The sequence below is a fragment of the Bubalus bubalis genome, chromosome 14 (assembly GCF_019923935.1).
Source record: "Bubalus bubalis isolate 160015118507 breed Murrah chromosome 14, NDDB_SH_1, whole genome shotgun sequence".
Lineage (NCBI taxonomy): Eukaryota > Metazoa > Chordata > Mammalia > Artiodactyla > Bovidae > Bubalus > Bubalus bubalis.
Genome location: NC_059170.1, coordinates 54,149,147 through 54,206,458, shown reverse-complemented (window position 1 = coordinate 54,206,458; position 57,312 = coordinate 54,149,147). Strand labels below are relative to the sequence as shown.

Below are 57,312 nucleotides of genomic sequence, written 5' to 3'. Positions count from 1 at the left end.
CTACTCTCTAGTTGTGGTGCATGGGCTTTTCATTGTGGTGGTTTCTCTTGTTGTGGAGCACAGACTCTAGCGTGTGCAGGCTTCAGCACTTGGGGCATACAGGCTTAGCTGCTCTGTGGCATGTGGGATCTTCCAGGACCAGAGACTGAACCCATGTGCCCTGTATTGGTAGGCAGACTCTCAACCACTGGACCACCAGGGAAGACCTATTAAGTAAAAGTAAACACTCCTCCTGCCTATAACTGATCACAAGATGTGCCAAGTCAAAAATAAGATGATATCAGAAAGAAGAATAGGTTTTATTTGTTTCTATTAGAAACAGCTGATGGAATTTAGCCTCATTTTACTGAAGGTCTATAGCCCTCAGTAAGAGCCTTCAATCATAAAAACTAAAAATATGCATCCAACCTCTGATTGCCAATTTTTCTTGGTAGGCAAAGCTGTCTCTTCTGGCATTTTATGTCTTTTCTTAAGGAGTCAGTGAAATCCTAATGAATCAAGCAGGTGGTGTTTTTGAGAATTTGTGATTTCTCCAGGCCATTCTTACTAAGAAAACAGCCTGAGTGACTAAGTGATTCCTTGCCTCTGGGAACTTTCTTCCTCTAGTTAAACAGGTCTTTCAGTTCCTCCAGCTTCCGTGCACTGCACTATAAGAAGTCAGCACACTGAGAGATCAGCCTGGTCTCCGGGGAACACTCCTGAGGCTCACAGCTGAGTGATCCAGGGCCTTGACATGATTCAAGGAGCTTCTAGGAAGTAAAAGGATAAAGTCCACTTGTGGGGTGGTAATTATTCTTCCTTTCTTTTCTGAATATTTGCAGCTTGCAGAGTTGGAAGTTTGGTATTTTATTTTATTTTTTATTTGCTTATCTTTGGTTGTGCTGGTCTTCACTGCTGTGTGTGTGATTTTTTTAGTTGCAGCGAATGGGGGCTACGCTTTATTGTGGTGCATGGGCTTCGTGCTGCAGTGGCTTCTCTTGTTGGAGAGCACAGGATCTAGGCACACAGGCTCAGTAGTTGTGGGGCATGGGCTTAGATGCTCCATGGCAGATAGAATCTTCCCAGACCAGGGGTTGAACCCATGTCCCCCGCATTGGCAGTGGTTTCTTATCCACTGAGCCAGCAGGGAAGTCCCAGAAGTTTGGTATTAGCAGTAAAGTTTTTCTAAGACTTCCTAATTCTTCCTTAAGTTTTAAAACTTTATAAATAGCTAGAAAATGAAGACACCAATATTTTAAAAGCAAACCTCCCCTCAGACTCCAATTTTCTTGTAAGTATTGAGTGTTCTTGGCTTGATTTGGCTGCAGGGTGTTTACTAGCTAGAGTTTTAGAAATGTTGCATCTTTGTCTTTCTCTGTATTAGCCGGGGGTTCAGCTAATGGAAGCACTTACTGATGATTGAATGTGAGCTGAGGCAGGTGACTCCAACATTACATCTGTCATGTTGCTTTTAACCCATTTCTTCTCTTTTTTTAAATAGGGCTTGGAATAATCAATACAATCAACAGATTTTAAAGTGTACTCAAGGCTGGTCAGAGGTTTTATATCCTAAGAGGTACTGAATTTGGCACTGGCCAGAAAGTTCCCGAGAGCAGCAGTTTTGCACCATTTCTTCAAAAAATGGAGAGGAGAGACAAAGCTGAGACCATCAGGTATGTCACTGTGTGCAGTCTGGGTCTTTCCAACCCCAGGTGCTCTAATACTCTGCCTCTGGAAGTTGCTCTTTTACATGGAAAGGGGCTTCTCAGAGAAACCTCATTTGATGGCCATTGTCCCTGCTGCTGCTAAGTCACTTCAGTCGTGTCCGACTTTGTGTGACCCCATAGACAGCAGCCCACCAGGCTCCGCCATCCCTGGGATTCTCCAGGCAAGAACACTGGAGCGGGTTGCCATTTCCTTCTCCAATGCATGAAAATGAAAAGTGAAAGTGAAGTCGCTCAGTCGTGTCCGACCCTCAGCGACCCCATGGACTGCAGCCTACCAGGCTCCTCCATCCATGGGATTTTCCTGGCAGGAGTACTGGAGTGGGGTGCCATTGATTGTCCCTAGTGCAAGGCATTTGTGTTTTTGCCGCACCATGTGGCATGTGGGATTCTAGTTTCCCCATTAGGGACTGAACCCATGTACCCTGCATTGGAAGTGCAGAGTCTTAACCACTGGACTGCTAGGGAAGTCCTGTAAGGTATTGTAAATGGCACCAACTACTCTCTATGTAAAATGGTACTGACTTGGTGGTGAGCTTAATGTGAAATTGTAAATCCATGACTTGGCCAAAAATGTGAAAGCAGGATTCCATTTACACCCATAAGTAGAGTAGAGGTCTGTGTCCCTGGCTCTCTCATCTGAAGCCTCCCAGGTATGCTATCCACTTCCTGCCACTTATGGGTCCACCTGTTTGTTGATGTTGAGAAAACAAGAAAAGGGATAAAGTGGGGAAGTAGCTCTTAGGATGAACAGGACTTGTGTTCTAATTCCTGACTTGTCACTGGCCAGGTGACCCTGGGCAAGTAACCTAATGTCTCTTGGCCTCAGTTTCTCCAACTGTCAACCCAGAATTAATAGAAAACATTCATTTTTGTTTTGTGGGTTCCTAAAACCATGCTAAGTATTTTTGAGACATTTAATCAAAATGTAAGGAAGATGCTATGATTGTCCTTATTTTACAGATGAGGACATTGAGACTTTCAGTCACTCAGGTCATTTTCCTAATGTCATATCAATGGACTTGAATTCAGATCTCTTTGTTTCCACAGGATCTTGAAAGTTAAAGTCACTCAGTCGTGTCTGACTCTTTGTGACCCCATGGACTATACAGTCCATGGAATTCTCTAGGCCAGAATACTGGAGTGGATAGCCTTTCCCATCTCTAAGGGGTCTTCGCAACCCAGAGATCGAACCCAGGTCTCTCACATTGTGGGAGGATTCTTTACCAGCTGAGCCACAAGGGAAGCCCAAGAATATTGGAGTGAGTAGCCTATCCCTTCTCCAGTAGATCTTCCCCACACAGGAATCAAACCTGGGTCTCCTGCATTGCATGCAGATTCTTCACCAGCTGAGCTATCAGGCTGCTGATAGTGGGTTAAATGATCACTCTAATCCCTCTCAACTCTAAAGTCTTAGAATTTTATGATTTAACCAAAACCAAAAATGAAGAAAGGGGAAGATAAAGAGAAGGCAAGTGCAGGTAGAAGGCTTCCACCCAGAGGACTGACTCAGAAAGGTTAGCTTTTCTTGGTCTTCGTCTGTTTTTCTCAGGAGACGCAGGAGATTGGATGGATGCAGAGGACAGGCAAGAGCCCAAGAATGAGAACATTCTGCTAACTGTCCAGGCTTCACAGCAATGAGCACTACCCTATCAGGCTCTACCTTCTTGAGAGATCCTGGCCGTGGGTTTGCTGTGGAGGACAGGCACCCCATCAATGTGGGTTCTGAGGACCCACTGTGACACTGGCCTGGCTCTAAATAAGTGAAGGGCAGCTCCTACCCCCACTCCCAAGGCAAAGAAAGATGGTTTTATCTTGAAGCAAATAATCAAACGGTTTCGCTGGTGGCTCAGTGGTAAAGAATCTGACTGCTAACACAGGAGACACAGGTTTGATCCCTGGGTGGGGAAGATCTCCAGGAGAAGGAAATGGTAACCCAGTATTGTTGCCTGAGAAATCCCATGGACAGAGGAGCCTGGAGGGCTATAGTCCATGGGATTCCAGAGTTGGAAATGACTTAGCAACTAAAAAAAACAGCAATGATCAAAGTGTCTACACCTAATTTTGTGTTTATGGCTTTGTATTGTTTTCCTTATAGAACTCCCCTACTTCTGTTGATTACATAGTCTTCAGGTATGGCAAGGCTAGTCTTATTCTGACATTTTTGTTCATGAGAATGAAAGTCATTGAAATAGACTGAAGTAGGGCTCCTTGGCTTTAAAAAATATGGATCTGTTCTAAAGTAATGTTGAATTCAAGTCATTTTACTAGACTCTTCAATAGCTTCCAGAAATAAGGTTCAGAAAACTCACCCATTAGCTATGCAGTTTTTACCAAACTGTGGAAGGCACTATGGAAGGCTTTTGTATTCCTTTAAAAAATGACTCTAGCGTTTTTCCAGTAAATGGTTGATACCTATGAAGCTCTTATTTAGGGCTGATCCCGGGTCAGTGAGTTTGTTGATAATAAGTTTAGTTAGAAGGAATGTAGCCTCAAGTACATAATGTCCCTTTTCAAAAGAAAACATTAAAATTACCCCTTTTGGGGGACTTCCCTGACCATCCAGTAGTTAAGACTTTGCCTTCCAGTACAGAGGGTGTGGGCCTGATCCCTGGTCGGGGCGCTAAGACCCCACATGCCCCATGGCCGCCAAAACACCAAAACATAAAAAACATACTGTAACAAGCTCAATCAAGACTTTAAAAATGGCTCACATTAAAAAATCTTTTTTAAAAAATTGCCCTTTTGTTTTTTCTCTTTAAATTGGCAATTATTAACATAAATGCTCTGATACAAGCCAAGGAGTTTTTCTCCAAAAGTTATTCTTCCCCCCAAGAAAGGTTTTAACTTATGCTTAAGTTTGTGTAAAGTTTCTCATAATTAGTAGTGTTCTATTATATTATCATGAAAACCAAAATCCTCTTTAAAGAACACATGTAAACCAGACAAAATCTCAATCACTGTTAGTTTTGGATGCTTGTAGAGATCAACTGGGGGTGTGTCCCTGGTAGTTCCACTGGTAAAGAATCCGCCAGCAATGCAGGAGACCCTGGTTCAATTCCTGGGTTGGGAAGATCCCCTGGAGGAGGGATAGGCTACCCACTCCAGTATTCTTGGGCTTCTCTGGTGGCTCAGATGGTAAAGAATCCACCAGCAATGCAGGAGACCTGGGTTCAATCCCTGGGTTGGGAAGATCCCCTGGAGGAGGGCATGGTAACCCACTCCAGTATTCTTGCCTGGAAAATCCCCACGGACAGAGGGGCTTGGAGGGTTACAGTCCATGGGGTCACAAAGAGTTGGACACGACTGAGTGACTAAGCACAGCACAGCACAGAGATCAACTGACTAAATGGGAACCTAAAAAAGAGAGAGGCAAGACAGATTTAATCACGATAGTAGGGTTGATTTGAAGAAGGCAATGGCGCCCCACTCCAGTACTCTTGCCTGGAAAATCCCATGGATGGAGGAGCCCGGTAGGCTGCAGTCCATGGGGTCACTAAGAGTCGGACACGACTGAGCGACTTCACTTTCACTTTTCTCTTTTCATGCACTGGAGAAGGAAATGGCAACCCACTCCAGTATTCTTGCCTAGAGAATCCCAGGGATGGGGGAGCCTGGTGGGCTGCCGTCTATGGGGTCACACAGAGTCGGACACGACTGAAGCAACTTAGCATAGCATAGCATAGCATAGGGTTGATTATCTCACATTTGGCGTGACTATATAACTTTTTAAATAATTTAATGATAAATTTGAAAACTTTACAGGAAGTGTTTAAATTATGGATGATGCAAATGTATATATATTGAATGTTTATGTTGAATATATATATTGAATTTTTAAAAAAGCAATTATCTGGAATACTAGGTGAAAGGATGCTTGGACATTGCAGTAAAATTTCCAATGATTATATGCAGATGCAAAAAGGTGTCTTTAATTAACACTCAGAAGGGAGTGAAAATTACGTGCTCTAGAAAACTTACAGATGACCTGAAATCATGAAGACATTGAGATAAAACTGTGTAGATACAACTCTTCCCTGAATTGGGAAAAAGGTGATTTCTAAATTAGCATGTCTATCCCTTTTAAATGTGCATATGAAATGTATTTCTGAAATAGTACATATAGATACTTGACTATTTCACTTACATCTATCAAAGTTTATGTACACTAACTGTTAGAAATGAATCCACGAAAAATTTTTTTGGCCGTTCTTGTTGGAAAAAAAAAAAGGCAATCCCTTTACATATGAATACAGTCTCCTTATAATGAATAAAAATTTCTGTTAAAACACACCTAATTCAGTTAGGACAGGTGAACTGACTTTACAGCATGTTAAATATTTGAATTTTTTCCCTAGGAATGAAAAAGTTGTGAACTGCTTATACCAGAATCGTAATGCACTTTTTAGGCTGGTTTGCTTCCCTTGGGGAGGAGGTGGCTCCACTTACTTTGCCAAATGGGGCCAAGATTTTCACAATTCCATGGAAGGTATGTAAGCTTTCATCAGTAAGTGATTTGCAAGGTCAGATAACATGCACATACAAACGATACAGATTTCCTTACTGGGGGATAGTTAATATTAATCGACACTCAAGATTGTTCAATAATGTGATTTTTCTATTTCCAGAGCAAGAAATTCTGTTATCTTCTGTTACTGAATTAAACATGTTATACCGTTTGTTAAGGCCAATAGGTCACTGAGATTCTGTTCAGACTCTGTTCAACTTTTTTATGCCCCTTGTCTGTCTATTACCCTGTCTGTCTTAGGAATTTTCTTTCTTTCTTTTTTTTATTGTTGTTGTTGTTTAGTCTCTAAGTCATGTCTGACTCTTTTGTGATTCCATGGACTGCAGCCCATCAGCCTCTGTCCATGGGATTTCCCAGGCAAGAACACTGGAGTAGATTGCTATTTCCTTCTCCAAAAGATCTTCCTGACTCAGAGATCAAACCCGTGTCTCATGCATTGGCAAGTGGATTCTTTACCACTGAGCCACCTGGAAAGCCCCTGTCCTAGGCACTTTCTTATTGGTCGACTGTGAACTTGAATTTTTTTTTCACAGCAGCATGAAAGTGAATTAAACACCACTCTTAAGTCATTTTCTGATTATATTTTCTTATTCCCTGACATGGGTAACTTAAGATAAGTCAAAAGCCTTGAGGGACAAAACACTGTACCTCTTACCTCTCTGAAACTGTAAGTCGCTCAGTTGTGTCCAGCTCTTTGGGACCCCCATGGACTGTATAGTCTGCCAGGCTCCTCTGTTTATGGGATTCTTTAGGCAAGAATACTGGAGTGGGTTGCCATTTCCTTCTCCAGGGGATCTTCCCCATCCAGGGATTGGATCCAGATCTCCTACCTTGCAGGTAGATTGTTTGTAGTCTGACCCACCATGGAAGTCCCTTATATCTGAGGTCATGGCATCTAATTCTTGGCTGACATTGCAGCACTGTTTTCTAACTTTTGGCTCAGCTGGTAAAGAATCCGCTTGCAATGCAGGAGACCTGGGTTCAACCCCTGTGTTGGGAAGATCCCCTGGAGAAGGGAAAGGCTACCCACTCCAGTATTCTGGCCTGGAGAATTCCATGGATCATATAGTCCATGGGACTGCAAAGAGTCAGACACGACTGAGCGACTTGCACTTTTCCAACTTTCCCTCTCTAGCCCTGTGGGAATACATACAGTGCTGCTGACTTCTTGGCCTATTAAAAGTAAAGCAACTATATTCCAACAGAAATTTAAAAAGAAAAAGTAGGCCTCCACCTGCAGTCTAGAACTTGCAACCTGTACCAGGTAATTGACACATCTCTACAACAGGAAAAAGGCTGGAGAAATCGCACTTCACTTCTCCAGAGTTTTCCTCTCTTCAGGGAGGTCCAGGTTGCCCCAGCAGTTCAATGATGCCTTCAGACAGGTACTGTGTGTGTGTGTTATTCAGCTTCCCTACCTGTTCAATGAGAGGATTTTTCTGCTGTAATGCATTAAAAAAATATTTTTTATTGGATTATAGTTGATTTACAATGCTGTGTTAGTTTCAGATGTGCAGCAAAGGGACTCAGTTATACCTATATTCACTCTTTTATTTTTTTTTCTTTTTTTATAGACTCTTTTCCCATATAGGCTATTACAGAGTATTGAGTAGAGGTCCCTGTGCTATATCGGATCAGATCAGTTACTCAGTCATGTTCGACTCTTTGCGACCCCATGAATCGCAGCACGCCAGGCCTCCCTATCTATCACCAACTCCTGGAGTTCACTCAGACTCACGTCCATCGAGTCAGTGATGCCATCGAGCCATCTCATCCTCTGTCGTCCCCTTCTCCTCCTGCCCCCAATCCCTCCCAGCATCAGAGTCTTTTCCAATGAGTCAACTCTTTGCATGAGGTGGCCAAAGTACTGGAGTTTCAGCTTTAGCATCATTCCTTCCAAAGAACACCCAGGGCTGATCTCCTTTAGAATGGACTGGTTGGATCTCCTTGCAGTCCAAGGGACTCTCAAGAGTCTTCTCCAACACCACAGTTCAAAAGCATCAAGTCTTCGGCGCTCAGCTTTCTTCACAGTCCAACTCTCACATCCATACATGACCACAGGAAAAACCATAGCCTTGACTAGACGAACCTTTGTTGGCAAAGTAATGTCTCTGCTTTTGAATATGCTATCTAGGTTGGTCATAACTTTCCTTCCAAGGAGTAAGCGTCTTTTAATTTCATGGCTGCAGTCACCATCTGCAGTGATTCTGGAGCCCCGAAAAATAAAGTCTGACACTGTTTCCACTGTTTCCCCATCTATTTCCCATGAAGTGATGGGGCCAGATGCCATGATCTTCGTTTTCTGAATGTTGAGCTTTAAGCCAACTTTTTCACTCTCTTCTTTCACTTTCATCAAGAGGCTTTTTAGTTCCTCTTCACTTTCTGCCATAAGGGTGGTGTCATCTGCATATCTGAGGTTATTGACATTTCTCCCGGCAATCTTGATTCCAGCTTGTGTTTCTTCCAGTCCAGCGTTTCTCATGATATACTCTGCATAGAAGTTAAATAAACAGGGTGACAATATACAGCCTTGATGAACTCCTTTTCCTATTTGGAACCAGTCTGTTGTTCCATGTCCAGTTCTAACTGTTGCTTCCTGACCTGCATACAAATTTCTCAAGAAGCAGATCAGGTGGTCTGGTATTCCCATCTCTTTCAGAATTTTCCACAGTTTATTGTGATCCACACAGTCAAAGGCTTTGGCATAGTCAAGAAAGCAGAAATAGATGTTTTTCTGGAACTCTCTTGCTTTTTTCATGATCCAGCGGATGTTGGCAATTTGATCTCTGGTTCCTGTGCCTTTTCTAAAACCAGCTTAAACATCAGGAAGTTTACGGTTCACATATTGCTGAAGCCTGGCTTGGAGAATTTTGAGCATTACTTTACTAGCATGTGAGATGAGTGCAATTGTGCGGTAGTTTGAGCATTCTTTGGCATTGCCTTTCTTTGGGATTGAAATGAAAACTGACCTTTTCCAGTCCTGTGGCCACTGCTGAGTTTTCCAGATTTGCTGGCATATTGAGTGCAGCACTTTCACAGCATCATCTTTCGGGATTTGGAATAGCTCAACTGGAATTCCATCACCTCCGCTAGCTTTGTTCGTAGTGATGCTTTCTAAGGCCCACTTGACTTCACATTCCAGGATGTCTGGCTCTAGATGAGTGATCACACCATCGTGATTATCTGGGTCGTGAAGATCTTTTTTGAACAGTTCTTCTGTGTATTCTTGCCACCTCTTCTTAATATCTTCTGCTTCTGTTAGGTCCATACCATTTCTGTCCTTTATCGAGCCCATCTTTGCATGAAATGTTCCCTTGGTATCTCTAATTTTCTTGAAGAGATCTCTAGTCTTTCCCATTCTGTTGTTTTCCTCTATTTCTTTGCATTGATCGTTGAAGAAGGCTTTGTTATCTCTTCTTGCTATTCTTTGGAACTCTAAATTCAGATGTTCATATCTTTCCTTTTCTCCTTTGCTTTTCACTTCTCTTCTTTTCACAGCTATTTGTAAAGCCTCCCCAGACAGCCATTTTGCTTTTTTGCATTTCTTTTCTATGGGAATGGTCTTGATCCCTGTCTCCTGTACAATGGCACGAACCTCATTCCATAGTTCATCAGGCACTCTATCTATCAGATCTAGGCCCTTAAATCTATTTCTCCCTTCCACTGTATAATCATAAGGGATTTGATTTAGGTCATACCTGAATGGTCTAGTGGTTTTCCCTACTTTCTTCAATTTAAGTCTGAATTTGGCAATAAGGAGTCCATGGTCTGAGCCACAGTCAGCTCCTGGTCTTGTTTTTGCTGACTGTATAGAGCTTCTCCATCTTTGGCTGCAAAGAATATAATCAATCTGATTTCGGTGTTTACCATCTGGTGATGTCCATGTATAGAGTCTTCTCTTGTGTTGTTGGAAGAGGGTGTTTGTTATGACCAGTGCATTTTCATGGCAAAACTCTATCAGTCTTTGCCCTGCTTCATTCCATATTCCAAGGCCACATTTGCCTATTACTCCAGGTGTTTCTTGACTTCCTACTTTTGCATTCCAGTCCTCTATAATGAAAAGGACATCTTTTTTGGGTGTTAGTTCTAAAAGGTCTTGTAGGTCTTCATAGAACCGTTCCACTTCAGCTTCTTCAGCATTACTGGTTGGGGCATAGACTTGGATTACTGTGATATTGAATGGTTTGCCTTGGAAACAAACAGAGATCATTCTGTCCTTTTTGAGATGGCATCCAAGTACTGCATTTCGGACTCTTTTGTTGACTATGATGGCCACTCCATTTCTTCTGAGGGATTCCTGCCCGCAGTAGTAGATATAATGGTCATCTGAGTTAAATTCATCCATTCCAGTCCATTTTAGTTCGCTGATTCCTAGAATGTCGACATTCACTCTTGCCATCTCTTGTTTGACCACTTCCAATTTGCCTTGATTCATGGACCTGACATTCCAGGTTCCTATGCAATATTGCTCTTTACAGCATCGGACCTTGCTTCTATCACCAGTCACAGCCACAGCTGGGTATTGTTTTTATTTGGCTCCATCCCTTCATTCTTTCTGGAGTTATTTCTCCACTGATCTCCAGTAGCATACTGGGCACCTACTGACCTGGGGAGTTCATCTTTCAGTATCCTATCATTTTGCCTTTTCATACTGTTCATGGGGTTCTCAAGGCCAGAATACTGAAGTGGTTTGCCATTCCCTTCTCCAGTGGACCACATTCTGTCAATAGCGTAATCTAACAAACCATCAGGTATCAATTACTACTGCCTTTTCAATACTACTATTTTGAAATATTTGCTTCACTTTTTATTTTTACTTTTGATTAAGATCTCTATTAATCTTCTTAAAATACAACTATTTTTTAAAATGGCCTTAGATTTATGGAAACATTGCAAAGTTGTTCTCAACTATCCTTCATCCAGTTTCCTCAATTATCTTCGACACACAGTTTCATGTCATTATATTTCAGGGACATTTACATGGATTATAATTTCAAATATTAGTTCTTTACCAGTCTTTTAGTTTGTTTACCTTTCTTGAGAGTTGCCATTTATTCCTGTGTTGGAACACTCTCTGCCTTTTATGATTATCACCTTCTTTGGGGATCTTTTCCTTCTTTCTTTGTTTTCTTATTCCCAGCTCTTTTATTCCTGTCCTCCATATCCATTTAAATACACTGCATCTGTTACCTCGCAGACAACATTCAGTCATTTTAAAAATAATTTTTGTCCCTTTAATCAATTTCTTTCCAGTATTCTGTCAGCCCTTTATGCAACTGTCTGACTATTTCTGTTCAGGATTTTCAATTTCTGAGTTAGAGTGTTTTTTCATATCTGCAATTTCTCATTTGAATTTATATTACAGTTTTGTATGGTTTGCTTTGCTTTGTGAGCTTTTAAAAAAGCATGTTCAATCATTAGCTGAAAAAGTTTGACTCTTACTTTCTTTGTTTTGTGTGTTACCCTTACTTCTACTCATGATGAAGTATGTTGCATTTTCCTGACCCACAAAAACAGGTCATTCTGGGACTTTGAGATGTTTTGAGGAATAAACTCAAGTTCTAAAACAGTGGGACTCATATGCTACATTTTTGCAAGGAGGGGATGAGGAAGGAAATGAACTTACATTTACATATGCATAAAATACCTTTCAAGGCTTCTGTTAATAACTGATACATTTGATTGCCCCTAGCTGGTTAACTAGGTGGCAAGGAAGGAATGATGCTGAAGCTGAAACTCCAGTACTTTGGCCACCTCATGCAAAGAGTTGACTCATTGGAAAAGACTCTGATGCTGGGAGGGATTGGGGGCAGGAGGAGAAGGGGACGACAGAGGATGAGATGGCTCAATGGCATCACTGACTCGATGGACGTGAGTCTGAGTGAACTCCGGGAGTTGGTGATGGACAGGGAGGCCTGGCGTGCTGCGATTCATGGGGTCGCAAAGAGTCGGACACGACTGAGCGACTGATCTGATCTGATCTGAAGAGCAAGATTTGGAGAGATTCTTGCATTGCAAGCATTTTTGTACCTCTTGAATATTGAACCATGTATGAATTTAAACTGCCCTGGAAATTTAAAAAAAAATTCTGTATGAAAAAACAAACAACCACCCAGGTCATTCAGCAGGGAGTAGCCCAAGGCAATTAGTTGCTTACTCTGTTTATTAGTTCAAGGGTGTCCTCTTCTGTCACTATAAGTGAAGTGCAGTTTATAAATAAATGACACTGTAGAGTTGGGGGGGTTCATTCTTCTGATTCTCTGATGCTACCTGGCATCTGTAGGGCTCTTATCTTCAGCCACTTCCTTATTTATTTTCGCCATCAGGCCTCCAAGGGATGTCCCTCCCTTTCCAATGTGCTTTTCTCAGCCACTACAACTCTGCTCCCTCATGCTTTCCAAGCCCCTTTCTCTCCATTTCCAGGTACCAACGCTCTGCCATGGAGGTCTCCCCAAAACCCATGCACTGGAAGAAGAGAGCCCTGTTACTAATATATAAATATATTTTACAAATTATTGAAGGTCATTTCATATGAGGTTTTCAACCAACAGTTGACAGTTTAAGATAGATATTTCACATATTTTTCTGACTTTATAGAAATGTAACATACTGTAAATGTTCCTCTGAAGCTTGCTTTTTTCTCCTCTGTTTTTTTGAGATTCATCCCTTGGATATGTGACTCTCTACTTCACTGACTTTTAACTAGTATATATTATTCCACTGTGTGACTACGTGTCTAGTCTTCTCTTTATAGGTGTTAAGGTCTTTTTCTGCATGTATAATAACTTTTGTGAGCAGTCTCATATACAGTTGACCTTTAAACAGTGCAGGAGTTAGGGATGTTGAACTTCTGCACAGTTGAAAATCCATGTATAACGAGTAGTTGGCCCTCTGTTTTCAGGGTTCAGCATCTGTGGAATCAACCAGCTGCATTTCTTGTGGTACTGTAGTACTTACTATTGAAAAAAGTCTGCATATAAATGGACTCTCCCGGTTCAAACTCTTGTAGTTCAAGGGGCAACTGTATGTGTTCATGCATGCATGGGTAAAAGTCTATACTTAAAGGTAGAATTTCTGGGTATTGAAATAGGAATGTCTCTACTTCAAACTGTCCTCCAAAAGAACTGCAAAGATTTATACTGCCAAAGCAGCACATGAAAATTCGTATCCCTTTATATCCTTGACGACACTGTTACTGCCAAGGCTTTTAATTTTTTTGCCAATCTGTTCATGAAATTATTCTGATTTTGTTCTAATATTTCCAGTGTTATTGAGATGTAAATGACTGGATAAGCTTGGGGCTTCCTAGGTGGTGCAGTGGTAAAGAATCCATCTGCTAAGGCAGGAAACGCAAGAGACACAGGTTCAATCCCTGGATCGGGAAGATCCCTTGGAGGAGGAAATGGCAACTCGCTCCAATACTCTTGCCTAAAAAATTCCATGGATAGTGGAGCCTGGTGGGCTACAGTCCATGGGGTTGCAAAGAGTCATACGTGACTGAGTGACTGAGCGCACGCACACACACACATGCACGCACATGGTGAATAAATTTAAGCTGAACCACATAACTTGACATATATATATTGTGAAATGATCAACATGTAAGTTTAGTTAACATCTATCCTCTCAAATAGTTTCAGCTATCCTTCCTGTGATAATTTTTTGATCTATTCTCTTAGCAATTTTCAAATATGCAAAATAATACTGTTAACTATAGTCACCATGTTGTACATTATATCCCTAGAATGTATTCATAGTAATCAAAATAGTATTCTATTGGCATAAAAACAGACACCCAGGCGAATGCAATAGAATCGAAAGTCCCAAGATAACCTCCCAAATACACAGTCAACAAACATTTGACGAGAGTGATATGAAAGTCTCTCAGTTCTGTTGGATGTTTTGCAACCCCATGGACTATACAGTCCATGGAATTCTCCTGGCCAGAATACTGGAGTGGGCTGCCATGCCCTCCTCCAGGGGATCTTCTCAGTGCAGGGATCGAACCAGGTCTCCTGCATTGCAGGTGGATTCTTTACCAGCTGAGCCACCAGGGAAGCCCACAGAAAAGACAGTCTCTTCAATAAATGGTGCAGGGAAAGCTGGATATTCACAGAAGAATGAAACTAGAGCACTCTCACCACTCACTCAAAAAATTAACTCCAGAAGAATTAAAGACTCAAACATAAGACCTGAAATCATAAAACTCCTAGAAGGAAAGAAAGAAAAAGCTCCTTGACATTAATCTTGGTTACGATTTTTCAGAGATGACACCTACAGCCCAAACACAAAAGTAAGATAAATAAATAAGATAACTCCAAACCAAAAAGCTTCTGCACCACAAAAGAATCAGCAAAATGAAAAAGCAACCTACCAAATGGGAGAAACTATTTGCAAATAAAACCTCTAAGAAGGAGTTAATAGCTAAAACATATAAGGAACTCATACAACTCAATACCAAAAAAACAATGATTTTAAAACTGAATAAACAGAGGAACTGAATAGATATTTTCTGAAAGACAACTTACAAATAGCCAACTGGTGCACGAAAGGATGCTCAACATCACTCATCATCAGGGAAATGCAAATCAAAACCACAAGGTATCACCTCACACCTGTTAAAATGATGGTTCCCAAAATGACAAAAGATAACAAGTGTTGATGAGGACGTGGGGAAAAGGGAGCCCTTGTGCACTGTTGGTAGGAATATGAATTAGTCAAGTTACTCTGGCAAACAATATGCAAGTTCCTCAAAAAATTAAAAATAGAACTACCACTGCTGCTGCTAAGTCGCTTCAGTCGTGTCTGACTCTGTGTGACCCATAGACGGCAGCCCACCAGGCTCCCCTGTCCCTGGGATTCTCCAGGCAAGAACACTGGAGTGGGTTGCCATTTCCTTCTCCAATGCAGGAAAGTGAAAAGTGAAAGTGAAGTCGCTCAGTCGTGTCCGGCTCTTAGCGACCCCATGAGCTACAGCCTACCAGGCTCCTCTGTCCATGGGATTTTCCAGGCAAGAGTACTGGAGTGGGGTGCCATTGCCTTCTCCAAGAACGACCACATGATCCAGCAATTCCACTTCTGGGTATATATCTAAAGAAACAAAACTGGTTATCTCAAAGAGATAGCTACACGTCCCACGTTCATTAGAGCATTACTTACAATAGCCAAGACATGGAAGCAACCTAAGTGTCCATTGATGGATGAATGATATAGAAAATGTGATATCTAGATAGACAGATAATGAAATAATAGTTAATACTGAGCCGAAAAAAAGGAAATCCTGCCATTTGCAACATCATGGATGGATCTTAAGGGCATTAGACTAAGTGAAATAAGTCAGACAGAGAAAGACAAATACTTTATGGTATCACTTATATGTGGAATTTAAAAGAACAAATTCAGAGAACAGAAGTCATTGGAGGAAATGGGTGAAGGTGGTCAAAAGGTACAACTTCCAATTACAAGATAAATTACTCTTATTTTAAACGGAGCAATCCTTGTTATAGGTGAGACTGGGCATTTTTCATATATGCATATATTGTTGCTGCTCAGTGGCTCAGTTGCATCTGACTCCTTGCGACCCCATGGGCTGATGCAGCATGCAACACTTCCCTGTCCTTCCCAATCTCCTGGAGTTTGCTCAAATTCATATTTCTATGTATGCTTCCTTTCCTGTGAGTTTCTCATCAGATTCTTATGCTTACTTTCCCATTTGATTCTCTTCTTTTTATTGATGTATAGAAATTCTTTACATACTTATGACCCTAATTTTTTAGGTATTGCAGGTTAAAATGTCTTTCCCAGTCGATGCCACCTCTTTCTTTACATGTTGTCTTTTGATTCGTGGAAGTCTTAAATTTTAATATAGTCAAGTTTATCTCCCTTAAAGTTTGCACTTCTTACAGCTTACTTTAAAAAGTATATCCTGTCAGTCACAAAGCTATTTGCCAATATTTTATTCTATCAGTTTTAAAGTATTTTGTCATATTCAGGCTAGAATTGACTTTTCCATATCGTGTAAGAGCTAGGTATTTATTGATTTCACATGAATAATCAGCTGACTTGGTTATTCAGAGACCTACACTTTCCTTCCCACTGATTTTAAATGGCAACACAGTTATAAAGTGAGTTCCCACATGTATGTCATCTATCTCTAAGCTCTCTATTCTGTGCCATTGGTCTATTTGCCTTTCTCATAAATTTAAGGCACTTCAATGCCTTGTCCTTCTCAGCCACCCTTGAAACTTGGTGTCTTATATTCCTGATACAAGCCACGACAGTGTGATCACTCACCTAGAGTCCTGGACATCTTGGAGTGCAAGGTCAAGTGGGCCTTAGGAAGCATCACTACGAACAAAGCTAGCGTAGGTGCTGCAATTCCTACTGAGCTATTTCAAATCCTAAAAGATGATGATGTTAAAGTGCTGCACTCAGTATGCCAGCAAATTTGGAAAACTCAGTAGTGGCTTCATGACTGGAAAAGATCAGTTTTCATTCCAATCCCAAAGAAAGGGAATGCCAAAGAATGTTCAAACTATGCACAATTGCACTCATCACACGCTAGCAAAGTAGTGGTCGAAATTCTCCAAACTAGGCTTCAACAGCACATGAACCAAGAACTTCCATATGTTCAAGCTGGATTTAGAAAAGTCAGAGACCAAATTACCAACATCTGTTGGATCAAAGAAAAAGCAAGAGAATTCCAGAAAAACATCTACTTCTGTTTCATTGACTACACTAAAGCCTTTGACTATGTGGATCACAAAAAACTGTGGAAAACTCTTAAAGACATGGGAATACCAGGCCACCTTACCTGCCTCCTGAAAAACCTGTATGCAGGTCAAGACGCAACAGTTAGAACCAGACATGGAAAAATGGACTGGTTCCAAATTGGGAAAGGAGTACATCAAGGCTGTATATTGGCACCCTGCTTATTTAACTTATATGCGGAGTACATCATGTGAAATGCTGGGCTGGATGAAGCACAATCTGAAATCAAGATTGCTGGGAGAAATATCAGTAACCTCAGATATACAGATGACACCACGGTTATGGCAGAAAGTGAAGAGGAACCTCATCAAGAAGCTCTTGATGGAAGTGAAAGAGGAGAGTGAAAGAGCTGGCTTAAAACTCAACATTCAAAAAACAAACATCATAGCATCCAGTCCCATCACTTCATGGCAAATAGATGGGAAAACAATGGAAACAGTGACAGACTGTATTTTCCTAGGCTCCAAAATCACTGCAGATGGTGACTGCAGCCATGAAATTAAAAGATGCTTGCTTCTTGGAAGAAAAACTATGACCAACCTAGACAGCATGTTAAAAAGCAGAGACATTACTTTGCTGACAAAGGTCAGTCTCTTCAAAACTATGGTTTTTCCAGTAGTCATGTATGGATGTGAGAGTTGGACCATAAAGAAAGCTGAGTGCTGAAGAATTGATGCTTTTGAACTGTGGTGTTGGAGAAGACTCTTGAGAGTCCCTTGTTCTGCAAGGAGATCCAACCAGTCAATCTTAAAGGAAATCAGTCCTGAATATTCATTGGAAGGACTGATGCTGAAGCTGAAACTCCAATACTTTGGCCACCTCATGCAAAGAACTGATTCATTGGAAAAGACCCTGATGCTGGGAAAGATTGAAGGCAGGAGGAGAAGGTGATGACAGAGGATGAGATGGTTGGATGGCATCACTGACTCGATGGACATGAGTTTGAACAACCTCCAGGAGGTGGTGAAGGACAGGGCAGCCTGGTGTGTAGCAGTCAATAGGGTTGCAAAGAGTCAGGCACAACTAAGTGACTGAAAACAAGAAGCCATAGACAGTCATTCTGTTAGCATAAGCTCATGACTGGAATTTTTAATTCCCTCTTATTTTTTTTTCTCTTCGTTATACCATTTACCTTATTGTGAGCCAAACTCTGCACACATGTGATTCATCCGGTGTTTCTAAATGTTTTTTAAAAATTCTAAATGTTGGTGAGTATTTTTCATATATGTAGTCTGCTGTAGCTTGTGTTCATTTAATCAGCAAATTCTAAAATTTTTCTCTCCTTACATTTGACTACTATTATTCACATCTTTGAAACTCTTCCCATCATATTAACATAAGCCCTTTCACAGTATCACAGCAACCCTCCCACCATCTGCACACATTAACCATCTTCCTTTACTTCCAGTGCATGCCATACGGCTTGCTGGGAGAGAAAGTCGGCTTGAAGAACCTTTTGCAAGTGACATGCATCAGATAGTTGATGAAATTGCCTGTGCCCTGCTGCCGATCATCCAGGATGAAAATTTTGCATTTTTTGGCCACAGGTATTTAACCTCTGTTTTTAATTTTTTTTATTGTTGTTGTTTTTAAACCTCTGTTTTGAAAAACATTTGGGGGACTTTTTCCCACCACAGATCCATGGTTAATGTTATCCTCTGTGTCTTATGGGATGTGTGCCTTTGTTTTAGTTTGGTTTTGACGTTTCATCACTGCTTGAAAGAATGATTGATTCAGTATGGTTAGAGCTCTTCTCAAATGAGACAGTCAGACTGAAAGAAGTCCTAGCAGGGACCGAAAAGATGGAAAGCCCTAGTGCTGAAGTGAACGAAACTTCTCCTTCAGGAGTGTGTAAATCCTAGGCTTCTTTCGGTATCTTCTCTTTTGAAAATAGCCCCAGTATTGGGTAACTCTGACCAGCCAAGGCTCTTACAAGTGGCCAGTCTGTACAATCATCCTACTTTTTTTCCCTTTTAGGCAGAAAGCATTAAGATTTGTAAAATCAAGACTCTAGCAGCAACGTATATCCCATTTATTTTTTAAATTAAAAAGGATATAAATAGTATGTATTTCCTAAGCTAAACTGTAGAATTTTAAGGTTAAGTCATAAATATCAGAGTTCTGTCTGCCTCTTACTCAGTTCGACCTTCGGCAGCTTCCTTGGGTTTCTGAATTAAGTTTCTTCCTCTGTGAAGCCGGAATGATAATGGCTCCATTTCTGAGGATTAAATGAATAATAACCATAAATTACTTGGCATTATGGTAAGGACTCAGTACATTTTGGCTCCTGTATTATATATATTTACAGATATGATTGAGCAAAAAAAAAAAAAGAAAAATCAAAGTATCCATTATCCTAGATAATCCTTCAGAATTTTGATGTGACTCCATAGTATTTTTGATGTTGGGATCCTATTTTATATTTCTTCCTAATTTCACCCCCCCCCCCACTTAAGCTATTGCTATGGAGATCTGTAATCACTGCAAGATGACTTTGTCAATTCCTTTTAAGAGAATAATTATTTCTATCTTTTTTTCTGTTATAAAAGCACTTTGATGACATTTTGGTAGAAAATTTAGTATACATTTCTTATAAATTTCTTAAGGACCACATGTCCAGAATTTAGGTTAATGATATACACATTGATAGAGCACTTGATAGAAATTTCCAAATCACCTTCAGTTTACACTCCAGCAGCAATGACCATGGAACTGAGTTTCCTTTGTTCATTGCCTGAAGATATTTGCAAAAAATGCTCTTGATCAATACTGTCTACAAAATATAACTATGTAATGTCTACAGCAGTTCACAAACTTTTTATTCCTGGCATTGCTTTAATACTGGGTTGACCAAAAGGTTTGTTCGGGTGTTTCTGTAACATGGTATGGAAAAACCCGAACAAATCTTTTGGCCAATCCAATACTTCTAGAAGCATTGAGGGGATCAAAGAGATTTTATGTGTGGTTTATCTATCAATATTTACCATATTAGAAAATAAAACTATGAAACTTTCAAGATACTTAACGTTAATAATCCCCTTATATGCTTATATAAAGAATACATATTTTATGCAAGACTATATTCTCCCAAAAAAGCACTGTGGGAAGAGTGGCACTATTTTACACTTTGGCACACATTTAATGTCTGGCTTATTAGAAGGCAGCTAAGATTCTCTCTTTTGCATTCCAACTGTGCTGATAACCCATGACACACGTGGTGTATGGAAAACTCAACTATGCTCTCATAAAAAAAAAAAAAGAGAGAGAGAGAGAGTTTAAGAGGGAAACAACATTGTAGCAATATTCTAAAAATGGCTTTAACCTCACAGACTACCTGAAAAGGTGACAGGAACTCCTGGAAGTGCCCAGACTATACCTTGAAAACTGCTGATAAATATTAAATATATAGTGACATCTATCTTTCAGGGAGGAAAGGAAATTTAAATTAATTTCAAGACATGGTGGAAATCAGTACTCAATCTTAGTTTGAATTATCTAGGATGTCTTGAAACACTGCGGATGTGGCTGCAAATCATTGAAAAGCTGCTGCTGCTGCTGCTAAGTCGATTCAGTCATGTCCGACTCTGTGCGACCGCGTAGACGGCAGCCCACCAGGCTCCCCCTACCATTTACAAATAAGTTAGCTATTATTCAACTAATATAAGCTCTCCTTTGGTCTGTTTCTTGATCATTGCTATGTTTATGATGCTTGTTCTTGTGGACTTCTGATGTATTACCATGAGTTTTGTTGAATAGTTATTATCATGTTTTTCTTCCCCAAATGTAGTATGGGATCTTATACTGCTTTTTTTACCGCACTACATCTCAAAGAAAAATATAATCTAGAACCGGTACATTTATTTGTGTCAAGTATAAGCCCTCCTCATGTAAGTAATTTCATTTTCCTTAGGGAGGGTGGTGGAAAGGGGGGAAGTGCGGTGGGGAAATCAAGTCATTGTTTTCCTTTCTGATGAGTTTTGATCCAGTAGACATGGTGATGAATAAAAGATACTATTGGTTAATGAAACTCTCACAAATCTCTTTTACTGTCCTCTTCTCATCTTTGCTCTGAAACGCACTTTAACTGTTTCCTGGTCAGTGCTTGCACTGGCCCAGGCATCTCCGATTAAAACTATTGATTCTAAGTGTATTTTCCTCCATTCTGAGTCAGCAGAGGATTTAACTTTCAGCAAACTAACTGGATCATTCTTTTTTTTTTTTTTAATAAAAAATGTTTGTTTATTTTTGGCTGTGCTGGGTCCTCGTTGCTGTGTACATCTTCCTCTAAGTTGCAGAGAGCCAGGGCTCTTCTCTAGGTGTGGTGCAGGCTTCTCAATGCAGTGGCTTCTTTTGTTGTGGAAAGAGGCTCCAGGGCACACAGGCTTCAGTAGCTGCTGCACATGGGCTGAGCAGTTGTGTCCGACAGGCTTAGTTGCTCCGCGGCATGTGGGATCTTCCTGGACCAGGGATTGAACCAGTGTGCCCTGCACTACCAAGGCAGATTCTTTTCCCGTGGTCAGGTACTCCTGTCTGCCATCAGGTGATGGTCTGTAAGCACTTCTGTGTCTGAAGGTGTATTCCTGACGTATCTGTGGAGAGAGATGTACTCCATGTCCACCTACGTCTCTGCCATCTTGTTCTTCCCACAAGGCAGATTGTTAACCCCTGGACCACCAGGAAAGCCCTGATCAGAGAATTCTCAAAATCACCAAAAGGGAGAGTAGAGAGTGTTCAGCGTCTGAACAGGTGTTTTAAATGAAATGTCAGACTAATGTTTTTACTGTTTCATGTCAAAGGCCAACATTCATCTCCACAAAGATAATTTGTGTAAAGAAGAAATTGCCTTTGTAATGAAGAAAATAGGAGGCATTCCTGACAAATTTTTTGATGAGGAAATGAGTCCAGAATCTGTTACCAGGTTGTTAGCAGATCTTCATATTTTGCATGATGTCATGTAAGTCATTAAGGCACATTTTCTCTCTCTCTCTCTTTTTAAAATAAATATCTATGGAAGACACAGGTTGGCTGTTCTCTGAGGATCCTTGTCCAGGAAGGCAGAGTTTGACTTGTTTTCTTTTGAGGCCCACCTGTGATATTTTTGCCGCCTTAAAATGGAGCCTGGGCATGGAAATTACATCAATCAATGATGCACAGGGCATCTTTATCTTTTTAAAAAAAATGTGGTTCAATGTGTGTTGGGTTGGCCAAAAGTTTGTTCGAGTTTTTCCATAAGATCTTACAAGATCCCCAAATGAACTTTTTGGCCAATCCAGTATGCTTTATCACATAAAAAACATTTGTTGAATAAATTACTAATGTCAAAGGATGCTCATCTTCTTAGGGGAACAGCAGAAGGGGATCCCTACTTATTAAATATGTGGAGGTGATCCAGGACAAGGGAGTGGTTTGCTTCTTGGGGGAATTTTGTTCCAGAACTCATTTGGCTCCATGACACCTGACTATTCCTGTCTCCTGAGAGGTCTCACTGACATTTGATTCTTCTAATAGGACTGAAGTCCTAATGTTCCAGATACTGGCCCTAATAAACTGAAACCACAAGGTTCTCCTTTTCCTAATCTCCCCACAGCAGGTCCTGTGGGGCCAGCATTTGGCCCTCAGTCACTATTATATACCATCATGCATTTCTTCAATTTTGTCTGGCTCTTGTCTCCTTTGGGGAGGAGCCAGACATACGGGTCTGTGTTCCTTTTCTTTCTGCCACAACGCCTGGAGCTGAACCTAGGGCCTCCACAGGCAGTGCCTGTGAGTAGAAGTTTATACAAATAGCTTTAAAAAAGGAAAAAAGTGGAGCAGACTTGAAGCACCTTGAGAACAGAGACAATCCTGTTCATTTCTATCACATCTCTGCGTTCACACCAATGCTCACCTCTGCTCCACCACTAGGGGCACTAGCTGCCCTGGTCTGTCATCTCTCTCCATTTCTACCCCAACCGTCTGAGCAAATGTGATCCCCATAGGGCTGTGCTGTCTGTGTTCCGGGTTTAGCGTAGAGTCAGAATCCAAGAAACACCAGTCCAAGTCTGACATCCCCTACCCCTACCAAAGGAAACGTAATCCAAAGCACTGTGGACATTAGTGAAATAGCGTAGGCAAAAGCTGCTTTTTAATTAAGCCTCGTACAAACATGCCTTCTGTAGAGGCTCTTCACCAGGATCCAGACCCCTGGCCTAGTGGCTGTGAGATTTGGACCCAGGGTCCCGTCTCTCAGAGGAAGGGATGCTGAGAGTAAACCCCTCAAGGTGTGGTGGGTGAGGATGCAAAGAGGTCGTGTTTGGGAGACGCCGTGGATATGGCACACAACAAACCACCCTCAATTTTTAAAAATCCAACCCAACAATTCACTACCAGAGGTTCTGGTGACTTTGGGGAATTAACATTTGTTAAGAAGAACCCTGAGTGCTGGAAAGGGAGCCAAGGTTCAACAACAGACCCCGAGAGAAACTGAAATAGAGAAGTTCATGACTCACGGGTGGTGGAAGAGGTCCACGGTGCACCTAGTGGGGCCACATGGGGAGGTCAAGGCCAACTGCAGGCAGAGAGGTGGCTGGACCTGATGGACACACCCTTAGGCCTGGGTGGAGGGCTTTGGGGTTTCTGGGCTAAGTTCAGATTGGTATTGACCAAAGAGCGAACCCCAAAGAGCGGGTTTTGGTAAACTTCATGCGAGGTTTATCTAAAAGGTACACAAGGGAAGGCTCCAGGGGCCCCAGAGCGGCTGCCACCTAGGCCACTGGGGGAGGGTCACAACAGGAACTCACCCGTTTGTGACCCTGCTCCAGGAGGGCCAAGCGTCAGGTCCAGGCTCTCACAAGCTGCCTGGCCGCACAGCATGGCTGCTGAGGCACCAATATTATAAAGCAGTTTAGCTAAACTCTCAAGAGATCTCAAAAGAAACCTCCCCCAGACTGAAAATAAAAGTCATTCACAAGGATATTCCACTCGCAGAATACAAAAAAAAAAAAAAAAAAAATTTTTTTTAAGTCTCACCCTCTCCTCAGAGAATCAAATCTTAGGAGCTACTTACGAGGATTCACTTCCTCTCTCCAAATCTCAAATGTCCTAAGCTTGTTCTGGATTCTCCTCTTTCTGCTTCAGCTACTTCCCCTTCCTTGGTCTGCTTTCCTCTCTCCGCCTCTCTGCAGCACTCAGCTTTTCCCAATATACAGGAAATCAGGCCTGGAATGTCTCTCTACCCTCTCCTTGCCCATCACCCACCCCCAAGGCTCAAAGCCCGGAGGTCAAAAGGAAAATCCGAGGCAGGAGGGAAGGCTTTGCAGCTCCACTTCACTGAAGCTGTCCTCCTGTCCTACTCGGATGAACACACAGTCCTCTTCTCTCTCTGGGACCCTGATGACACACATGTCAGGCTGTCAGTCATCATCCCAGGGCTCTAGATGTTCTCCTTTAAAAAAAGTTTTTTTTTCTTTTCGTTTCAGTTTGGATAATTTCTATTAACCATCTTCACGTTGACTTTGCTCAGCTGTATCAGATCTACTGATGAGCTTGTCAAAGGAATACCCTATTGCTGCCGCTGCTTATTTCTAGAATTTCTTTTGGACTCTTCCTTGCAGTCTTCACCTCTCTAATGAATTTCCCTATTTGTTCACATATGTCCATCTTTCCTATGAAACCCTTTGGCATTTCCATCATAGCGACTGTCAAGCCCTTGTCTGACAGTTCCAACATCTGGGTCTTATTTGAGTCTTGTGCGTATGTGCTAAGTCACGTCAGTTGTGTCCGACTCTTGGCAATCCTATGGACTCTAGTCTGCCAGGCTCCTCTGTCCGTGGGGTTCTCCAGGCAAGAATACTGGAGTGGGTCACCATGCCCTCCTCCAGGGGATCTTTGCCACCCAGGGATTGAACCGGAGTCTTTTATGTCTCCTGCTTTGGCAGGTGGGTAAGTTACCACTGGGCCACCTGCGAAGCCCATTTAAATCTTATTCTTTTAATTACTTTGCCTCTTGACAATGGAGTTATTTCTTGCTTTTTGTGTCTGATAATTTTTTTTTTTAAGCTAGGTATCATGCATAAAACAGATATTCTATTGAAAGATATCATGCATGAAACTGACATAAATATATTTTATGATTTGAGCATGTCTCCTCTGGCAGGCCATGAATGTGGGGAGTTGGGTCAATCCAGACTGGAGATGAGCTGAGTTTCAGTTTTGTTGCTGCTATGGTTATACTTCAGGGCAATGGTTCTCCCAAGTTACTGCATGCTTACTGTGGAGACTGGACTGGAGAATTTGTCTCAATTTTTCTGTCTCTCTCCAGGCTCTCCCCACTGACAGCTGTTGTTTGGTCCCCTATGTGTGATGCTAGCCCCTGGGGTAACAAGGGGAGCTGATGGACATCCGAGCCAATCTTCAGCTTCAGTCTTAGTCAGGTCCTCTGTGTCTAGGTCTTGTGGGTGGGTCTGGTGGGTATTAGGTGGAAGTTTCCAGTCCCTCCCCAGTAGTAGAAGACTTTGCCTTGGCTTTTGTATAGAATTGGGGGCCTGGTACCTCAGCTGGTAAAGGATCCACCTGCAATGCAGGAGACCCTGGTTTGATTCTTGAGTCACGAAGATCCCTTGGAGAAGGGATAGGCTACCCACTCCAGTATTCTTGAGCTTCCCTGGTGGCTCAGACAGTAAAGAATCTGCCTGCCGGTGGGAGAACTGGGTTTGATCCCTGGGTTGGGAAGATCCTCTGGAGGAGGGCAAGACAACACACTCCAGTATTCTTACTTGGAAAATCCCAATGGACAGAGGAGCCTGGCAGGCTACAGTCCATGGCGTCGCAACGATTCAGACACAACTGAGTGACTAAGCACAGCACAGGGGGCCCAAGACCCTTCCCATTCCTTCCCCCAGGGTAGAGGGTTAATGCTTCCATCCCCTACATCCATGGGTCTTCCCATGTGCCCTGGGTTGGGGGTGTGGAGGGGAAGTGTTTGATGCCCCTCCTCTAGCAACTGAGACTTCTGCTTGGTAGGAGGGGAGGACTTGACTGGGGGCAGGGTCAGTGTCCATCTGATGGTCACATCCAATTTCCTGCTGCCCACCTGCCCTGCAGAGAGGGCTATTTCTGACCTCCTGCCTTGTTCCTAGTCTTTCTCATGAACCCCTAGTGGGGGCCATGGATAGAAGCCTGTGAGTCAGTGTGACCTGCATCTGACACATCACCCCATGCTTGGTCCCCAGCACTTGAACATTTGTAGCTGGTTCCTTCTGACCCACATGGACAGCAGACACCCTTCATCCTGTGCTCTGCCCACATGAGCCAGTCCATGTGACCCATCTCTCCTTAGAGGGGCCCAATCTTCCTTGGAGTTCGGTTTCTGGTTTGCCTTGCAAACTCAGCTTCCTGAAGAGTTCAAGAATTTATGGTTTTGCAGTTTGTCAGGCTTTTTTCCTTGTTAGGCCACAAGTGGCGCTCCTGGTTTTCTACATTCCAGGCAGAAGTGGGACTTCTTGCCCGGACTATTGAAAGAGATAATCCTTTGTCCCCTTCAGTCTGCTCGACACATTGTACCAAAAGGGATGACTGTCAAGTCTGGTCACGATGTGCCTTGCGCTAAATCCTCCTGGTGGCTGACTCTCTTAGGATGACCACATTCCTTCAGGAGACCTACACGTGGCCCTTTCTTGCTTAGTATTATTTCTTTTTGGGCACACCACATTGGGTGTGGGATCCTGGTTTCCTGACCCAGGATTGAACCTGCACACAGCAACCCTCTCCCAAACAAGGGAGGGCTGGAGGATAGAGAGGTGGCCATTTCAGGGGAATGACAGTTAAAGATACTATATAGCCAGCCCCATTTTGTGTTGGACTGGGTGCCCAGGTACTCCCTGACTGCACCTGACTGTTCTAGAAGCCAGAAGAGCTTGGAAAATAACCTGGACCACAGTGACTCTCAGACAGGTGCTGACATGTAAAAGTGCCACGGATTAAAAAAAATAAAATGTTTGTATTGCTGTAAACAGTAAAAGGGAAGGAAGTGAGGACTTGTTTGATTTAAATGAGGTTATTAATAGGAAAAGATTCTAGGGGGTGTCTATTATGAAACGTTACTAACCGGCTCCTTTATATTTGCAGCTCTGACACACCCTCTAAGACTCGTCTTTCTTGTGACATAACATGCTTTTCTGGATCTGAAGATGTACCACTGGATATGGAAGGTGAAATGATTTTGATGGTGTGAGGTGTTTTATTGAGACATCTGATGATTTCCATGCCAGAGGTGCTGGCCATGCCTTACAGCACAGATCTGATTTTTTAATGTCCTGTACTAGTACATAAATCCAGTCACACTTTTTTTCATACACTACAAGGGGATGTGTAATGCCCATGCTTCTTTTTATATCCTTAAACTATTGCTGTACTTCAAGTAAGTGTCTTTTTTAAACAATTCATTTGTATAAAAATGGTCTGGTCAGTATAGGGCACAAAGGCCAAATAAAAGTATTAGTGTGAACAACAACAACAAAACTCTCAACTGGCAGTTACATGGAGTAGAAAGCTGGTCCCGGTTTTATCTAGTGTAAATGGAGAGATGTCAGTTGTGTGTAAAATGAGAGAAGGCAGGTGATACCACTGTATACTGATAGGTCTCTGAGAAATTAAAAATTCAGGGTGTACAGAACATGAGACCATGGAAGTAACCCTACCACTAGTGTGCTCTTAGAAAAGTAACACCTGGGAGTAACTCTGTGGGTGGTGGCGTCATCTGTTATTAAATACAATTCTGTTTTTTCAGCCTGGAAAGACGTAACCAGTGGAAGTTTTGACAGTTTTGTGCTTCCAGGAAACCACTTCTATCTTATGGAACCTTCCAATACAAGCTTCATCAAGAATTACATAACCAAGGCTCTAGAAATATCACTGCTCGCCTCTTGACAGATATCTCCCCTTCTTGGTCTTAAAACAGTCCAGTTGATTATCTGATACTCTTCTTCAGTTTTTTAGAGTAGCTTAGGACTTTGTTTCAGAGATTGGAAAATGATACATTTGCTGCTGTCAGGGTGATGGTTATCTACAAATGTATTTCCCCAGAGCATTTACGTATCTGGGGGATGAAAGACGAATGGGTCAAGAATACTTCCGGGAGGGTCTTTCTTCTTTGTATTAGAATCTCATTTGAGTCTCACCTGTGGAAGGTTTGTCAATGAAATTCCTGCTTGGTCAATGATTTATTTCTTCCTTTCGGTTATTCTGACAGTGAAAATCACAGACAGGGGAAGTGCTTGAAATGAAATGACTGTTTCATTAACACACTGTGGCCCAAAGCCTGATCTCACCTTTTGAAATATAGGGTTGCCCCATTCAATGAGGAAATGTAGCCTACTGTTAAAATAAGACAGCCCCGAATAATCATTGCTGCCTGTCCTGGCAAGTCCCCGGAATGCCTGTGGCCTTCTTAGGTTCTCTTCTAAGGGGTTCCTCCAACCTGGATTGCCTGTTGTCTCTGTGTGTTCCTGCTGCTCTTTATGCAATGACCAACTGGGACTCAGGGCAACTGTTTGGGGTCTAGTCCTTGGCGTACAGAGGGTCAAGCACAAATGCCAGACCCAACGGGCTGCCTCAGCTTTGTGTGTGATCATCTGAACCAGACAGAGAGAGAAAGCACACCAGTTGGAAACAGACAGAAAAGAAAAGGGGAAAAATTAAATAGGAGAATGACTTGAGTCCGAGCAACGGCAGAACACCACTGGTAGGATTCATAGATACCTATTGCCCGGATGGAGAGGCACCATATCCCCAGGGGTACGTGGGTCCTGCCATCTCTGCCAAGTCCCAAACTGTGTGTGTCTCTTGGAATCCTAGCTTGGAATTGGCACCTTGATTTGTTATCTCCCTTGGTTCTTCACAATAAAGCCCCTACTTCATGCAACCAGTGTCTCTTCCTTATGGCTTCAAATGCTTGACACAGCTTGACACACTAAAATGTCGCCTTCTAAAGCACAGATGTGTTTGGGATCACATAATATGGGGTTGTGTTTTTGTTGGTTTAAAAACAGTATATAGAGAATCTTAGTGAGTAAGATTAAGGGAAATACACACAAGAGGGATTTTTTAGAATGTACCATTCTTTTTAATATTTATTTATTTACTTGGCTGCAGTGGGTCTTAGTCGCAGCATGTGAACTCTAAGCTGCAGTATGTGGGATCTAGTTCCCTGGCCAGGGATCAAACCCGGGCCCCTGCACTGGGACCTCCAAGTCTTAGCTACTGGACCACCAGGGAAGTCCCCATTGTTTCTTTTTAACAAAGTGAAAATAATACAGAATTCACCATGGCGGGGAGAAGGGTTTTGAGTTAGAATTCATGTTATACATTTGAGCTAAAGGTAACCTCAAGAAACTATGTTCCCTGTTTAGTACGCACTGAACTGTGCTTTACTCTTTGGTGTAGGATACAGAGCTCCATTCTGGAAGGATTGGTGCTAAAGGAATTTGTGATTTGTGATTATTCATTCGAACAACCTGTAGTTACTACAGTCTACAAATAGGAATCTCCTGATGCAGCCGACTCCAGGCTTTTGGGGTGGAAGTGAGGTCCACGCAGGAACAGCTCGAAGAGTTTCCAAGCCCTCCGCTGGAAGAGGGTGTTGACTTCTTTGTGGAAGGCTTCTGTCTTTAGGCAACACTTAGTAGAGAGGAGAATCACCTTTACTTTCCAAAGTTTTCCAGATTAGAAATCAAGCTAGATTTGTTTTTCATCAAACTTTTTATTTTGAGGGAACTGTAGATTCACATGGGGTTCTAAGAAACAACACAGAGCTCCCCAGTTTCCCCAGATGGCAACATCGTGCGAAATTCTAGGGTCGCCGGCCAACCAGGGGATGACATTGATACAGAACATCCCATCACCGCTGGATCCCTCCTGCTGGCCTTTTAACATCCTCCCCCATTCCCCTCCTCCTTGGCAATCACTGTTAGGTCCTCAAGGTTTGTAATTTTGCCAATTCAAGGATGTTACATAAACAGGATCATACAATATACAACCTTTTGAGACTGGCTTTTATTTCATCCAACATAATTCCCTGAAAATTCATCTAGTCGATCCAAAATTTTTTTTCTTAAGTCACATGAAATCAATCTCTCACACAACACCAAACCTACACCCCTCAGGAGGGGACAGGCACCCAGTCTGGAAAGATTTCTAGCCTGTGGAATCTTAAGCGGATGTTAGGACTCTGAAAATGAGACTACCTTCTTTCAGAGAGCCTGTGGACAGCCAAGTGAGACTGCAAACTGGTCCAACAGACACTACAGATTCTGCATTTTCACTCTGATAAAACTGGACTTCAGAGGCATGCTGCACAGTCCGTCATCACCAGCTACTACCTTTCAGCCTGATGTTTTTGTCTTAAGCATAGAAACTTGAATGGTTGATAGCCCATGACAGCTTTTCTTCTTTCTTTGAAGAGCTTGAGATAGACTCATAAGTTTATTTTTTAAAGTTTTGTTGCTTGCTATCAGCTTTTATATAGTATACACTTTAAAATGAAGGTAGGATAATTACAGGTACCTCATTCAATTCTTACCCTCTGAGATCAACATTTTCCCCTTACCCTACAGATGAGCTTTAGCAAAGCTTCAGTAACTTGCCTTGGGTTACCTATAAATCAGTCACTGAAGGGAGCCTGGAGCCGGGTGTGTCTGTATTGCTGAGGCTCCGTGTTGGTGTGAACCCCAAAGCTACACAGTGAAACAAAGACCCTTGTGATTAGTTCTTAATAAACTGTGCTGATTATACCAGTAAGACCACTTCACTGCAGAAAAAACAGGAGTCAAAAGAACAAGCAATGATTAATGTTTTTGTGTACACACTACCAGAGCAACACTTTAAAAAGAACTCTTAAAAATTGCCTGGTTTTAGCAAGTAAAATTTCGTTAAACATGTAATTTCAGCATACCTCTAATTCAGAATGACAAGTCATGTTACTAGCAAAAATATTGATGATCCATCAAGAGTTACAGTGCATTTCTCCCCTAAGTATTAGGTCACGATACCATTATGAAGGCTTCAAAAGGAAAATTCTCTCACGGGCTGAATTCTAGATTCCGTATTTTTCTATTAGCTCTTTTGCTTTAGAAATATAGGCACTCATGGCATCTTCCTTTGATAATCCTAGAAAGATACAAACAGGTTGACTCACCGACCGATGTATGTGGAAATTAAGAAGGTTTGTGTAACATTTAAAAACTAACTACCTTTTTGAAGGTTCCAGGCTTCCCACTTAGCCTTTCCATTTAGATCTAACAGTGCTGGACACTCTGCCAAAAGAAGGACAGATATAGTCACAGGATTACTTGTTATTTTATGCTTCTACACTGTTCAATAAAGTGTACTGTTATTTTTTAATATGACAGCACAATACCAATATCTATGTCTCCAATTACAGACTGTTTGTAGAGTCCATAGAGCTCTTTTAATTCCTCATCATCTGGTCTGGTTTTCAGCTTCCTCACGTCTTTGGCCGCCTTGTCAAAATCAGCCTAAAACAAAAAGACACAGTGCATTTGCTAACTTTTGGCAGGTTTATTTGCTTCAGGGGAACTTAAAGGGGACAGGAAGCTTTCGATCAGAAATGAACTATTACTGCTCTGGTTCCACCAGAATTATTCTTATTTTAACTTGTGGATACTTCCTCTGGTCCTTACCTGTTACATGGACAATGCACCTACGTATTTGATACAGAGGACAAAATAAAATTCTTAATATTTAAAATGTTTATCTAAATGTTTAAAAACTGAAGAATACATAAATAAATGGAAAAATATTCCCTGTTCATGGATAGAAAAAATTAACAGTTAGTAAAATGTTCATCTTACCCAAAGTCATCAACAAACTCAATGCAATTCATTATCAAAATTCCCATGGCATTTTTCATGGAAAGAGAAAAAGCAATCCTGAAATGTGTATGGCAGAGAAGGCAATGGCACCCCACTCCAGTACTCTTGCCTGGAAAATCCCATGGATGTAGGAGCCTGGAAGGCTGCAGTCCATGGGGTCGCTGAGGGTAGGACACAACTGAGCGACTTCACTTTCACTTTTCACTTTCATGCATTGGAGAAGGAAATGGCAACCAACTCCAGTGTTCTTGCCTGGAGAATCCCAGGGACGGGGGAGCCTGGCGGGCTGCCATCTACGGGGTCGCACAGAGTCGGACACAACTGAAGTGACTTAGCAGCAAAATGTGTATAGGACTATAAAAGCTAAAGCAATCTTGAGAAAGAAGAACAAAGCTGGAGGCATCACAATTCCTGATTTAAAATAATATTACAAGCTATATAGTAAGCAAAATATATGGTATGGTACTATATGGTACTGACATATAAACAGACACAAAAATCCATGGAACGGAGTCAAGACCCCAGAAATAAACCCATGCATATATGGTCTATTCGTTTATGACAAAGGAGCCAAGAATATACAGTACAGAAAGGACAGTGTCTTCAGTCAACAATTCTGGGGAAGCTGAATACACATGCCAAAAAATGAGACTGGACTCCATCTTACACCACATACAAAAATCAACTCAAAATGAATTATAGGCTTGAACATGAGATTTAAACTGTAAACAACTAGAAAAAGACATAGAATGTTCCTTGACATCATTCTTAGCAATGATTTTTGGATGTGACACCGAAAGCAAAACTAGTTAAAATGAAAATAAACACAAGAGACTACAGCAAACAAAAAAGCTCCTGCACAGCAAAGGAAACCATCAACAAGATGAAAAGGCAGCCCACTGAACGGGGCAAAATATTTGCAAACTGTATATCTGATAAGGGGCTAATTTCCAAAATATATACAGAACTCATATGACTGAACATCAAAAAAAAAAAAAAAAAAAAAGCAAAACAAAACAATCTGATTTTAAAAGAGTCAGGAGATTTTTCCACAGAAGATATATAGGGACCTGAAACAATGCTCCACATCATTAAGCATCAGGAAAATGAAATCAAAACAACAATGACCTATCACCCCATATCTGTAAGAATGGCTGTGATCAAAAAGGCAAGAAATAGCCAGTGTTGATGAGGATGTGGCGAAAACGGCACCCTATACACCTTGGTGGGAATGTAAATTGGTGCAGCCACTGTGGAAAACAGTGTGAAGCTTCCTCAAAAAAATTTTAAAAAGAACTACTATATGATCTCACTACCCACTTTGGAGTATTTATCCAAAGGAAATGAAATCAGTTTCTTGAAGAGACATCTAAATATACTAAAATGTGTCAATACTAATGGCCTCTATTGGTAAGTTTCCTGTTTTTTTTTAAAAAAAACCATCTATACTCTCCAAATTTCCCATAATGTGTACATATTGTGTCTATAATAAGGACAAAGTTAAAAGGCTACATCACTGCCCTCAGCTTTCTAAGGGCAGGACAGGGAGAGACTGTCCAGGAGGTATAAGGATCCTTCCCTTCAGGGTTGGCAGGCATCCCGGGTGTTCTATTTGCTGTGAAGTCCCGTGTCATCTTCCAATGACAGCAACTCAAGTCCTTTTGGCAAGCTAAGCCTTGATACGAATTCTAAGGCTCTTCAGAAACCATGCTAAGTCCCTGCCTTCCAGGAAGGAGTTTTTGGAAGACTGTGCTTCATGTTTTGAGGGGTATGGAACCATCTGACAAGCTCATGAAAGTCTCAGACCCTCTCCAAAGTGGAGCCCTTGACCATTTCCCAGGCAATTTCAGGGGTCCCCTCTCTAATCTCTCACCAGGCAGATAAGAAAAACCCATTCCAGAGCAGGGCCCAGGGCCAGTCTTTCTCTCCAGCATGCCCTTCCCTGGCACCCCAACATGATACACTTGTGTTTTACATGGCAGTTTTGATGTGCCTTCTCCCAGCCCAACCACGACGAGCCGTGGCAGGAAAAACATCGGGCTCGCATCAGGATCCTGGATTTTAATTCTAGCTTGGAGACACACTGCCCTGGGACTCTGTGTAAGCAATGGAGAGATTTGGCTTCAGCTCAAATAAAAGGCATCAGCCTCAGCTGGGAAGCACGAGGATGAAACAAGAATAAGACCGTAAATATTCTTGACTTCATTCTGTTGACTCTGCCGGCCCAGAGCTCACCACTTGTATCACACTATTGATTCAATATGTATTGAACACTTCTGAGGGGCCAGGCCTTGGGAGAGCAGACAGGGATGAACAGGGCAGCCAGCTTTCACAAAGCTCAGCGTCCTGTGGGAGATGAGTGGGTCACAGTGATCATGTGATACTTGCTCAAGCACAGGAGCAGTGGGTGCCCTGGGACCACAGAGAAGGGAGCAGTCACGAGGGTGGAAGGCACATTCTTGGAGGAGATGATGCTTAGCTGAGCCTGGGGAGGGGTCAGTGCCTAGGGGATGGACAGAGACAGGGAAGGGGGTTCCAGGCAGCCCCAACAGTATTTATTAGGGCTCAGCACAAGGGCTGGTGGGAATGTATTTGTTCCCCCCAAGTATTCAGAACAGAGGATAGGCACAAATGTTCATCTCAGTAGCAAGAGCCTTGCCTTAACAGAGTGCTGGCAGGTGGTAGGAGCCCATCTGAGCCCTGTACCTCCTTGCTGAATACATGAATGAAAAGTGATATTAGGAGAGTCTGAAATTATCATAGGTGAGAAACAGATTTTTTTTTTTCTTTTAATCTTTGGCCACACCTCACCACATGCAGGTTCTTAGTTCCCTGACCAAGGATGGAACCTACACCCTCTGCGGTGAAGCACAGAGTTTTAACCACTGGACCACCAGGGAAATCCCAGAAACAGGGATTTAAAGGTCCAGTCATTTACACTTAATTCCAAGCACTCTGGGCCAAAGGGAAAGTTGGATGATGTTCCCGTGCTGCTGCAGAGCTGGGCTCGCAGCTTTGGGTGAGGAATTTCAACTTCCGCTAAGCTCTCTCTGCTGGAGTCGGGTCCTCAGCACCCTGGCTGAAAGCTGACCCACCGGATTTCCCCTGCACCTGTGCCTGAAGGGTCTTCAGAACAACTCCCTTAAAACCTCTCCTCACACCCTCTCCCGTTCATGTTTTCACAAGGCCCCCGACCCCACCCTTGGTGTAGGCAGTGACCCTGGTGTCACCACTGTCCCATGGGGTGCACCCTGCCATGTACCCAATGCAGACGATTAAAAAATGTTAAAGAATATTTAGTAGTGACAAAAAGCTCATAGTACAAAGAGAGAGAGAGAGCAAGCAAAATTATATAAAAAGCAAAGTGTGTGTATAAACATATATATTCACATATCACAGAGATGTTTCTCGAACACTTGAGAAAGTAACTTAGTGCTGCTGTGATTATCACTTGGGTGAAGGAATGCCTGATGTTTTACTTTATATTATGGGCTTCCCTGGTGAAGAACCCGCCTGGTTTCATATCTGGGTTGGGAAGATCCCCTTGAAAAAATAGCTGCCCACTCCAGTATTCTTGCCTGGAGAATTCCATGGACAGAAGAGCCTGGCGGGTCCATGGGGTCACAAAGAGTCGGACAGGCCTGAGAGACTAACACTTTCCCTTTTTTCCTTTTTTCCTTCATATTTGTTCTCTTTCTCCCAAATTTCCACCCTGAACATATATATTTTTTTCCCTCCAAAGATCACAAGAACAGCATTTTAAGATCGCGGTTTTCCAGATCTCTGCACTTGCCTGGGAGAACCCCTAGACGTGCCAAGGAGCAAGGGGAGGCCGCAGCCGCCCACACCCCCCTCTCCAGGATGGCAAGAGAGCGCTGGGCAGGCCCACCGGGTCCGCCGGGTCCGCCGGGAGCAACCCCGCGCCCGCCCTCCCCCGGCCGGTGCCGGGTTTGCGTCTAACCAGTCCCCGAGGTTCACAAGAGTTGCTATAGGAAGCCCGGCACGCCGTCAACTGAGTGCACCGGTGCGGACTACGCGCAATAAGGGGGCACTGGGGATGGGGTGGGCGTGTCTCGGGGGTCCCCTCGGACTGCCACCGGGGACAAAGGCGACTGGCAAGCAGCAGCCCTAAGGGGCGGGTCAGAGATGCGCCGCGCCCCCGGCGGGCCGTCACGCCGGCCCCACGCCCCACTCGAGCGCTTTTCTCCGGGACGGACGCTCCTCCCCGCCCCCAGCAGTTTTAGCACACCCAGCTCACCTGCAGGGACATGGCGGCTAAACCTGGACGATGCCTGTCTCCAAGCGCCGGGTTCCCGGGACCCCGCGCCCAGCGGCTCCTTAAAGGGCAGAGAGCCTCCGCCCGCCGGCTCCCGTTGGTCGCGCTCCCGGGCCCGGCCTATGCCCATTGGTCGCTGGCCCGCGAGGGCGAGGCTGGGCGGTGAGTGACACCCTCCGGGCCCGCTGGGCCGCGCTCTTCTCCCAGCCCAAGCCCTACAGAGAGTTGTACGCTGCCAGAGGTTACAACTGGCAAGGCGCAGGGAAGAGAATATAAATAAGCTCCTCTCTGCCCCTGACTCGCTATATTCATTCTCTAGAAGTTGTTTGCAGGAAATCCTGAGAGGTCTCTCTAGGGCACTGACCTCACTTGGGATTCCTTTTGATATATACCTCTGTCCTCTGCATGATTCTAAGAACTTAGATGGCAGACAGCCTTTATCTGATGTCTCTGTCTCCCGACCCGCCTTTAGGCACAGCCCATTAGGAATGAAGAGGTAGTTTGCCTCTTTTCTTCTCGTTATAAAAGGAGAGCCAGTTACATTCTGAACACGCTCTGCAACTATCCCAGCTGGATTTCAATTAGGTTAAAAAAAAAAAAAAAAAGCACAGGACTCTTCAACATGACCCCATTCTCGAAGGGAACAAACCCAGTGTCCAAGTCTGCAGACACAGAACGGGGTTGTAATTCACATCTGATTAAATTTTCATAGAACTGGAACTGCATTTTCTGGTCATCTGAGGAGTTCATTACATAGAAGTCTTCGTGGAGCAAAGTGATTGGAAGAAAGGGCAAACTCAGTTTTAAGAAAGCTATTGATTTGAAGTGTCTAACAATGTAACAAGATACAGGAGTTCAAGGCCTTAAAACGGTTTGCCTTGTTTTCGCATAAGAAACATTTTACCTTGTTTTTGCATAAGATTACACTTAAAAATTATCTGCTACATCTTCACGTAAATCCCTTGGTTTTTTATTTTCTCCTCAAAACTATTTTCATGGTGAAATCAATGAGTTTCCAAATAAAGGACAAAAAGCAAATTTTAGAACAATATACTGAAAGGAGAATTCCCTGGTGGTCCGGTAGTTAGGGCTCTGCTTTCACTGCTGAGGGCCGGATTGGATCCCTGGTGGGGGAACTAAGATTCCACAAGCCATGTGATGTGGCCCAAAAAAAAGAAAAAAGAAAAAGAAATTCCTTTTTCTGTCCTTGGCAGAACTTTTTTCAAAATTTCCCAACGATGAGAAGCACACTAAAAGGCACCATGAAAATAGCAGCTGAAGAAGAGCAAGTGCTCTGTCTGCTAGGGAAAGCCCTCTTTATCAGTGTGTGTCAGTCGGGAAATACTGCAGTGAGCTCCTGTATCTGTGTGTATCTGCAGCTGAGACATTTTGATATTATAGTCATTATAAAAAATCAGGAGGAAAAGAGAGGGAAGATTCACTGTGCTCCATTTTATTCTCTAAGTCTAGAATGTTATTTCAAGCACTCTTTTCAAAACATGTTCTTCTCTTGAGTTGCCATCCTCCTACTGGTTGCCAGAGCCATGACTGGCCTGTCTCAAGGAGCAAAAAGAAACAACAGAAACATCAATGTCCTCTGTTCAGTGATCATAATATACTGCTGCTGCTAAGTCGCTTCAGTCGTGTCTGACTCTGTGCGACCCCATAGACGGCAGCCCACCAGGCTCCCCTGTCCCTGGGATTCTCCAGGCAAGAACATTGGAGTGGGTTGCCATTTCCTTCTCCAGTGCATGAAAACGAAAAGTGAAAGGGAAGTCGCTCAGTTGTGTCCGACTCTGTGCGACCCCATGGACTGCAGCCTACCAGGCTCCTCCACCCATGGGATTTTCCAGGCAAGAATACTGGAGTGGGGTGCCATTGCCTTCTCCGCATAATATACTAGGTACAATGAAAACTCAGTTTTGTGGAACCCTTAGGGAGTCAGTCAAGCTGGACAATAAAGATTTTTATTTTTATTATTATTAAATATTCATTATAAACCAGTATGCATATACATATGTTTTTTTAAAAATAAAGGGTGCATTTATAAACATACCACCAATTTAAAAAATAGAACACTCCCCTTTACCTCTGTGACTCTCCTGGTTCCATCCCACCCTATCCTCCTTATTCTCTCACGCTTTCATTCATCTAATCAAACAGTTATTGAGTGCCAACATGACCCAGGCACCCTTCTAGATTTTTGAGAAACATCAGTCAGCAAAACAAACAAGAATCGCTATCCTTAAAAAAAAAAAAAAAAAAGAATCCCTATCCTTGTCTTACATTTTGGTAGGGGATGACAGATAATAAACATATAAAAAAAGCAAATTATACAATCTATTGAAAGATGTTAGGTGATAGGTGCTATTTTCTTTTGCAAAGATTTTTTTGACTTGGACCATTTTTAAAGTCTTTATGGGGCTTCCTTAGTGGTCCAGTGGTTAAGAATCTGCCTGCCAATGCAGGGGACACAGGTATGCCCTAGTCCAGGAACTGCATCCCACATGCTGTGGAGTAATTAAGCCCATGCACCACCACTACTGAGCCTGCACTTTAGAACCCGTGAGTTGCAACTACTGAAACCCAAGTGCCTTGGTCCGTGCACTGAAACAAGAGAAGCCGCTGCACTGAGAAGCCTGTGTACTGCAACCAAGAGCAGCCCCTGCTCACCACAACTAAAGCTCTCATCCAGCACAGCCAAAAATGAAAATAAATATTAAAAAATAAAATCTTTATTGAATTTGTTACAATATTGCTTGTCTTACGTTTTTCTGGGTTTTTGGCCATGAGGCATGTGGAATCTTAGCTCCCTGACCAAGCATCGAAATTGCGCCGCCTGCATTGGGATGTGAAGTCCCAACCACTGGACCACCAGGGAAGCCCCTGATAGGTGCAGTTTTCAAAAAGAGCAAAGCAAAGAGATGGAGAATCTTGTGCATGTGGAGTGAGGAGGTAACTTGCCATTATAAACATGGTCATCAGGATGGGTCTCTTAGGAAGATGACATTTGAGTAAAAGTTGAAGGAGGTGAGGGAGCTGGCCTGGTAGATCCCTGGGGAAGAGGTTCCCTTACAAAAACAGCATCCAGTACAAAGGCACTCAGAAATGAGCTTCCTGGCAGGTGTGATATGCCAATGGGGCTGGAGCAGAGTAGCAAGAGCAGAGGTCTAATGGAGACCTAATCATACAACACCTTGTCTGAAGGCATTTGGCTTCAAGGAGGGGAGTCAAACAGAACCACTGAAGGGTTCTGAGTGAGGACTGACATGATCTGACTTTATCTTTTTTTTTTTTTTTAAGAATCTCTTCTGTTACTATGACTACAAAAAACAACATTGGAAGCAAGAGTCTTACTATAATAATCCAGGGGAGAACTTATGGGTGTCTCCAACTCAGGTGGCAGCAGTGGAGGCAGTGAGATGTTCAGATTCTGCATTTATTTTAAAGGTAAAGTCAACAGGAGTCCCTGATAGATTCTATATTGATATGAAAGAAAGAGAGGAGTCAGGACAGCTCTGAGATGTTTGCCTTGAGTAACTGGAAGGACTATAGGTGGAGTTGGCCTGATGGGGTGGCAAAGATCAGAGAGTCTCTTGGACAGCAGGATCAAATCAGTCAAATCCCAAATGAAATCAACCCTGAATATTCACTGAAAGGACTGTTGCTAAAGCTGAAGCTCCAATACTTCCCCCACCTGATGCAAAGAGCTGACTGATTGGAAAAGACCCTGATGCTGGGAAAGATTGAAGGCCAAAGGAAAAGAGGGTGGCAGAGGATTAGATGGTTGGATAGCATCACTGGTTCAGCAGACAAGAACTTGGGCAAACTCTGGAAGACAGTGAGGGGCAGGGAGGCCTGGCGTGCTGCAGTCCATGGGGTTGCAAACAGTCAGACATGACTCAACAGCTGAACAACAGCAACAAACATCAGAAGCTCCACTGTGGACATGCTGCATTTGAGATATCAGACATCCAAGTGAAAATGTGAAATGGACAGTTAGATATTTAAGTTTCGACTGGGCTAGGTGATTAGATCTGGGACTCAAGGGTTCAACTTCTGAAACTTGAGATAAGATGGCCCTAGAAACTCAATGTGTATGGAGGAGATACGGAAACAGAACTGAAGAGTGAGCCATGGGAAATTTCAACACTAAATGTTTGGGGAGAAGAGCACGAAGAAGACAGAGAAGTGATCACTGAGGTGAGAGAAAAACCAAGAGAATGTAGTGTTGAGAAAGCATCATGAGTGAGAAAGTATGTTTTGTTCTTGTTGTTCAGTCGCCAAGTCAAGTCCAACTCTTTGCAACAGCATGGACTGCAGCATGCCAGGCTTCCCAGTCCCTCACCATCACCTGGAGTTTGCCCAAGTTCATGTCCAAAGTATGTTAGGTTAGATGAAGACTGAGAATTAGCAGTTGGATTTAGGTCATTGTCCAGATCACTGATGACTTGAAGGGAAGTTTTAATGCAGTCGTGGGGGTGGGCATGGGGGGAACAAGCCTGATTAGGGTGGGTTTAAGAGAAATCATGAGAGTTAACATATTAATAGTTTCTTGGGCTCTGCATTTGTTTATCCCCCCACCTACATCACATTGTCTTCATTATTAAAGCCTCCTAATTTTGTTCTTCTTCAGGAAGGCCTGTCCTTGGCACCTTGCTCTTCTGTATAAATTTTAACATCCATGAGTTGAGTTCCATAGAAGATTCTTGAATTTCTCTTGTCATTGCATGGAAATCATAGCACATACAACATGTTAGGGAAGCATCCTCTCGTTTTTGTACTCTGGAAGAAATCAAGTAGAATGGGAAAAAAAATTACAAACAAGAGGTTGCCCAGCCATCAATGATTTGAGCTGACCTTGTTCTTGCTGTCTCCCTCACTGTCCTTGTGGTAAGAGGCCACTTTCAAAACACAAAGAGAACGTGGCCGCTTATCCATCGAGTCTCTAACCTGCAGCCAGAATGAGCGTCCTATAACCCAAACAGCGCCTGCTGCGCGCACATTTCAGTTTCATCCCAGCTCTCTTATGATCAACCCCAAACTCTTTTCGGCACAGTGGTCACTGTAATACTAGTCAGGCCTGCTCAGCAAAACTCGCCCAAGAGATTTTCCCCGGAAGCACCCGTTAGGGGTTCTGATACGTTATTAAACCGCCCTCTCGCAACCCTGGCTCCCCTCCCCCACAAGCACGACAGCAGAGCCGGCGCCGAGATGCGCCGCCAGGCAGTCCGGATGCAAACAGGTGCGGGGGCAACGATTGCCCCACCTCTTGTCTCCCTGCAGGCTTCTGGCCACTTTTTGAAGGTAGAAGATGCAATGATTTTTTTAACGGGGGGGAGTGGAGACAATGCTTTACAAATCCGCAGAAGCGCAGCTCTCCACGGAAAAGGAGCTACGTTGAGAGGTGGCCATGACCGTTTGGACCCCTGTCCTCTTGGCCCCGGCGCCGGGCATTGACAGCAGCGCAGGCCTCCTGCTCAGTTCGCACTGACCGCCCTTTGCTTCCAGCACCTGGCTGAAGCCCTGCACCTTCTCGCTGGGCTCCATGAAGTTCACGGTCTTCAAGCGTCGTGAGCACGACCTGGCCTTCCCACGGTTTTTCTTTCTCACTGCCTGTGCTCCCACTCCATGAGGGGAGCACATACTGTCCCACCCGCCTCATACTGTCAAGATTTCTTTTGATAAAGCCAAAACACAGAAGTTTCAGTATGAACTTGAACTTGAACCTGGTGAAGAAGCCCTTGCTTGTCCTTCGGAAGGAAGGCTGCCATGGCTTATCCTTCAGAGGTTGCCCCGATGGATGGAGCTTCCTTTGGACACAACCTGGAGGCCGCTGGTTCCTTCTGTGGCTCTGCCACTACTTCTGATGTGTGGTTGGAAGACAAGGACACCCTTGGGAGTCTGGGCTAGGGACACATCCCAGCTTCCCTATGGGGCATGGCCCCGAGGCCCTGGGGAGCCGTAATGCGTGGATCTCTATGGAGGCATGGCTTTGTCAGAGAGACTGGGGTGTTGGAAGGGTGCAGACACCTTAGAGCCCTTGACCTTGGCAGGGTTAGGCTGTCTTTGCCCTTTTGCATGGAGGCCTGACCCGGGCTTGCTCACTCCCAAAGCAGACAATTCCTGCGTTGATTTGTGCTGGAGGCTAAGTGATCTCTTCCCCTCTTTGGCTTTGCCGCTACCCTTCCGCCCTACACTTGGTCCTCTTCAGGTGGCTTATGTTCTGTGTTGCCCCTCTGAGTATTCTTAAAATAGGAATTAGTGGAAGGGGCTGCCAGCTCGCTAACACCTCACTGTTGTGTGTTAGCAGAAACTTCAGGTGGATCCTTGGTGGGCTGCTGTTGATTAGATTCACCAAAGTCTGGGGTTTCGGGGCAATGACGTGGCCCTCCTGCTCGGCTCTCTTGTACCTCAGAAGCACATATATGGCTATCACTTGGTTGTGCTTCCAGCCATCAGTGAGCCTTGGACTTCTTCCCTTTTGTCACACTGGACACCACCATCAGGGTTTCTGGTAGTCAAGAGAGTGGCTCCACATAAGGTTTGGTTCATCTTCACGACCTGTGTTTATTCATGGATCTTTCCTGATGAGCTCTAAAGTACCTTTCTTGCTGGGATTGAGAATGAGAAATTTCTTGAGCAGTTTTTCACATTTCCTGGACATGTGAAAGGGCATATGGTCTATTTCATTAAGTACTGACTCCTGCAGCTCCTTGAAGGCAGGGGCCCATCAAAAGGTAAGGGGTTTGCAGACCAGTGTATATAGGATGATCCTCAGATTCCACACATCTACTGTGGGTCTATCTTATTTGGACTTGGAAGACTTCCAGGGCAGCCTAAAGGGGGATGGCCAATGAAGATATCTAGCTTGTTGCCAAAGGTGAATGTAACGCCAAAGCTATAGTCTTCAAAGTTTTTTTTCATATCAGCATCCAAAAGCAGGTGCTCTGCCTTTAACCCTATGAGCAATGCACTTCTGGTGACAGTGTGTCACTGATGGAATTTGCCAGAACCTCTTTTTCTTACGGATATCCATGAGCCACCAGGTCCTCAAATATGTCTCTTCCATTGAGTAATTCCTCAAGGAAGGCAGAACGGATCGCAACAAATACTGTTTGGGGAGGACTCAAGTCTTTCATGGTTCTTACTCAAGGGACCATCTCTGGAGTCCAGAGGAGTTTGGCTAAGTCTTGTCAGTGATCTACATGACTGCCTCTTTCCTAAGTCAGGATGTACTGAGCCAGCTTTAGCTTGGTCATGTTGCCCGTGGCGATGGTCTTGACTGTCGGTGATTGTCAATATGGTGGTCATCCTCAACAGAAATGTCTGAGAGGCCAGGCGTGTGTTGGACTTACTGCTGACCTGGGAGTCAAGGTGTCTCAAGGTCAACTTAAAATTGAGGAAAGCTGGTCAGAAACTTGACCCAAATCACCTCAAAAGAAAATCATTTCCCAACGCCCTCTGATGAACTGATCTTTATAATGGAACCAAAACATAATGCCAGACATGCCAATAAACAAAACCAAATACTGACAAATCTAAATAAGAGAAAACAAAGTTTGAAAAAGGAAAAAAGTGAGAGAAAAAAAGTAAAGATGAAAATGAAGAAAAGAGTTTTTAAAAAATGAAGGAAAAAAGAACCAAGAAAAAATGGGGAAGTAAAAGTAAAAATTAGTAACAGCCAAAAACCCTGTGTCTACAAGAAACATTGGTCAGAGTTCTGGTCACTGAAAACCAGTTTATTGAGCTAGAAGAACTGAAAAGCAGCCCAGCTCAGGAGTTAGAGGATTGAAATTTTATAATGATGGTCTCTTGTGAGACTGTACCAAGAAATGGGCCCATTTTCTCATTTTGGGGACTCTAGATCACTTTACTCTTTTAAATAAATTATTGAAGCTCCCCTGAGAGTTTTTTGATTAATGGGTTATAGTTATAAACATTTACCTTATTAGAAACTAAATCCTGTAGGTTTTTCATTTTCAGTGGCTTTTTTATCTCTAGCTTAAAAAGTTGTAATAATGTTTGGCTTAGAAGAGCTCATATTGGCTACATACACACACAAAAGTTATATATGAAGCAAACTGCATTTTTCAAAGATTTTCTTTTACACATAGATTAAAATTTTCTACCCATTTTATTTTTTTCCTACTTTGTTACATTTTCTATGATGAGATTCACCTTATTATTTTACTAGTCACTAATCAGAAATATTAGCTTTTCCCATAAATCTAAGTGGTTTTAAATATTACATTAACAATTATGATATGGTTCTCCATTTCTGATATTGGGTTTTGTGTGACTGGCTGAATTTGCTCAAGGTCTGATTGGCCTAAACAGCTGTTGATTATGAATATTCACAAGGAAGGAAGTGAAAAGACCCATACTTGTGTTATTTATTTGAAATAAGTCTATTAGTGCTACCAAATTCATTATAAACAGGTCCATGGGAAGAAAATCAAAACAGGATTCTTAGTACCTTCTGACTAAGCAATGAGGCCAAGTTACTTCTAAACTAGTAAAGTTATAAAGTCAGGGATGTCTTAACACTGAAATGGTGATTATGTCAGGTGACTATGTCACAGGTTAGGTACAGGTGACTGTGTCACAACTTCAGATAAATAATTTTCTACAACAAACATCTTAATATAACTTCCCTGAAACCACAGACAACTAATACATTTCCCAAAGCAAACAACTAAGTAGGCATAGCCAGGAAGATCACGTTTCACATTATTTTAAAATTAATATGTTTGAAAACTTGCAAAAAACTAACCAGGATGATTTCATTGTAACTAGCTTCAGAAAAAGCCTGTGTCTGACAGGAGGCACTTTTACTTTGGTTTAACATTTATTATTATTTTGGGCTTCCCTGGTGGCTCAGATGGTAAAGAATCTGCCTGCAATGCAGGAGACATGGGTTTGATCCCTGGGTTGGGAAGATCTCCTGGAGAAGGGAATGGCTACCCACTCCATTATTCTTGCCTGAAAAATTCCATGGAAAGAAGAGCCTGGCAGGCTATACAGTCCATGGGGTCCCAAAGAGTTGGACATGACTGTTATTTTAAAAGAGTTTTTGAAGTAAATGTTCATGAATACCTTCCAGCGTTTACCCAGTTTAACAAGATGTAATGGCTAGCTCAGGGCTTTATCTTCTCAAGGTACCACTGCCAACAACCTCTCATGAGTTTAATATTCCTCTTTAAACTTGTGTCATTTTTAGGTTTGGTTTCAATGGTAATACATAGACAGGGCTGAATTAAATTATAGCGGCTCATCATTTTGTTTCCACCCTGATCATTTGGTTGCTATATTGCATGTGTTTTATGTATTAGTGTCCAATTAACATATTCTGCAACTGAACTCCACTAAACAAAATGTCTCCCTACTGGAGATATTAATGTATGGGTTCCCCCTAGCAGCCATTTCCCCCTTCATTTTTGTCAATGATCCTACTTTCATTTAATTATGGAGCCATATTATGCTCCATCTCCAAGAGAAGGTTCATAACTGGTCTCAGCGAGTCTCATTCGACTCACTCACCCCCGCCAGGGACTGGTTTCGGTGTGGGCATACTGTCCAGTGAGCCACAGAAGGAAGTCTGTTAGGGCTTCTTAAGATTTTTCTTTCTGATAGAAAGAAATGCACGAGGGAAACTTCTGCTTCCTGCCACGTGTTTGTGGATTGTGATGATCAGAGCTGTGACCACTAAACTGTGAGCTTGAGAGGACAAGCTTGAGGGCCAATGCCAAGAGTCAGAGGATGGCAAAGGGGAAGGACAGAAAGTCCTTGGGGTTTTGAGGACATGTTGTGTAAGCCAATGAGCCAGTCTTGGAAAAGATCCAGACTTTGAAGACAGATAATAACCACTGACTAACCACTTTCAGTAGGAGGCTTTGTTAACTGCATACTGAAAAGGTCATTGATTTTGTAGCTCATTATGAAAGTTATTCTAGTCATTGATTTTAAAATAACATTATTGTTTATATAACAATTATTATGTATGATACAGTAACCATCACACTGTGATGGTTAATTTTATGTGTCAACTTGACTGGCCTGATTAAACATTATTTCATTATTTCTGGGTGTATCTGTGGGGGTTCTTTGAATCAGGTAGCCAAAGTATTAAAGTTGACTCATTGGAAAAGATCCTGATGCTGGGAAACATTGAAGGCAAAAGGAGAAGAGGGGGGCAGAGGATGAGGTGGTTAGATAGCATCACTGACTTAATGGACATGAATTTGAGCAAACTCCAGGAGATAGTGAAGGACAGGGAAACCTGAAGTCCATAGAGTCACAAAGAGCTGGATACAATTTAGCAACTGAACAAGAACTGTGCTTCTGGAAAAGATTAGCAGTTGAATCAGTGGACTCAGTAAAATATTGGGTTGGCCAAAAAGTTTTTTTGTGTTTTTCCATAACAACTTATGGGGAAAAACTTGAATGAAGTTTTTGGCCAACCCAATAGATTCCCTCTCCCCAGTGGAGGTGAGTACCATCCAATCCACAAACTGCGTTTGCATGCTCAGTCGTGTCCGGCTCTTTTGTGACCCCATGGACTGCAGCCTGCCAAGCTTCTCTGTTCAGGAAGGGCCTGAATAAAACAAAAGTCAGAGGAAGGAGGAATTGCCCCCTTGTTTCTTGCTTCCCTGATTGAGCTGGGACATCCCATCTCACCTTCTCCTGTCCTTGGAATGAGATTTTTAAACTGTCAGCTCCCATGATTATCAGGCCATTGGGTTTAGACTGAAATGACATCACTAGCTTTCCAGGTTTCCAGCTTGCAGACAGCCGACTGTGGAACTTCTCAGGCTCCATAACTCACATCTGTATCTCCACTGGTTCTACTTCTCTGGAGAACTCTAATGCACACACACACAGAGCAAAGATGAGGATGCCACAGAGGGAAAGAAGAGTCTGCTGCTCAATTCTCCTACATTCTTCTATTGACAAAGTTTCCAGCTGGTAACTTTGTTTCAACAAAAAATTGCGGTTAATGACAAAACTTATCGCCAGGTCTCTTAAATGACTCTTACATCATGGCAAGCATATAAACCTAACTGTAGTCCAATTCTAGAATGAATATAAACAGAACACTTTGTTATTCAAAGACAAAATTGAGAGTTCACAGGGTAAAATAACAGTAACAGCTATTATTAAAAAGTAAACTGATTAGTATAAGATACTAAATATATGTTAAAGTGATAACTTGAAAACTATGTTTGGGAAATATAGGGGAAAATGCTATATGAAAAGAAAATCAGAACATGAAATTTATATTATTTTAACAATGTAAGTGCACACTTAAATGTGAAATTAGAAGGAAACACTGAAAGGAAATGAGTTTTGAGGTAATTGGGTCATGGGAAAATTGTTTTAAAAACTTTTTTGTTGCAGTGTTTGTATGATACAAATGGGAGAGAAATTACCTTCGAAATGCAGTCATTCATTTTAGCAACATTCTTGTGGAAATTTTATTGCTTAGTCTTCAAACAGAACAAGGCACTAAAATCATAGAGGCTTAATTTTTAGTAACCTATTATCTCTGAATTCAGGTTGCTACTGGATCCATCAGTTCTATTTATGAAGCACTCTGTATGTATCAGGCACTGTGCTAAGCATTTTGAGTAGATTATTTCTTCTAATCCTCAAAACAGGTACTATTTTTATCACTTCATAGACAGGGTTAATTAGTTTGCTTTAGAGTCATGTGATGATGAGATTAAGATCTTGACCTTAGCTGGTCTTGATCCAGAGTCATGGATATAGTGGCTGCAAATCTTTATAGAGTAAATATAAACTGAAATGATACTCAAGCTATAAATCTAAAACCTTAGGGGGACAAAAACTTACACATATTTCCTTCCCATTACTTTAGCATTTCAATCTGATGTGTTTCTGTCATACAGCTTAAAAGCTAGATCTGAGACTTTATTATTTTCTTTAATTTAAAAATATTTATTGGAATACTTTTTTAAAAAGACTCATAATACTTCATTCTTTTAAAATTATAATTACCTTCCACTTTGATTGAATAATTTCTCATCTTTTTATCCAAAAATTTCTACTGAGAGTTTTAAAACTTTTATTTGGTGGCACTACTTAACATGTGATTTACCCTCATCATTATTTAATCTTTGAGATGATACATTATAATTTTTAAATCAGTGTGAGTTCATTGAAGGTTTGAGAGCCACTCTGTAGGACTAAGTCATTAACCTGCAATTTTACAGTAGATAAAGTACTGTTTTCATTACTTTGAAAAAAAAATAATAACGTTGTGATTGGCTCTTACATTTAACATTTTAATATCAGCTTGTCACCATTAAATATAACTGATTACATTGACCACATAAGAAGCCAGAAAAAAATCACTGCGTCACAAGTTAAGCTAATTCAATTTAAATTTAACAAAGATAGCCATAATCAGCAATTTACCAAATCAAAAGCCAGGGTTAAGTTATATTCAAAACCAGCAATTTGGGGGACTTCCCTGGTGGTCCAGTGGTTAAGACTCCAGCTTCTAATGCAGGGGATGCAGGTTCAGTCCCTGGCAAGGGAACCAAGATCTCTCATGCCCTGTGGCTCAGCCGAAGAAGAAGAAAAAGAAGGGTTTATTAATGTTTTTCAAGGGTTGAATGATTTATGAAGGTTATAACCTAACACAGTACTGAGTCTACAAACAGGTCCTGTTTCACGTGGCCTGCCTTAGGGTCTAGTGTCACAGCTTTGACCAAGCGTAGTAGAAAGTCTAGCTGCCACCGAAGATTTTAAGTATTATATTAAAAAATCATGAGACATGAACTTCTTGCCTTCCAGTGCCCAAAACGCCCATCTTGTTTCTAGTGAATACGGCGACAGACATGATAGAAACAGGTTAGAGCTGAATGAGGACATTCAGTGACATTTCAAGAATAGAGTGGAATTCTGTTGGGCAATGAGAGGTTGCTGCTCAAAATTGTGATCTGAGATTGCTTTACAACTGCATGTTTACAGTTCATCGTGATGATCTGTTACTATTCATTTTACGAAACAAAAGCCTGTTACACTCAAACTCCTAACTTTGTTTTTTCTTTATTTTTCTAATTGATTAAAAAATTAGTCACACTGTACTTTACCCCGCGTAACCTGCAATACTCTGACCACACGCACAGCTCCTTGTTTCGTTTACCTTACGGCCAGTCGGGTACTACGTAGGTGAGGAACATTGAAGCTATACAGACCAAAGATGCGAAACAAAACGAGCGGTGAAGCGATTGAGAAAAAGAGGAAAATATTTAGAAGAGGAATAAAAGTGCTAAGTTAGACTGGAAAGGGAAAAGAAAGGGTGTGAGGAGGGAGGAGGCTTATTAGGTTAGACGCAAACTATGGTCTCGGTCTTGACAAGAGTAAATCAACAGATTCAGATCCCTGATCTTGAAAATGTTCTTCAGCTGTCTTACAATCGTCTGACTTCCCAGAGACTCCATTCCTAACCATCCAAGCCTCCACTGGCTGGGGTAGTCACAGTATTTGGAATTCTCTGAACTGCTCTCACAGAATTCAAGATAGCCTTTATTCTTTCCGGAGGCTCAAGATCGTCTACATCGTTGCCTGTAAGTGCATAGTTTCCTCACCACCTTCCCGTCTCCCATTTATCTTTATTTCTTTATTTCCACATTGCCGGGGATTCGGCAGAGACTCGGTGAAGGGGGCACTGGTTTAGCGTCTCTTTGGTAAGCCGAAAACAGAAAAGCGAGAGGGGCTCAGAACCAGGCGCTGAAAGGCAGAAATTGGGTTAGAAAGGAGCGGCGACTGGAGAGAGAACTAGCCTCTGGAGTCTAACCGGTACACTGGTTCTCAGGACAGACTGCAGACAGCGGGCTGCCCGTTACCAGGCAACTGGAGATCTCGCGAGACACACCTTGCGCCTGCGCACTGCCACTGGAGGGCCTTTCCCAAAGCCTCCGCCCAGCTCCTAAAGTCCTGAACTCTGTCGCGACGGCCTGGGCCGACTTTCCGGTTTGGGAGTGGTCGGATGCAGCAGAAAGAAAACTGTTGTCTGAGCGGTTCCATCCCCCGCCCCACCGCATTGGAAGGCAGAGGCCGGGCAAGGAGCGCGCTCTGCGCACGCGCAGCGCGGCCACGTGGAGCCGGCGCGGAGGTAAAAGTGAGTGGAGGGCTCTGCGCTGGGATCTGAGAGCCGGAGGGGTCGCTCTGGTTGGGATCGAACCGGCGACTCGGCCAGGCGCGCGCAAAGTTTTCTGGGCTCCGCATCCCTAGGGCTTCCCCTTACCTGCGTGTTTTCCTGCGTCCCGGCCCGGGCTCAGGCTCTGCTCTATTTGGAGTTGAGCGTCTTTTGGATACGAGAAGCAATCAGACAAAGCCCCACCCGGCCCTTCTGTTCTCCGCAGCCTAGAAGTGGAGGCCGACAAGAAAATAACTCCAGTAGTGTGTGCTGAATAGTAGGTCGGCACTACATAGACGGCAGAGAGAGAGAGAGAGATGACCTCGGGGATCGGTTACCAGATCCGGAAACCGAGAGTCCTCCCTGAGTCGTCTCTCTGCTTCACTCCCAGTTGATCACTAAGTCGGGCGGATTGTACCTCCTGTTTAAACTAGCATGTGTTTCCGTCCATCGGCAACTCTAGTGAAGGTCACTGTCATGTCTTCCCAGGACTATTCTGAGTCCTCTTTGCTGCTTCCAGTCTTGGTAAAGATTCCTCCTGGCTCGAGTCCACCAAGATCTTTGTATGACGTCTTTTTAGCTGTGCCATTTCTCTGCTTTGAACAGCCGCTCCCACTGTAAGGGTTGCAGCAGTCTTCACCATCTGGTCCAGTATTTCTCTACTCTCTCTAACATCCATGCCCCAGCAACACTGACATTATTTCCTTTATGCAGTTCCCTGGGGTGCCCTTCCCGAATAGGTACTCCTTTTGGTGGGGATTCTTTAGATGTGGGTTAAAAGGTCACTTCCAAGGTGGTTCAGTGGCTGACACTCCTGTTCTCCCAACGCATGAGACCCCTGTTGTAATGCTGCTCAGAGAACTAGATCCTATATGCTGCAACTAAGACCCAGTGCAGCCAAATAAATAAATATATGGTCACCTGCTGGAGGCCCTTCTTGACCCCCTCAATTTTGTCAGGCCTTAGGGCCCTGACCTTGAAGGGCATCACATGCTTTGCTGATGAGTCTCTCTCATAGACATTAAGCCCAGTGAGTTCAGTAGCTGTTTTTAATTCATGATCTTTCTGTCTTGGTGCATTGCGTATAGTCCACAAATACTTGTTCAAGTAAGACAGGTGGTGGGGGTGCTGAGGGTGGGACTCATTTTCCAGGCAGAAGGAATGGGTATAAGGCCATGGAAGGCCGGACTGGTGGCCTTGGTAAATAGTAAGTGGTTCAGTGGTGGGGCATAAGAAGAAAGGCTGATGGGGAGATGGATGTCACCTTAATAAGTTTCCACTTGATCTTTGGGGCAGAAGCCTCCAGAGGCACCTCAGCAGGCCCTTCCTAATTTTTTCCTCCTCCAACGCTGTTACTTGTTCCCACTTTAGTTCTGGATTATATCCCATGAGATTCTACTTATCTGGCTCTGGTCTTCCCCTCTAGATTCTGAAGACAGGAGGAGCTAATGCCCAGAGCTTCTAACTGTAAGTACTAACTTCCTGTAGTTTGGGGGGATTTTGGTCATGCAGCTTGTGGGATCTTAGTTCCCCAGCCAGGTATCAAAGCTTTGCCCCTTGCAGTGAAAGCACAAAGTCTTAATCACTGGACCGCTGGGGATGTCCCTCCCTGTTGTTTGAATGTGGAGGCACCTGAACTGTAGCTTGTGTGCAGCAAAATTTCTGTTAGATCACCGTATTTGCTCCATGGTCACCTAATTCCCTCTTCCTGACCACCTTCAACCTGGTGCCAGCCTCTGCCAGTCACGTCACTGGATTTGGATGAGCAATCTCCAGTTTGCAGAGCTGGAGGGGAGGAGCCGACTCCGATGACTGGCATGCGCAGGTCTGCTCTGGAAGGAAGTTTAGGACGCAGACACCGAGTGGCAGTGGGCGCCACTGACAGGAACAGTTCAGTTCAGTTCAGTCCAGTCGCTCAGTCATGTCCCACTCTTTGCGATCCCATGGGCTGCATGCAGCTCGCCAGGCCTCCCTGTCCATCACCAACTCCCGGAGTTTACTCAAACTCGTGTCCATTGAGTCAGTGATGCCATCCAACCATTTCATCCTGTCGTCCCCTTCTCCTCTTGCCTTCAATCTTTCCCCACATCAGGGTCTTTTCCAATGAGTCAGCTCTTTGCATCAGGTGGCCAAAGTATTGGAGTTTCAGCTTAAGCATCAGTCCTTCCAATGAATATTCAGGACTGATTTCCTTTAGGATTGACTGGTTGGATCTCCTTGCAGTTCAAGGGACTCTCAAGTCTTCTCCAACACCACAGTTCAAAATCATCAGTTTTTCAGTGCTCAGCTTTCTTTATAGTCCAGCTCTCACATCCATACATGACTACTGGAAAAACCATAGCTTTGACTAGACAGACCTTTGTTGGCCAAGTAATGTCTCTGCTTTTTAATATGCTGTCTAGGTTGGTCATAGCGTTTCTTCCAAGGAGCAAGCGTCTTTTAATTTCATGGCTGCAGTGATTTTGGAGCCCCCCAAAATAAAGTCTGTCACTGTTTCCACTGTTTCCCCATCTATTTGCCATGAAGTGACAGGACCGGATGCCATGATCTTAGTTTTCTGAATGTTGAGTTTTAAGCCAACTTTTTCACTCTCTTCTTTCACTTTCATCAAGAGGCTCTTTAGTTCTTCGCTTTCTGCCATAAGGGTGGTGTCATCTGTATATCTGAAGTTATTGATATTTTTCCCAACAATATTGATTCCAGCTTGTGTTTTATCCAGCCCAGCATTTCTCATGATGTACTCTGCATATAAGTTAAATAAGCAGGATGACAATATACAGCCTTGACGTACTCCTTTGCCTATTTGGGACCAATCTGTTATTCCATGTCCAGTTCTAACTGTTGCTTCCTGACCTGCATACAGATTTCTCAAGAGGCAGGTCAGGTTGTCTGGTATTCCCATCTCTTGAAGAATTTTCTGGAGTTTGTTGTGATCCACACAGTCAAAGGCTTTGGCATAGTCAATAAAGCAGTAGATATTTTTCTGGAACTCTCTTGCTTTTTTGATGATCCAGTGGATGTTGGCAATTTGATCTCCGGTTCCTCTGCCTTTTCTAAACCTAGCTTGAACATCTTGGAAGTTCACGGTTCATGTACTGACAGGAACAAGGTAGCTTTCACTCCAGGGAGCTGAATTTTGGTTTTCTGTGAGGTGACGTAGGAGGAACTTCAGAGGCCAGTAGGCGTCAGGAGACCCTGTCTCAGGGATGTCAAGTGCAGAAAGGCACCCATCCTGCAGCAATGGTTCCCAATCCCAGTTCTGTATCAGAGTCACCTGGGCAACCTTTTGACAAGTAAAGGAGCCCTGCCGTATTCTCAGGGATTTCGATTCAGTAGACCTAGGGTAAGGACCAACCATCTATATACTTTAAAAAGTCACAGCTTATTTTTGAGATGCAGCCAGGATTGAAAGAGCATAGAATTTGGATATTCAGGGTATTTAACCTGAGTCTGTTTCTTCCTCCACTCATGGACTTTTGTGAGAATCAAATATTTCTTGGAGAAAGTGCCTTACTTGTTCTGACTTCCTCCTCAGCATTGGCAGCCAGGCTCTTAAGGTGTTTATTGGAGGGGAATTTATCCTTAATCTTGCCTGGGCCACTTGTGGGTGGGGGTCATCTGTGGGATGAATGACCTCACATGAGGAGAAATCTGGAATGAGAAAATCTGGTTACCTGAAAACAGGGACAGTCCCAAACTCCAGACTTCTCTGGCTCATTTACCTTCTTTCAGTTTTGCAACATGGGTCCCTATGGTTCCCAGGTGAGCCCAGGAAGTGAGGAAGAATACAGAAGAGAGGAACGTGCAGTTGCCTCCAGATGGGATTATCAGGAGATGCTCCTGAGAACAGTGATCTATAACATTTTGCTAGCAATCATCCCTCTGTTTTGCCTTAACAGATTAGTATCCTTAAATTTCATTACAAAATTCCCATTGTTTTCATCACACTGTCAGCCAGAGGAACAGCCTGCTTGGACTTACCAGAGGAAGGGGGAATCTGTGTATCCGTGTTTTATGAAGGACAAAGAACTTAGGGTCCAGGGAGGGGAGGAGGACTCACAAAAGGGCACAGAATGAATCATTCAGATTTTCAGTCATGTGCATATATTATGGTCCCAGTTCTTTAAAAATCACACCTGGTTAATGGCAGAGGCTTCCAGGGCCCTCAGAGATTCTGTGCTGAGGGCAGAGGGATTTGGGGACCCACAGAGGTGGTCATAGGAACTTGTTCAAGGCTGAATCCCAATGCCTATGACTTGGAGTAGAGGTGCTCAGTATTTGCTGAATGGATAAATAGAAGCCTAAGTGGAAAGCAATCTAGAAAATGGTCAGAAATCTATCAGACTAATAACAGAGGTCCTGAAGAAGATAAATAATTACGACAAGTAGCAAAATTGGAACATTTTCAATAAAGGAAACATAGAATTTCACTGTGATTGCAGTAAGGCAAAACATTCATAAATTGCCTGTATATGAATGAAGACTAAGTCACAGGAAAAAATGGGGAAAATAAATGACTTAAAAGAGAGATTAGGTGTATGGTCACATATATACATATATATATATAATTATTTACATAAATATATATGTATATATGTAAGTATATACATGTCCTATGTAAGTAGGCTTGCTCTAGCCTTTCAAAAATCAGAAGGAGCACAACCAAGATATCCTTAAGACACGCATGTCTAGTTAACACGAATTTTCCTTTGCCATTTTGCTCCCCTTTGAAGGATTTTTCAGTATGGCTGCAGCCCCACAGGCACCAGGGAGGGGCTCTGTGCGGAAGACGAGACCTCTACCTGTGAAGACATCACTGAACAACCCGTACAGCATCTGCTGGGGCGTCCTGGATAGGGAGGACGTGCACTTCATACTGCAGACCCTGGAGGACAGAATTCAGTCTCTAGGGCTTCAGAAGATTGAGGATAGGAAGAGAAAGAAAAAGCAGCCCCCTTTGAAAAAACAAAGTGGAGACACGAGCAGCATAGACGTGGACACTGGTGAGGATCTGAAGAAAGAAAAGCCCAAAGGTGATGCCCAGGTGTCAGGGTGGACCCCGGCTGACGTCAGGAAGCAGCTTGCTATCGGCATCAACGAGGTCACCAGAGCACTAGAGAGGAATGAGCTGCTCTTGGCCTTGGCGTGTAAGTCTGCCAAGCCAGCCATCGTGACCTCACACCTGGTGCAGCTGAGTGTCAGCAGAGGTGTCCCCGCCTGCCAGGTTCCCCGGCTCAGCGAGAGGCTCGCACCTGCCCTGGGCTTAAAATGCATCCTGGCCTTGGGGTTCAAGAGGAACACTACTGCCTTTGGGGAGGAACTGAGGGCCATCCTCCCCAGAGTCCCCCGTCTGAATGTGGCATGGCTCCAGGATGCACTCGAAGACCCCGGGGAGAACCTGCAGACAGAATCTTTGGAAAGCCAAGATGAAGAGATTCTGGACACTTCCTTTGAAGACCTCTCTAAACCCAAGAGAAAGCTTGCTGAGGGTCAGCAGCCTGTAGTGTTACAACCTCTGAAGATAAAAAAACTGATTCCAAACCCCAATAAGATAAGGAAACCACCCAAAAGTAAGAGAACAGCTTCAAAGTAATCTTGCATAAGCCTGTCACTTGATACAGCTATAAAAAACACCTCGTTAAGAAGCCTAGAAATGAATAAAATGACTTTTACATATTTTCTTGGGACTGTTTAGTGTCATTCCTTTCACATGTGTAAGATTTTCTGTGACTGTAGAATACAGATATGCTGAAGCTTAAAGTGCAGAGACTATTCAGAAGTGTGAATATCAAAACGAAGCTTTACTGAAATGAAGGTCCAGGCTGGCATAAATTCACTTTTTAAAAAGCTGGTATAGTGCTTGTGAGCAAGAACTCTGTATCCTGCAACACTGAACATCTTTCCATCCAAACTTGGAAAACCTGCCACACAAACACGGTTCCAGTTGTGGGGTGGGGTGGTGGGGGAGATGAGGCTAGACTGCAGGTGCACCATCCGTGTAGGGGAAAGATACTAAATGCCAAGCAATACACTGTTCTCAGAAGTAATACGTTATTAATTTTTACTGTCAGTTTGCCTTTCTTTGTAGGTAGGTATGGGCTTGGGAGAAAGGCTAAACATAGAAAATGCCAGGTAAGCTATTTTGACTAGAATTCACCACTTTATTTGGTTAACTTACTTCCTTGGAATTTTATTATTATTTTCTCCCCTTGGAACTTTAACATGTATAAAAAGTATGATGGAAAAAGGTGAAACGAGGCAGGAAGAGAATAGAAAAGTAAACAGAGGAGGGTGTATGCTCCGATGTGGGTCTGTCGTGACAGGGTCATTTGTGTTAGTATGTGGAGCATAATTGATGCTCTGAGTGAAAGCATCGCTATTTATAGTGTTGTTGTTTGGAAAAGGTATTTTCTGTAATTTACAGGGAAGGAATTGGGTTAAAGTTTATTTTTAGCCTAAATTCTGGTTGATCTGTGGATTATGCCACCTATTTCTTAAATCGACTGAATGTCATCTTGACCAAAAAGGTGGGGGGGCAAGGATATGTCATGGACTAGAGCATTTCCATTGCTGACAAAGGACACGGGATAGTGTGGTTTCTTGAATCTATGACTCTATACATTGAAATTTGGTTCTATAATAACAGCTATTTTATAAACATGAGCTGTTTTACTGATTTTCTATTTTAAAATGCTCATTGGTAACATGTTTACATTATAAAGAGATGGATGTGCTAGTCATTTATTAAATACTGAATTTAAAATGAGTAAAAGAATATGAACCCTATAACAACAACTATGTAAGTGAATAGAGTAACTGCCACAGTTCCATCATGAGGTGAGCCTGTACAAAATTTATGAGTGGCAATCAAGCGATTTTTTGAAAACCTACTTCGTATAAGACTGCCATAAAAATGAGTGGGACATGATTCTCAACTGGAACCTCCTGTGCAGATTAAGTTAAAAATCTCATTTACTTAATTCTGGTGTTTCAGTGAA

At 42.9% G+C, this 57,312-nt stretch overlaps 3 protein-coding genes and 2 long non-coding RNA genes across 13 annotated transcripts; 2 read left to right on the top strand and 3 right to left on the bottom strand.

Moving 5' to 3' along the window:
* The first annotated feature begins 632 nt into the window (after nt 1-632).
* On the top strand, nt 633-28,312 carry OLAH (oleoyl-ACP hydrolase). Of its 2 annotated transcripts, none has more exons than XM_025264367.3 (8): nt 633-785; nt 1,481-1,652; nt 6,062-6,192; nt 18,410-18,548; nt 20,789-20,888; nt 21,798-21,955; nt 27,106-27,188; nt 27,767-28,312. In XM_025264367.3, the coding sequence occupies exons 2-8, from the start codon at nt 1,621-1,623 to the stop codon at nt 27,904-27,906; spliced, it is 783 nt and encodes a 260-aa protein (XP_025120152.3). In that variant the 5' UTR covers nt 633-785; nt 1,481-1,620; the 3' UTR covers nt 27,907-28,312. The 2 variants fall into 2 exon arrangements, with proteins under 2 accessions (XP_025120152.3, XP_044784039.2); XM_044928104.2 differs by having other exon boundaries at nt 672-782.
* Nucleotides 20,840-24,859, bottom strand: LOC123329247. The gene is made up of 2 exons (XR_006544622.2): nt 24,047-24,859; nt 20,840-21,590 (listed from the first exon to the last, which is right to left on the bottom strand). It is a non-coding gene; the product is annotated as an uncharacterized LOC123329247 (long non-coding RNA).
* Nucleotides 28,313-29,717: 1,405 nt separating the features above from the next.
* On the bottom strand, nt 29,718-36,279 carry ACBD7 (acyl-CoA binding domain containing 7). Its single transcript, XM_006065994.4, has 4 exons — nt 36,127-36,279; nt 31,394-31,511; nt 31,227-31,289; nt 29,718-31,143 (listed from the first exon to the last, which is right to left on the bottom strand). The coding sequence occupies exons 1-4, from the start codon at nt 36,136-36,138 to the stop codon at nt 31,070-31,072; spliced, it is 267 nt and encodes an 88-aa protein (XP_006066056.1). The 5' UTR covers nt 36,139-36,279; the 3' UTR covers nt 29,718-31,069.
* Nucleotides 36,280-39,946: 3,667 nt separating this feature from the next.
* On the bottom strand, nt 39,947-50,066 carry LOC123329248. The gene is made up of 3 exons (XR_006544623.1): nt 48,586-50,066; nt 46,825-47,009; nt 39,947-40,929 (listed from the first exon to the last, which is right to left on the bottom strand). It is a non-coding gene; the product is annotated as an uncharacterized LOC123329248 (long non-coding RNA).
* RPP38 (ribonuclease P/MRP subunit p38) lies at nt 49,724-55,994 on the top strand. Of its 8 annotated transcripts, none has more exons than XM_044928098.1 (3): nt 49,724-49,742; nt 51,741-51,781; nt 55,048-55,994. In XM_044928098.1, exon 3 carries the CDS (start codon nt 55,059-55,061, stop codon nt 55,905-55,907), a length of 849 nt encoding a protein of 282 aa, XP_044784033.1. In that variant the 5' UTR covers nt 49,724-49,742; nt 51,741-51,781; nt 55,048-55,058; the 3' UTR covers nt 55,908-55,994. The 8 variants fall into 8 exon arrangements, with proteins under 8 accessions (XP_044784033.1, XP_044784036.1, XP_044784035.1 ...); XM_044928101.1 differs by lacking the exon at nt 49,724-49,742 and adding an exon at nt 50,092-50,290 and having other exon boundaries at nt 55,035-55,994; XM_044928100.1 differs by lacking the exon at nt 49,724-49,742 and adding an exon at nt 50,092-50,296 and having other exon boundaries at nt 55,035-55,994.
* Nucleotides 55,995-57,312: the final 1,318 nt, after the last annotated feature.

Bases quoted from the DNA above. Each gene is read 5' to 3' on its own strand.
- OLAH (XM_025264367.3), top strand. From the start codon at position 1,621: ATGGAGAGGAGAGACAAAGCTGAGACCATCAG. The intron at 18,549-20,788 runs GTATTTAACCTC...CCCCAAATGTAG, and splicing joins TTTGCATTTTTTGGCCACAG to TATGGGATCTTATACTGCTT. The intron at 27,189-27,766 runs GTGAAATGATTT...CTGTTTTTTCAG, and splicing joins TGTACCACTGGATATGGAAG to CCTGGAAAGACGTAACCAGT.
- ACBD7 (XM_006065994.4), bottom strand. The intron at 31,290-31,393 runs GTATTGTGCTGT...TTCTTTTGGCAG, and splicing joins AATTGGAGACATAGATATTG to AGTGTCCAGCACTGTTAGAT. The intron at 31,144-31,226 runs GTAGTTAGTTTT...GTATCTTTCTAG, and splicing joins AGCCTGGAACCTTCAAAAAG to GATTATCAAAGGAAGATGCC.
- RPP38 (XM_044928098.1), top strand. From the start codon at position 55,059: ATGGCTGCAGCCCCACAGGCACCAGGGAGGGGCTCTGTGCGGAAGACG.